We start from the raw sequence: 72,089 nt of genomic DNA, 5'->3' as shown, positions 1-72,089 counted from the left end.
GATTAATCACTTGACAGTACCTTGTCCGTCCCACGACCGCATACCGTTATTTACAACATTGCTTCTCTACTTGAATTTTAAAGTTCTCAAAACTTTGACCTTTCTTATCGGATTTTATACAACCTACATCCAAATGTATTGTCAAGAACAAATAGCCCAAAAAAAAATTACAGAAATTAAATGGTAGTTAAGACTACATGAAGCTGGCCACAGAAAACCTAACCATTGACTTCTCTTGTAGTTACTACCAAGTTATCAAAAAGAAAAAATAATAATAATCCTCTTAAAATACTATAGCATATACTCCCTCTTTCTAAATTATATATGGAATATTTGTGACACCCGGATAAGACAAAACCCTAGTTAATTATTTCATAATCTAGACAATTATATATTGGATGTGAACATCTAATCTAATTAGATACTGACAGCACCAATAATTAAATTGATAAGACGTGGGGATTAATCTCAAGCGGTGTGGGATCCGTATCCTCCCAGGTACCTGTGTTGGTACCTGACTCAACACAATTGAAAAAGACAGCCTAGATTTAATTTCATTCGGTTCTTGCTCGGGATGCATCCAATTTTATCGTACTCAGTCCTGTAACATGTTACATGAGAGGATGTGAATTCAGCGGTGGGCTGACAAAGCGGACAAAAAAAGAGAGATTGCTTCGCCAATTGAATTGACGGACTGATATCTAGTCTGCTAATTTAATTGGCGATTAGACCAATTTGGTCCATTATATAATTGAATTGGTGGATATGGTAAAATCTGAATTTTTTTTTTTTTTTTAAAATACATAGCTCTAATCATAATAAATAATCACATAAAGTTAAACGAGTAGAAAAAAAATTGCATGTCACTAAAACTAAATATAAACATTATTAGATTTGTAAACAAGACACTAGATCTGTCAGAATTAATTTTTTGACTTGGTGTCTATATTGTTTTATGTTAATAATAAATTTGATTTAAATTAAGTGTAATTAATAACACTTAAATCTGGATGCATTGTTAGCATATATTTAACTTAATAAATTTCACAATTACAAAAAGTAATTTAAAATCCTACAATATGATCTATAGTGGATGCATATTATGCATATGACACATATTATGTAATTAAAAAAATATATAAAATTCAAATTGCATGGCATTTATGAGGGTGATTACATGTTTACAATTTGTTTTATATTTTAAAAGTTATGTAATAAAATGGGAGAGAAAATGTTGCTTTTGTTTTGGAACGTGGCAGCATCCTAGAGTCAGCAAAACTGGTGGAATTCCGTGGTGGGGTCCACATTAAGAAAAAACAGTGTAAATTAAGTTAATTGGCCTCTTTTTACTAAATTATTACCGTAATTATAAGTGGTGAACATTTCAACACAAAAATTATCCGTGCTCTTATTTTTTTATTTTATTTTTATCTCCATATGAGTATGTGTGTGTGTATATATATATATATGAGGAAGATCAAGTTACAACAATTTTTGAGTTACAACAAGTTACAATAACCATTTTCTACATTTTCAAAGTCCAAATCTTCGATCCAAACCGTTAGATGTAATCTCCACAATAAAATGTACTTAGAGACCAAATTTTATATTTTTTGGAATTTTTTTTACTATTTATTAAGATGGATACAAAAACTAGTCAAATTCAGACCATTGAATTTTGTACCCATCTTAATAAATAGTAAAAAAATTCCAAAAAATATAAAATTTGGTCTGGAAGCACATTTTATTGTGGAGATCACATCTAACGGTTTGGATCGACGATTTGGACTTTGAAAATATAGAAAATGATTGTTGTAACTTGTTATAACTCAAAAATTGTTGTAACTTGATCCCTTCTCTATATAACCCTCCTCTATACATATATATATATATATAGGATTTGGCTAATATGCTATGGGTAGCTAAGAGGCCTCCCGTGCTACGGCTCAATATTCGACTTTTTAAAATCCTAACGGTCGATCAGAACCATTCATCTTGTTCTCCATATTAATATGTGCTTGGAGACCAAATTTTACATTTTTTGGAAAATTTTTACTATTTTTTTAGATTTATTGAATATCGCTGTTTTTTATGGTCCAGATTTGTCTGAAAAACAGCGATTTTCAATAAATCTAAAAAAATAGTAAAAAATTTCCAAAAAATGTAAAATTTGGTCTCCAAGCACATATTAATATGGAAAACAAGATGAACAGTTCGGATCGACCGTTAGAATTTTGAAAAGTTGAATATTGAGCCGTAGCACGGGAGACCTCTTAGCTACCCATAGCACCGTAGCCAAGTCCTATATATATATATATATATATAACATTTTGTTTAGGTATATAATATGTAAATTCATGCTGGTGTGCAGGCTATTCCGTAATTAAGTATATATAGGCCATTTTCACATTCATTGTAACTGTTGACTTCTGAAACTTTGGGATCATTGATTAATTTTATCCCAATAACGATTGGATCACTTGTGATTAATAATTAATTAATTAATTTATTGTTGACTTTTGTAAAGATAGTACGAATCCGTACACTAGCTATCGTGTGCCTCTACACGACATGAACTACAAAGAAATGGTTGGTATTTGGATAATGAGGATGGTTCAAATGTCTTCATTTTTTGTGTCTCTATCGATCATGTTTTTATTTTTTAAAATTTAAATAATTCAAAATTTAAAACTTAAACGTCAAAATAAAACCGTTAGATGTGATCAATAAGTTGAAAAATCAACGTCTAGAAATTATCTACATTAGTATACATTTTTACAAGCTCAAGATGACAACCAAAACAAAGTTGAAATGCCATAATTTTTTACACGTGCATAGATAAAATGATATAGTTCATATCCAACGGTTTTATTTTGAATTTTAAGATTTAAATTTTAAGTTATTAAAGTCTTAAAAAAATGGATGCATAATGGAGGCACAAAAAATGGATGCATTTGAACCCTCCTCTTGGATAATATATTAGTTCTTTTTTAGTTATGCATACATATATTTATTTGATCTCAAAGTAATATACTGTAGTATAAACGAACAAGTTTCTTCAATTAATAACAACTTATAAGTTATCCTTAGATTGATGTTTTTCTCTTATTCTTTTTTTTTTTTGATAAAAGGCAATATATATGCCTATTTCATTTGCATTTCAACGGTATCAAGATACTGGACATGTCTTGCACTCTGTGCACCCATCGTCAAATTGTAATCATTTGTTCGAGTTAATTCGAGTTCAGATCCAGTGAAGTAATCTAATTTTTAAGTTTTAAATCGGAACCGTCCGATTTAAATCCGTGATAATCTATCCGAAGTGGAGCGTACACATTCTAATAGATGAATTCGAATTGTGAAACAATCTCGATCGAATGACGGATTCAAATGGGATGGTCTCGATTCAAAACCCGGAGATTAGGTTACTTTAAGAGATCCGGACCCATGTTAATTCTCTAACGTTTTGGTCTATGAATGAACTAATTAATTTGTGTTCAGAAAAAAATTTCTATACTTTTTTTTGGTAGATAAGCAAGTTAATTATACAAGAACATATAGTTTTGCTGGAAACTAATAATCAGAAATAATTATTATTGTGTAACCTCAAGGAAGAAAAAGATGTAATGCCGAAATTTTTATTTTTAAAGAGGGAGTATATATATGCCATAGTCAATGGTTATATTTTCTGTGGCCAGCTTCATGTAGTCTTAACAACTTTTAGTTTCTTCTAATTTCTTTTGGGCCATCTGTTCCATAGTGACAAATCAAAAGTTCGGGTTCGGTTCGGCGAGTTCAAAAATTCGTGATTCGGGTATAATTCGGGTATAATTCGGGAATGATTCGGTACACTACGGAAGCAAAAAAAAAAAAAATTTCAACAGAAAACACAAAAAAATTCCAAAAAAAAAAAAAAAAAATTCCAAAAAAAAAAAATTTTCCGTTTTTTTCGCGTTTTTATCGCGAATAAAACGTGATTCGCGTTTTATTCGCGAATAAAACGTATTATACGTTTTTCCCCGTTTTGAACGGAGTTCGGTTCGGGAACATCAAAAAAACGTTTTATACGCGAATTATACGCGAATTATTCGCGTATCATGTCACTATGATCTGTTCTTGAATCTTGACAACACATTTGTATTTAGGTTGTATAAAATCCGACAAGAAATGTCAAAGTTTTTAGAATTTTAAAATTCGAGTACAGACAAGTACAATATGTAAATTTATGCTGGTGTGAAGGCTATCCCGTAATTATATAATAGGCCAATTAATGTCACATTCAATGTATAACTGTTGACTTCTGAAACTTTGGGATCATTAATTAATTAATTTTATCCCAATAACGATTGGATCACTAGCTAGTGATTAATAATTAACTTATTGTTGACTTTCGTAAAGATAGTACAAATGGTTGGTATCTATTTTATTGATGTGCAAGTCGTATATTTGGATAATTAATTAGTTCTTTATTTATGCATACATATATTTATTTGATCTCAAAGTTATATATATACTGTAGTACAAGCCAACAAGTTTCTTCAATTAATAATAAGTTTTAAGTTATCGTTAGGTTGATGTTTTTCTCTTACTCTATCTTCACGTTTCCTTGAGGTATTAGAGGGGTGCGTGTCCCCTCATGTATCGGAGGGGTGTAATAAATAGACGGGTGGGATTAATTTCAATCTGACGTCTATAAAAATTATAATAAAATATATGTTTTGAGATACGTGTCTGGTTAAAGAAACGGTCCGAATTTATTTATTGCACTGGATGTGAATTCCCTTGACAGTGAGAGCTAATAATTTGTACGGCCGTCTGACAGCTGCAATAGAAATCTAGAAATATATAATGGGTTTGGTTTTTCAATTCAAATCCTTACATTAATGTCTGGCTGATTTTTTTAATACCATCAATTAAATAAAAAAAATAGAAAAATGTTCTCAATTTTTTTTTCTTTTTTTAAAAGGGTAATTATAATTTCCCCCGCGTTTCAATCCCCCGAATATCCCCCGTTTTATCCAGTTACTCAAAATTTCCAAATCCAGTTACTAACAACTTTTGACTACTGTTGACCTGTTGTTACCAATTGAACTTTTATTATTATTTAAAATCAAATTTCTTCTTCTTCTCCAAAAACACATCACCCTTAACTCCGTCGTTTCTACTCCACCGTCAGTATCGCTGAATAGATCGTCCTAAATGGCAGATGATATCCTTGCGCTTTCCCCGCCCGAGCTCCTCCGCCTCCTCCGCTCCTCTCACCTTGGCCTCTGGCTCGGGCACCGACAGGTCAATCTGCCTCTTGAACCACTATCTCCAGTCGGATGTCCTCTCTCGCAACTCTCACCTCCTCTTCTCTCCCATCTCTTTGTCAAGCCTCCACCTCTCTCTCCCCCCCTTCGTCCAGAAAACTCCAAAAAACTCTCACCTCTTCACTCTAGAAAACTCGCGAGGACCTTGCCATGCCCAGATCCGTGCTCAAAATCCACACGATCCAGCTTAAGAACCTTAATACAACAGATGATTTGTTTACACCATTCTAAGAAGCTGTTGAAGTTCGCTACTAAGGTGAGAGATAAGAGACTAGATCATACGATAAAGGTTGGGTTGTACAGAGAGGCGAGGGTTTTTATCGCCAGCATTGTCATTCCCTTTTATCCAGTAGATCTATTGCTTTACGTTGATTTATTTGGATTTTATCATTTTTGCTTCAATTGCTTCACGTATACCAAGTGTTTGTTAAAATGCCTCAATGAGTTATCAAGTATGCAGTGGTCCGTATTTCTCTCAACAATTCCTCTTTTCATAGAAATATGTACAGATTGACAATACAATTCACAATTCTTTTCTCAAACTCAAGTAGATACATTCAGTGGTGAGGTTTTGAAGGGAAACCGTGTATGTTGGAAGAGAATGTTGAGGTGGACAAAAAATGGATGCTATCCGAGTTCGACACTCTTGTCACTGCCTTCCTTTTGCGACATGTTTTCAATTCACATGATGCGAAAAAGTAATGATGATGATGCTCCTCGGTTTCGTATATGGTGGTTTACCGCAACTGTTGAGGCGTATCATATATGTCAGTAAAATATTATGCAAATTCATAAAGTCCCATTAGTGCTTCTATATTCAAATAGCAAGCACTCATATGCATAAGGTTTCTTTATTTTTAAATTATACAATTTATTTTTAAGTACTAGAAGAAGAAGAATTACTGAAAACAATTGGTCACCGCCAGATAATTTATTACTTACCATGAATTAAGGATGTATGATTTTGAATGTACATGTACAGTAAAAACTCGTGGTTTTCTCTTTTATCCATTGTTTTCTTTTATTATAAACACAAATATAGAAGAGGTGTTGATGCATTTAACTTGGAGCTTAATCAATTGGAGAATTGAATGAAGTCAGAGGTGCTGATGCATTTAACTTGGTGAGTGGATCTCTCTCAATATATGAAATTTTGCATGAGAATTTAAATTGTATTTCTGTTCTAGCTAGCTTTATTTTTCTATTAAAAAAATTAATAGAATTTGTTAAATACAAACACTTGATGCATGAACTGTTTACATTTGTTTAATGAGGTATGAATACTTGCAATACTTGAAATTAATATTATCAAACATCATCCAGTGCCATATGGAAAAAAAATTAATATAATTTGTTAGATACAAACACTTGATGCATGGAGTATTCATCTTTTGTGTCTATATTCCTCTTGCTCATGCAGTAGCGAGTTATATGAAAAAAAAACAAATATTCATTAATGGTGAATTAGATCAATGCGTAGTAAGTACTAAGAAATGACAGAAAAACAAATTTTGAAAAAATAGATGTGTATGAGTCAATACTTGATGTCTTAGGTATGAATACTTCAACGTATATGAATGAATATTTGATATCTTAAGTTTGAATATTTCAACGTATATGTATGAATACTTGATATCTTATGTGTGAATACTTCAATATATATGGATGAATACTTCAATGAAGTATGTTTTGTTTCTTTTAAATATTGATTTTGTTTGTAACATTTCAATTACATAATCTGTAAAATTTGATATATTATTTTTGTTTCGACAGTGAAACATATGACAACTATTTTTTATTTCCAAAAAATAAAATTGAACCAGAAAGCAATAAAACAATGTTCAATACTATTTGGCTGCTCTTGTAAAATTAATCAAGGTATGCACATATGCTTGTAATACACGTAATACATGAACTATTTACACTTGCAAGACGGGGATGAATACTTTCTCGATGAGGTATGAATACTTGAGTGATGAGAAATGAATACTTTTGCAACAGACAACTTGAAAGTATGTCATCATAGATCTCATTGGAAAGATAAAATTGTGTAGAAGACGTTCGTGGTTTTAGATTTTCAAAATTTCTCACAAATCGTCAGAAATATTGGTTAGATTGAACGGAGAAAAAAAACTCACTTCTAAAAACGTGTAAAAAATGGATGAGTGATGTGTCCAGCTTTTATATTTACACTTGCACGGTGAGGATGAATACATTCTCGATGAGTGATGAATACTTGTGCCACGGACAACTCGAAAGTATGTCATCATAGATTTCATTTGAAAGATAAAATTGTGTAGAAAACGCTCGTGATTTTAGATTTGCAAAATTTCTCACAGATCGTCAGAAATATTGGTTAGATTGAACGGACAAAAAATCCACCTCTAAAAACGTGTAAAATATGGATGAGTGATGTGTCTAGTTTTTATATTTGTACTTGCACGACGAGGATGAATACATTCTCGATAAGGGATGAATACTTGTGCAACGGACAACTCGAAAGTATGTTATTATGGATCTCATTTGAAAGATAAGATTATGTAGAAAACATTCGTGGTTTTAGATTTGCAAAATTTCTCACCAATCGTCAGAAATATTGATTAGATTGAACAAAGAAAAAAATCCACCTCTAAAAACGTGTAAAAGATGGATGAGTGATGTGTCCAGTTTTTATATTTGCACGACGAGAATGAATACTTTCTCGATAAGGATGAATACTTATGCAACGAACAACTCGAAAGTATGTCATCATGGATCTCATTTGAAAGATAAAATTATGTAGAAAACATTCGTGGTTTTAGATTTACAAAATTCCTCACCGATCGTCAGAAATATTAATTAGATTGAACGAGGAAAAAAAACTACCTCTAAAAACGTGTCCAGTTTTTTTTTAAATACTTGATATATTAGTTATGAATACTTGATGTGCTATATGTGAATACTTGATACATTATACATGAATACTTGCTCGCGCCAGTTTTAAAATCTTTCAAATATTAGATGGTCCCCAAATAGTAAGTGGTCTCCTAGGTAGTTATTAGTTATCCAGGTAGTTAATGACTGGGGGATAAATGGGGGATTGTTACGGGGGATAGTTAGGTTCTCCCTTTTTAAAAACTGATCCAACTGCAAAACAGTACACGGTTCTCTTTTGACCGAGTTTTTTTAAAAATATCCAAATTTATAAATATTTTATTATAAATAACCACAGTTTTGTCAAAATTTTATTTTTGCCCATACAGTTTGAAATTTTGTTTTTATTTAAAAATTCGGACCGTATATATTCCTTACGGTTTGGAAATTTTTTTTTTTTTGAGCCCAACTTTGCACCTCTGGTTAACATATCAAAACACCGTCAAAAATTATGAAAATTTACCGACATGCATTCTTGACTTCATAGAAGAATACTGTGAAGTTTCATACAAAATCTCAAAACAGATCGTGAGATATCAGCTCTCAAATATTGCCCAAATTGCTGAAGGAGTGCTTCTGAGCCCAAATTTGCACCTCTGATTAACATATCAAAACACCTTTAAAAATCATGAAAATTTACCGACATGCATTTTTGACTTCATAGAACAAGACTGTAAATTTTAATACAAAATCTCAAAACAGATCGTGAGATATCAGCTCTCAAAAATTGCCCGAACAACTAGTGTATGAGTGCTTTTGAGCCCAAATTTGCATCTCTGATTAACATATCAAAACACCTTCAAAAATCATGAAAATTTACCGACATGCAAAGTTGGGCTAAAAAAAAAAAAAATTCAAAACGTAAGGAATATATACGGTCCGAATTTTTAAATCAAAAAAAAAATTCAAACCGTAAGGAATATTTACGGTTTGGGCAAAAATAAAATTTTGATAAAACTGTGGTTATTTATAATAAAATATTTATAAATTTGGGTATTTTTAAAAAACTCGGCTCTTTTGAAGTGGACCGCCACAATGTGCGGTAGTTCTCTCTCTTTCTTAAAAAAAAAAAGAAGTTTCAAAATGAAAACACTAAACTAATTTTTTTATAAAGTACTAAACTAAATCTCATAGATTGTCTTTCTTTTTAATAACATATCTTAGATCTGAATACCAAAAACACTAAATAAGATTTTAAATAATTAAATTTATATGAATATATTTGAACTAAAAAAAATGAAAATATAACAAAAAAAACTTTAGATTTGACAATGTATACACTTAAATGAACAATCTAAAAAAAATCACATTTTATATCAAATATTAGTTACATGAATAACATTCTAACTAACAAAATATATACAATAAAAAACTCTAGATTTGATACTTTATACACTTAAATGATCAATGCATAAGAAAAAGTATGGTAAAGAACAAAAAAATTGAAAATTTGACCAAAAAACTTAATTGGAAAACTTCAACTCAAGTTTGAGGTTTTCCTTTTTTTTTTTTTTTTTTTTGCAATTCTAAATTTCAAAAAACTTCATGGATGTCAGAATCAATATCTTCTACTGGCAAGTTTTCTGAAAAATGGTCATATGTTGAAATCGGACACTCGAGCTTCAAGATACACCTGTTTAAAGTTTTTCATCATTTTTCGTCTTCAAGATACGCCTGTTTATAAGAGATGTCTCAGATAAATACATGTACAACCTATAAGTGCTTTAGAAATGAGAGAAATTAATGACTTACAAAAATTAGATAAAGACACATTATAATAGAAATACATGGATCGATGACGTGAAAAATTTTGTATTTCTTTTATCACACACGAATCCTACAATAAAACCGTGTACATTTGTTGTAGCACTCATAAACATCCGTCTGAAAGAATGATTATGTCATTTAGTCAGGTTTTAGATAATATTTTTGTTTTCTTATGTCATTTAATCAGAGTTTTATCATTAGAAAACTAATGATATTAATCATTAAAAAATAATTGATGAACAATTTCATTACTCAATTATTTCTCAATTTTCAAAAATTCACTATACTGTGTAGCGGTTGGGTCAGTTTTCAAAATAAAAATTTCTGATGGCATTTTTGTAATTTTTTTATTTAATTGAGGGTATTAAATATATTATAAATTCACGCAAGGCCTTGAGAAAAATAATTTCGAACTTGATTGACAAAAATGGGCAGGTTGAATTTTTTAATTTTTTTAGATCAATGAGATGAGAGGGCTCAAATGGGGATCAAAATCTGCTGTTATTTTTGTGCATGAATAGTGTTCCTGCTATTCCTACTTTTCAAATCTAATCAGTAAATTTATTTCGATATGCATGCATATAAAAGTTTTGAAAAAAGGCTTTGAGATTCGTTCTAAAAAAAAATTGAACGGTTTAATTCAAAAAAATAGAGATAGCAGGATTACTGTTTACATGAAAAAAATAGCAGTGAATTTCATCAAATGGAGGGTATAACAAGAAACGTGAGTGGTCCCGCGTCCATTCCGTAGCAGTGAATTTCATCAAATGGAGGGTATAACAAGAAACGTGAGTGGTCCCGCGTCCATTCCGTACTCGTGAGTCGTGCCCGTACGAAATTGAGTATTCAACGGTCCATTTTTTTGAGATACTGCGACACTGGAGATGTCATGCGCATTCTGAGTATTCTACTGGAGGTTTTTTAAAGGTTAGTGAGCATTATCTCACCAACAATTTGTATTTATTAATGAAAAAATATTTACCAAGTCACACAATAGCTAGGTTAAAGGCTTAAAGCCTAGTCCACACTCAACACTACATCACCAAAGTTTATTTATAAAATTTAGTTAGTGTCATAAAAATAATTATTCTACATCGTATGGAATTTACACATAAGACCTCAAGCTTTTAAATATTTTAAAAGAATCAGTTATGTGAAGAATAAAAATTTGTGTATATTTATTTCTTATCAAAATAACAATTGTTACTGTTTTACTGTTTAATCTACTTTTGGTTATTTTTATATTTATTAAAGCACTCTATCTTTTCGACGTTAGTTTTGAAATATATCTATAAGGTCTTACATTATATTATTTTAGAGGAGGATTCAAATGCCCAAATTTTTTAGATATATCATAATTCCGAAAAAGATAAACCAAACCATCATGTTTTCTGAAAATTTTGAATTTTGACATGGTCGCATTCCCAAAATGTGGCCAATTTCGAATTTAGATATATATATTTATATCTAAATAAACTCACAATTAAACCTGTTGACTCACTGATCCAACCTGTAAACTATTGAATTGAAGTTTTACCGGATTGATATCCGGTCTATGGTAACATTGGTTTTGTGGTATTATTGTGCAGGTATGAGATCACATATTTTCGGTTCTCTTTCATTTTTGTTAATTGATGAGTGTGCTGTGGTTTTTTGCGGTTGCCTTGTAAATAAATACAGAAATGGGGTTTCGTTGTTTTATGTTGGATGCAACCGAGATGAAGATGCATGTCAAGTTTATTGATTTCCAAGATCTCTCTAGCATTGCATGTCAAGTTTATTGATTTTTGCAAGATCTCTCTGGAAGCTATGTAGCAATGACACGCGCGTTCCAAATTTGGCGTACCTGTATTTTGACACGGACACCTGTACAGTACACGAAGATACATTACCGACACAGACAATAACACCAGGGTACACAATCTAAGACACGCAATAGACACGGCACTTCACAGATATATAATATTGTTTTGTATTATATACCTTTCAAATATAAATATTATTTTGCACATGCTTTATTTTGTTTAAAGTCCATAGTTACATATGAAGGACGACAAAAGTAAAATAGAAGAAAGACTAATTATTATTTGGGCCCATAGCCCATTTATGTTTAGATCAGGGCCCATTTCCTTCGTCCTTTAGTTCAGTGTAGTTCAGAGCCGACGAATGGGGAGCTCTCAGTCTCATTGCTCTAAACTCTAAACCCTTTCCCTTTCGCTTACTAAGCTGTGAGTCTGTGACCAATGAGTACAACGATTCTCTTTCTGAGGAAGCTCCCTCGCATCCGTCCATCTCTTCCCCTTACTAATCTCACCTCCTCCTTTTATCGCCTTCTCTCCACCGCTGTTACTACTCGATCGCCACCTCCAAATCCACACTTCGTTGCAGTAGACTACCTCATCCAATCGTACGGGCTTCCTTCTGATGGAGCTCTGCGGGCATCGAAGGTAATCCAACACCTCAAATCGCCTCATAAGCCCGATGCGGTGCTCTGCTTCCTGAGACAGACCGGTATAAGCGAATCGGACATAAGGACCGCCGTGTCCAGAGAGCCTCGCCTCCTCGTCTCCGATGTGGAGAAGAACTTGAGACCTAATGTGGTCAAGCTACAAGAAATCGGCTTATCCATTGAAGACATCTCTGGTATCATTTCCCACAGCCCTGAACTGTTTCTTTTCAATATTGTGGAAAAAATTGATTTCTGGATGCGGGCTCTTGGCTCATTCAAGAATATGTCTGTGCTCCTCAAAAAGGGGTCGGTCATCCTTCTTTATAACTTGGAAAAAGTTATTGTGCCGAACCTATCGGTCCTTCAAAACCAATGTGGTTTATCTGTTTGTCAAATTGTTCAGTTGATTAAGTCAGGTTCTAGATTGATTGGATTAAGGCCTGAAGCTATGAAGGTAATGGTTAAGAGAGCTGAGGAATTGGGGTTCAGCTGTTCATCACAAATGTTTGTGTATGCATTAATTACTGTTGCCTCTGTGAATAAAAACATTCTAAATTCAAGGGTACATTACTTCAAAAGTCTGGGGCTTTCACAGGAGGAGGTAGCCATTGTGATTAGTAAAGCTCCTTTGTTGTTGAAGATGACGGAGGAGTCATTGGGTCGCAAAATGGAGTTCCTGATGGAGGAAGCAGGTTGTGGTAAAATTGATGTGGTCCACAATCCAACTCTGCTTCTATACAGCATGGAGAAGCGCCTTTTTCCAAGGAGCATAGTTCGAAAGATGTTGATGTTGAAAGGACTTCCAGTGGCAAATAAAGCTTTTGTTTCTTTTTTTCAGCCAAGTGAGAAGGATTTTTTGGAGAAGTTTGTTATACCATATGAGAGTGATATTCCCGGGCTTGGCCAAGCATATGCAGATGCTTATTCTGGGAATACTGGGGCTAATAAGTAGTTCTAGAGTATATCAAATTGACTCTTTGTAGGTTTATGTACTGCATTTTAGATACTATAATGTTAGGTTTTTATATTTTTGTTTTTGTTTTTTGTTTTTTGTTTTTTGTCAGCTCTGTGTTATAATGATATGTGAAATTGTGGAGCTCTAATTCTTGTTTTCTCGATATACATTGCCTTCATTAGGCACAAATCCTCTTTCAATTGCAATTGTGAATGAGTGAGTCTATGGTACTATGCATATCACGGGTTGGTTGGTAATACGGATCAATATTATTATTTTCAAAATTCTAACGGTCGATCCGAACCGTTCAACATATTCCCCATATGAATATGTACTTGAAGACCAAATTTTATATTTTTGAGAATTTTTTTACTATTTTTTAAGATAGTTAGAAAATCACTTGATCTGAAAATTCTGGACCATCCAAAAACAGTGATTTTCTATGTATCTTAAAAAGTATTAAAAAAATTTCAAAAAATATAAAATTTGGTCTGCAAGTACATATTCATATGGGAAATATGTTGAACGGTTCGGATTGACCGTTACGATTTTGAAAATAAAATTATTGATCTGTATTACGAACCAAATCGTAATATGCATAGTACCATAGACTCACTCATTGTGAATTGTCTTCATGGTTTCTTAATCATGTTGTGGGATTAGGATCTTATAACTATTTGGTATTATTCATGGAAGATAACATACATCAAGTAATTAGATATGAAATGTCTTTGCTCTAATGAATTGATATGGGTTCCTACTTCTTAGGGGTTAGGTACCATCTTGTCAGAATTCTGATCCACTAAATCAACTGAAATCTCGAGTTTGGATCCGGACAGTCTGATTTGTTTTGACACGAATATTAAAGGGTCTCGTACATTCCACCTCGGGCTGAATTGGCTCGGATTCTGAGCCGATGGTCTGTATCCAAACTCAAAACTTTGTGTTACTTTAGAGGATTCAGATCCATCTTGCCAAGGGTTATTCACTAATGCATAGGTAGGGTCGTGTCAGAGTTAGCCATTGAAGTTTGGTAAGTCCTTACCCGTCTGGTAAAATAGTTGGCAAACTATTTGACAAAAGAATTCCATAAACCTACAGTCTACTGATCCCACAAAAATTTGACTAAGGATCAGATACAAAGGATTTTCTGATAGGATCAGCAATTCTTGACACAAACATGGGTCTTCAAATCATTTATTTTCTGTGTGAGATCGCAACAGATGGATCGGGTTCTGCTTAGAAATGACTAAACAATTTGCAGCTTCCTCTTCCCCCATTTCCTTCTCCTTGCCACTGTCACTCAGCACTCAGCAGCTACTGTGATGCTCCTATATCAGAAGAACCTAATTCTCTGTCTTCCTCCTTTGGGCATCTTCTTGACCTTCTCCATCTATCATTGAGTCCGTATCCTCTGAGATATCTCAATTTTTCAGTTTATCGAAAGCCGGTCAAATTTTTTCCGGTTCCTATTCGGAATGCATGGGGGCCACTATTATTGTGCTTTGAGATTCATGCATAAAAAGTTTTAAATTGTCGTATTTTTCACATATCAACTTAAACTTTTAGATATCTCAGGGGATGCGAATTCAGACCTCCTCTCACCGGGAAAAACTACAATATATAGTTTAAAATTTTGGTCACTTTGTAGTTTAGTTGTATTGGATCTTCAATTGCACCAGCTATGATTTCATTTTGTTAATTTTTTTGTTTAGGTTTTTCTTTTATGCCTTTCTTTTTCTTTTTTCTCAAAAGATGCTCCTTTATGTAGTAACTAGTAAAATACTCAGCGTCATGCATGGGCCTCTTTAATTTGTAAATATTAAAATTATAGTTAGTCTTGTGAAGCTTATAATTCAACTTCATAAATTCAATCCACAATGTTTGTAAACAGAAAAGTTTGCAATCTAAAAGTACATAGTTCACACACTAAGATAAGAACAACAAAATCTACTTAATTTATTATAAAATTTACAACTCCACATAATCAACCTATATAGGCATTCAACAACCCATTAATTTTGTGCATAAAATAGTGGGTTTCCGGGTCGATAGTTTCTCTAAAACGGATTATATATTTTAATTTTTTTTTAATAAAAATGTAAATAATGAGGCTATGGTAATATGCATATTATGGATCCATATTTTTATTTTTCAAGGTCAAACAGTCGATTGGAACTATTAAACATAATTTTCATATCAAAATATACTTGTAGACCAAATTTTATATTTTTGTTTTACTAAAACAAGGTAAAAAGTAGTTGTTTTTGGATGGTTCAAAATTGTCAAATTAAGTGATTTTCAACCTATCTAAAAAAATAGTATATTTTTTAAAATATAATAATTGGTCTGCTAGTATATTTTCATATAAAAGATCATGTTAAGCTCTTCAGATCTATTTTTTAAACTTAAAAATAAAGATATGAGTGCATAACGTGGACCGTTGTGTAATATGTGCAACCATAGCCTCACTCAAAGGTAAAATATGTATTATATAAATTTAAAAAAATATTAATTGAAAAGTCAATAAATTGAATAAATTTGTGAGTTTTTATAAAATTTTAAAAATTAAATATAATATTATAAAATTTTTAAGACGAGATGCGCAATTTTGAGTTTTTGGAAAAGTATACGTAAAATTCCCTCAATAATGATAATAAGCTGCAAAATCCGACGGAAGAAACTCAGATGCGGATCGCATGATCAAGAGTTTAAGACAGAATTTGCATCCACTGAGATATCTCAAACTTTGAGTGATTTTTTGAAAAATTTTAATCGTTCAAATACGCTATGCACGAATCTCAAAGAACCAAAATACTGCTCCTGCGCTGTACCAGAATAGGCACCGTACACGTCGGTCACGCAAAAGTTGAAATATCTCTGAGGATCCCCAATCCTTCCCCCCCTCACAAATGAATGAAACAAGTCAAACAACGTGTATTTTTACATCGGAGAATTCAGCCTAAACAGGCCTTTAGGGCCCAAACCCATTTATCTATATGCTTAGGTCAAGCCCATTTATCTAATAGCTCCGTTGAACAAAACGAAAACACTTTCAGTCTTTGCTCACAAACCACTGAGACTGTGAGCCTGTGAGGCTGTGACTATGAGTACAGCGGCGATATTATATCTGAGGAGACTCCCTCGCCTCCGTTCATCTCTTCCCCTTACTAATTTCACCTCCTCCTTTTATCGCCTTCTCTCCACCGCTGCTACTACTCGATCGCCACCTCCAAATCCCCACTTCGCAGCAGTAGACTACCTCATCCAATCGTACGGGCTTCCTTACGATGAAGCTCTGCGGGCATCGAAGCGGATCCAGCACCTCAAATCCCCTGATAAGCCTGATGCAGTGCTCTGCTTCCTGAGACAGACCGGTATAAGTGAATCGGACATAAGAACCGCCGTGTCCCGAGATCCCCGTATCCTTGTCTCCCATGTGGAGAAGAACTGGAGACCTAATGTGGTCAAGCTACAAGAAATCGGCTTATCCATTGAAGATATCTCTGGTATCATTTCCCGCAATCCTGGACTGTTTCAATACAATATTTTGCCAAAGATTGATTTCTGGATGCGGGCTCTTGGCTCATTAGAAAATATGTCTGTGCTTCTCAAAAGGGGGCCGACACTGATTAATTGTAGCTTGGAAAAAGTTCTTGTGCCCAACCTATCTTTCCTGCAAAAACAATGTGGTTTATCTGTTCGTCAAATTGTTCGGTTGATTAAGTCAGCTTCTCAATTGATCTCATTAAAGCCTGAAGCTATAAAGATAAAAGCAAAGAGAGCTGAGGAATTGTTAGGGATCAGCTGTTCGTCACAAATGTTTGTGCATGCATTAAGTACTGTTGCCATTGTGAATGAAAGCACTATAATTTCAAGGGTAGATTACTTGAAGAGTCTGGGGCTTTCACAGGAGGAGGTTGCCATTGTGATATGTAAAGTTCCTATGTTGTTGCAGAGAATGGAGGAGTCGTTGGGTCGCAAAATGGAGTTCCTGATGAAGGAAGCGGGTTGTGGTAAGATTGATGTGGTTCACAATCCAGTTTTGCTCTGTCTAAGCTTGGAGAAGCGGCTCATCCCCAGGAACCTTGTCCGGAAACTCCTCAAGTCGAAAGAATTTCCAGTGGCAAATAAAGCTTTTGCTTCGTTTATGCAGCCTAGTGAGAAGGATTTTCTGGAGAAGTTTGTTATACCATATGAGCATGATATTCCCGGGCTTGGCCAAGCATATGCAGATGCTTATTCTGGGAATACTGGTTCTAATAAGTAGTTCTAGAGTATTTCAAGTTGACTCTTTTGTAGGTTTGTATACTGCATTTTAGATTCTATAATGTTAGGTTTTTATATTTTTGTTTTTGTTTTTAGTTTTTTGTCAGCTCCATGTTATAATGATATGTGAAATTGTGCTTGATTGTGCAGCTCTACTTCTTGTTTTCTTGATATACATTGTCTTCATTAGGCACAAATACTCTTTCAACAGTAATTGTGAATTGTCTTCATGGTTTCTTAATCATGTTGTGGGATTAGGATCTTATAACTATTTGGTATTATTCATGGAAGATTACATCTGAAATGTCTTTGCTCTACCTGCTTTAATGAATTGATATGGGTTCACAAAAGTAACTCAAATCTCGAGTTTGGATCCAGACAATCTGAATTGTTTTGGCACGAATATTAAAGGATCCCATACTTTCCACCTCGGACCGAATTAGCTCGGATTCTGAGCCAATGGTCTAGATCCAAACTCAAAGTTTGTGTTACTTTAGAGGATCCGGACCCATCTTGCCAAGGGTTATTCACTAATGCCTAGGTTGGGTCATGTCAGAGTTAGACAGTCATCGAAGTTTGGTAAGTCGTTACCCGTCTGGTAAAATAGTTGGCAAACTATTTGACAAAAGAATTCCATAAACCTAGAGTCTACTGATCCCACAAAAATTTGACTAAGGATCAGATACAAACGATTTTTTGAGGATCAGCAATTCTTGACACAAACATGGGTAAACAATTTATTTTTGTGCAAGACTGCACCAGAAGGATTGGGCTCCGCTTAGAGACGACTAAACAATTCGCAGCTTCCTCTTCCCCCATTTCCTTCTCACCTTGCCACTGTCACTCAGCACTCAGCACTCAGCAGCTAATGTGATGCTCCTATATTGGAAGAACCTAACTCTCCAACTTCTTCGCCTTCTCGATCCATCTATCATCGAGTCCGTATCCTCTGAGATATCTCAATTTTTCAGTTTATCTAAAGCCAGTCAATTTTTTTTCAGTTCCTATTCGGAAAGCATGCGAGCCACTATTATTGTGCTTTGAGATTCGTGCATAAAGGTTTTGAATGGTCCGTATTTCTCACATATCAACTTAAAACTTTGAGATATCTCAGGGGATGCGAATTCAGACCTCTCCCCGGGAAACACTACAATAGTTTAAAATTTAGGTCACTTGGTAGTTTAGTTTAAAACTTTGAGATATCTTTAATTGCACCAGCTATGATTTCATTTTGTTAATTTTTTTGTTTTGGTTTTTCTTTTTTGCCTTTTTTTTTCTCAGTGCTCCTTTATGTAGTGACTAGTAAAATACTCAGCGTCATGTATGGGCCTCTTTAATTTGTAAATACTAAAATTATAGTTACTCTTATGGAGCTTATAATTCAACTTCATAAATTCAATCAACAATATTTGTAAACAGAAAAGTTTACAATCTATCACTGTGATCGGAAACAAAATAAGTAAGAATTCAATTGAATAGAAAAGAAAAGAATATAATATACACATTGCAAATCCTAATACTAATTCATGAATAATCCATACAAAAGGTTCCAGTATGAGCTATTTTAGAATTGACAATTTTTGTTACTGATCACAAAGGACAGGAGGACGTGAATATTTATGATGATTAGAGAATCATTTCGATCAAGTAACTAACTAAGAGAATTAAAGCATATAAAGTAAGTGGGTCGCTGTTTTTTCTTTGAATCAAGCGTGAAGGTCCACCAGTGTAAACTTTTATTGGTACATTGGTACCATACCAGAGTTTCTACTGGCTACAACAAGGAATACTGTTCTGTGAAACTGAAACTGAATTCTGGCTATGCATGCCTCAATTTTACTCCAAGTTGGTTGCAGTTCTCTCCAGTGGTGATTTATCCACCTTGTTTTATGGTACATGGTGTCAAATTGTTAAACATATAATTTATTTACTCAGATTCCAATTCCTAACAGTTAATTTAAATAACTTGTCTGCCTTAATCCCATGTGCTTATCTGTGATGACATAATTTGCAGTCTATATTATTGAACCATTTTTCTTTGCAGTCTTTATATTTTATTATTCACTGTTTAGCCTAACTCTTCTGGATTGGAGTATGCAAAAGTAAAATACACTTCATGTGATACACTAACATTTCAGCTTGTACGAAGGATAAAGATTACACGGTGCTAACACAGCAATTACTATTTTCATTTTGGCAGTCTTATCCCATTTGACTTAGATGTATTTTGAGTTTGATTATTATATGGTGCAAGTTTCTCTTGTTTATTTTTTGTCAGAACTGAGTTGTTTCTTAAACAACCAATTAATAGTTCACAGGGACTTTTACTGCATACTCCAATCACTTCCTCTTTTTATCAGCTTCTCTCCACCGCTACTATTCAAGCAGTACCACCAAATTCGAGCATCCGATTGTGCGAGCTTCTCTCCTTGTAGAGTACCTCATCCGATCGTGCGAGCTTCCTTATCAAGATGCAATTCGAGCATCCAAGCGGATTCAGCACCTCAAAACCCCTGAGAAACTTGATGCAGTGATCTGATTCCTGAGACAGATCGGTATGAGAAAATCGGACATAAGGTATCATTTCCCGCAGCCCTCTTCTGTTTCGGTTCTATATTGTGCCAAAGATTGACTTTTTGATGCGGGCTCTTGGCTTATTAGAAAATATGTCTGTGGTTTTTAAAAGGGGGACGACACTGCTTAATTATAGCTTGGAAAAGGTTATTGCGCCCCGCAGTAATAATTGACATAATTCATCAGTATTTTTTCAATTAGATTTTGAATTTAAAGGGACTGTTAATAATATAATGACGAATATTATATAATTAAAAGAAGCATCAGCATACAATTAAACAATATAGTGATATTTTCTTCAAGTTCTTTATTAAATTTTCAGCCAATATATACCAAGCTTTTCTATTTCTCTTTTTTCTTTAAAATTTCAAGGAATTCTTAAAATTATTGATTCTTATTTTTATGTATTTGCATCACTTTTGTTTGACATTATTTTTACCCTATTTCTCATTTATGTTTCCGTAAATTAGATTCTCTATCAAAGTTTGACCGACCTGGGCAAATTTAAAAAAATTCAACCAAACTGGTCAGATCTGTTAATTTATATTTAATGTTGGATATTTAAAAAAAATCGGCATCATGCACTGATATCTATCTGTCATGTGTTAGTAGGAGTATCAATTTGGGGATAATTTGGAGATTTTTAGTAAATTGTGATTGTCATTTTTTTTTAAACATATGCTCTTAAGCTTTCATTACTAGAACCAGAAATGTGTACAATATTGTTACATGTCACAGTGAGGATTAAAACCTTGAATACACAGCAGAAGAAACACAGTAAGGATAGTAAAACCAATATAGTCTAAAATAATGATTCTAGCCAAGTTTGCAAGAAAGTGGGCCACGCCAGAGAAATCTGATTTGGGGGGGAGTTACAAGTTTGCAAGAAAGGGTCTATATAAATGCCGATTAATAAAGAGTTCTTTCTGAATCATATTTTCAGTTTAGCGAATAGATTACTCTCTCATCCATATTTTAATTTCATATATACTGCGCACAAATACTCATAATTAAAAAGGAGCTAAAATAACATAAAAAATTGCATCGACAAGTCAGGTACATATAGTGAAATATATGATTTTACTTGTGTGAAGTCAAATTAAAGCAGCACATAACACAAAAAAGAATACAAACTGAAATTGAATAGTATCATAAGCAAGCCAACTAATATGAATAAATTAATGAACAGGAATCATTGAATTACCTTTGAAACAGTCTCTTCCATATTACAAAGTGAATATGCTTTATTTTCCATTGTTCTTCTCCTTGCAGCCTGTTCTTGACCACTTCCGAACAACACTTATTAGTGAACTTGTTAAGGTTGACCAAATATTGAAAGTCAGGAACTATTTTCAGGCTACCACTGTACAGGAAGAGTTGGTTGAGCATGGGCATAGCACCCTCCTCTATTTTCCATTCCTCCAAATTATACATCCAAAATACCAATTGTTGCAAGCGGCCAAAACCTCCTCTGGAGCAGATAATTTTATTTCCATCAGCTGCTTCATCCAACCCACTATTACCTAGTTCGAGTACCCTGAGGCTTGACAACTTCTCTAGTTGTGGCATCGGGTCTTCGTCAAAGTGAATACCCTTAAGTGTTAGCTTAACGAGATGGGGTAGGAAGAGAGTAAAGTCACCAGTTTCTTTTCTAGGCCATATGCCATACAACAGTTTGAATGAGTGCAAACGGTTGTGGTTTTTGAAGGCTGAGATGCCATCTAGAATGTTCATTTGCTTGTTAATACATTCTAAATGTAGAGAACCCAGATGATTTAGGTTGCTTAACAAATTGATCAATGGTTCCCCTGCAACATCTTCAGGTATAACAATGCTCAACTTACGAATATTGGGGAAATTAGGCAGTTCTGCAACCCAGTCTTGCCTAGCTCTCACATTTTTTAAGGTCAGTAAACTCTGCAAGTGTGTTGCTGATGGTGGTCCCTCTGGAATTTCTCGACATCCCCGACAGTGGTGGAAGTTGATATGTCTCAACTGTTTGTTACCCCAAAAAGACGGGGTAATGTTACCCTGACGTTTGCAAAACCATGTAAACACCGTTTGAAGATTCTTCATATTATTTAAAAGGTATCTCTTAGAATATGTAACCTTGGTAAAGGTGCAATCTATATCATTTTCAACCCTGAAGTACTTCAAGGCTGTAAGGGCGTTCAAGGCTGTAAGGGCGTTCAAGCCCTTCAAACTGTTTGTCGAATAGTTGCCCTTCAAACCCATGTGTAAAACTCGTAGTGTTCCAAACCTATTTAAATTTGGTACATCTACGAAATTTAACAAAGAACGATATTTTTTTTGGCAAGTATGTTCTATCATCTTATCGTCATAACCGTGAAAAGCAACTCGACGTGCACAAGTGCTATGACTCAACTCCGTTTCATTCTTACAGATCGTCAGAAAATTATCTTCCTTGGCCTTTTGAATTGCTAGGTCACGTAGCAGATCATGTAAATGACAGTACTTGATTTTACCTATGCAAGATCTGCTTGAGACTTGCACCATGCACCTGTTCGTTACCACAAAAGTTCAATATTAGTCATTAATATATTCAATATTGTGGAACTAAAGTATATATATGAACAAATGAATCATGAGAATAAAAGTACATAATACTGTAATTATAATATACTTGGGATTTGTTTTAGAGACTGTTGAAATTGCCATTGATTTTCACGAGTTGGTGAAACAAGAAATTTGAGAAGCCAAAGTTTTTGACAGGTTTAACAACGGCTGCCAAAGTTTTTGAAAAATATATAGGCGTACATGACTGTAAAATAACCATCCTCCAACCAGACCACTTTAATTTTCAATACTTATCATATTGTTTTTGGATTTGCATTGCAGTAGCATATATATGAAGAGAGTACAAGACTGGAGTACAAGGCTTTGCTGTATTTATTTCTTTCTCAACACCCATACAAGAGCTCTATGTACTATTTATACTAGTGTTTGTCAGGTGATTGAATTTTCTAGATAATACATGTTACTTTTCATATAATATATGTTTCTAGTGAATTCCTTGTTACCGACTTTGCTGATGTCGGTTGACTTTTTTTCTTTAAGCAACTGGAGAGGAATCGAACTCCCATCAGAACATTTAAACATGTAATCAATAAATGTGGTTGCAAAATTTATAATTTATCAAAAAATAATTACAAATATTGACATAAGAATTGTTTGGTATAATTGCATTTCCAGTATCATATTGTGAATTTGATATATATAATAAAAAAACCAACCAAGTTTATTGATAGGAAACTTGGAAAAACTATATGTATAATTGCAGTTGATAATATAATTTAATGATAGTAAATATAAATACCTTTGCACAAGTTCCTCCAAATAGTTTTCAGCGATGTCCTCTAGTACTTATGTATCATCTTGTCGTATGAATCCTTCTGCAATCCATAACTGAATTAGAGTTGTTGCTTTGATTTGGTAGTCTTCAGGAAATACACCAAAATACATGAAGCATGGCTTTAGAAAAGTTGGCAAATCTTCATAACTAGTGGATACAACATCTGATACCATGTTTTGCCAATTCTTTTTGCGCATCACCTCATCCCATGTATGGTAATTGGCATTTTTTTCTTGGTAAGATTCCACCAAGCACCACCAATGGTAGAGGCCATCCTCCACAAATTTTCGTAAATTGAGTTGCTAGGGGAAGTACTTCACTGGGGCATTCATTTGCAAATTGATTAGGAAAAATCTTTCCCAACAATAGTTGTTTGCTATCTTCTTCATTTAAAGGTTGTATCTCATGTGGCTTAGATATATTATCAGCCATTTCGGGAATTTCAATGAACCTGAAATAATCACACGCAAAACATCATAATCATATACATCAAATCTTATCGTATTTCATTAATTTCATTTTATGTGGGTAATATATATTGTCTTTTTGATGTTGGATTTTAAATTTTATAATGTTTATATAAACAATTGCCAGTCATTCTCTCATTAATTAAAGTAACACTATTTTACGATAAAAGAAATACATGCAAACCTGGTAGTAATTAACACTCGACTTCCATTATGAGCATTAGGAAAAGCAAACTCAAGTTGAGTCCAGACATCACTTGACCAAACATCATCCAAAACAACTAGATATCTTTTCTTTTTCATGCATTTGTTTAGCTCGGTAATGAAATATTCTTCTCCCTTTTCCTGCTCCTCCTTGTGAACTTCTTGAATCTGTTCTAGCATCTTAATCAATATATCTTTCAGGTTGTATTCTTGCGAAATGGTTAGCCACATGGAGATGCCGAAGTGACGTTTAACTTCAGCACTAAGAAATGCATCAAATAAATAAATTAGATAATAGGTATACATGTAGGAAACATGCATGTTGAAAGTAAACAAATATTAAAATGTAACAATTATTATTCAATAACATTTTTAATTTGAGAGGAAAGTTAAAAATGAAAAACTAAACAATTCATATTGTTTAGTACGTCTTATTTTTTATGTATTAGTATAATATACATTTTCTAAACAATGAACTTGCTATGCTGTTTAGTAGTTACCATTTGTAGACGTCTTTCGCAAGTGTAGTTTTTCCTGAACCACCGGCCCCAACTATTGAGATCACAGATCGCCTCGTAATATTTGTATCAAAAAGCTTGTCGACAATTATTTTCTTGTCAACTTCGAAGCCGACAACCTCCATGTCATCTATGTCGGGATTAAGGAACAGCCTTATAGGCAACTTGACAGAGGCCCCACTACTAGATTCTTTTAGGCCTTCTATTTTGTACATTGTGGTGTTTTCTTTGATTTCACGGAGCCTCTCTCGTATCTGATCTATCTCGTTACCTACTTTGTGTTTGGAAATCAGTTTCATGGGCATCTTGCCTATCTTTTTCAGTATGCTGGGAAGGCCTTCCGATCTACCTCCACCAACCTCTGTCAAAAACTTCTCTAATACGTCTTCTATCAAATACCCGACTTCTTGAACCTCATTCACCCATTGCTTTACCCTCTCATCTTTGTGGCGTTTTGTTTCTGCATCTTTCAAGAAAGATTGGATCCATTTGAGGTCACGTTGAACCCGCTGAACCTTGTCTCGAACCCTGCTAAGAAAGAGTGCTTCTTGAACAACAGCCTCAGACAGCTTGACAAGAACAAGGTTCACGATAGTCTCAGCCATCTCTTTAATTTGTATAAAAAGAGTACTGAGAAATTAACAATGGATAGTTGGTTTGTCTCAGTGTATTAGGAGTTTTTGTGTGGCCTATTAAGAATGTCAATGGAATATATATATAGGTATGAGAACACAAGCATGCCTTGTTCACAAAAGAGTTCATTCATTGCCAAGAAGAGTAGTTGAATTCGCCATCAATACAAGATCCAAACTATAGCCATTACTTTAATCGTGACATTTTGATATTCAAGTTAATAACATCTTCTTCTTTTTCAATAGCAAAACTTAGCTAGATCCAGAATTTTATATTCTGTAATATGCGTGCTGCCTTGTACTTCGGGAATTTATAACTTCTTCAGATTTGACTGCTTCCAAAAACTTGTAATAAGATTTGAGGAAAGTGGGTGACACGAAATATATTATTGGCAAACAGGTATACGACCAAATTGTTTTTTTCTTATCTATAGTTATACAAACTGGAGACCTATATTTAAAAAGGATCAGAATTTCCTTACAAATGCCACAACCACTACTACAAAAATGGTCATTGTACACTACATATTGTACACGGATTTGATAATTTTACCTAAAAACCGTAGAGAAATTGTAATTTTTTGGAAGCCCGAAATATCCATGAGATCTCTACACGGATGTTTATTAAAGAATCAGTATAGAAAGCCTTGAGAGAGCTACACAGACGTTTATTAGGAAATGTACACGGATTATTATTTAAATAACAGTGTAGAAAGCCTTAAGAGAGCTACACGGATATTTATTAAAGAACCGTGTAGAAAGGTAAGAATTGTATACGGATGTTTGTTTAAATAGCAGTGCAGAAAGCTTGAGAGAGCAACACGGATTTTTAAGTAAAAAGAAATGTTATTCTAGGGTTTTGGTTATATAAAAGACCTTCTCCTTCCAGCAGCGCCGTTTTGATCAATTAATACTCTCTCTCTCTCTCTCTCCTTCTAGCAGTGTCATTCTGATTTATGTGCACAAGGAGCTAGGATTTGAGATCTTTGAAGTTAATTTGTATTTCTCCTCTCTATGTTGCTAAGCTTAGTCATGTATATATATATACCGTTCAAAGTTAATTTGAAGTTAATTTGTATTTCTCATCTCTATCTTGCTAGGATCTGGACCATTTTTTGAAAGTGAGAAGTAAAGAAAATGCCTAAGGTCTCCATCATCAGATCTGAGGAAAACCATTGAAGATCAATACTAACGCTTCCGCCTAAAGATGTCTGCACTTCAGAACTGTAAGATTTAAATTACTTTGCTATTTTATTTTGAATTTACGGATTCTGGATTGCTTGTGTTTTTTTAATTGCAAAACACACCATGAATTATTAAGACTATCATTTGGTATCAGAGCTATCGTAAATTCATATAAGATGCAATAATTTTTTTATACGAAATTGATTTTCAATGGTTCATATAAAAGCTCGACAGATTCAACTAATTTTATATATAAATATTTTCTTATAATTATGGATGAAAATTTTAAAGGAGAATTTGTATTCCCTATTATGTATGCACATATATGTTGATAAATGCATTCTTATTGGAGATGCAATATGTTGGAGACCTTTAACCAAGAGGCATCATGTCATGAATCACATGAGAGCTCCTTTTTTGATATGTTTGATCTAATACGCCTTAGTTTGTATGAAATTTCGGTCCAAACTAGATCATAACTAAGAGTTTTGGCAATTTTCACAATAACTTACCGAATTTTGGGCCAAAGCTTGATCATTTGGTTACTAAGTGGTAAGGATATAACTTTTATACAAACATTGTATTGGATCCTGAGGAGTATATGTTATGTTTTATCACATGAGATTGCATGTACAAAAGGCTTTGTATATATATATGTTGCATGAATTGTAATCTTCTACCTTTTCTTGTTACTAACTAATACCAAATTATAATTGTAGTATGGACCAAAGCAAAAGAGTTACACCAAGGAGCAAATCGACAATGTCAGATGTATGTGGACAAGGCGATTTCAATTTAAATTTTGTAATGCTCAACATGGATTTGTATAATTTTGTATAATTTAGTGTACATAAATTATTTATATTGTTGTATAGTTTTGGAATTATGAGTTTAAAAGACCTCTGTTTAATGTTTCTCTGTTTTGGAATTCTAATTTTAAATGGCTAACAAAATTAGAAGCTAGCCACCAAAAACAAAATGGAAAAAAATGACAATTCTACACGGACATTTAACTAAAGTCCGTGTAGAAAGATATTTAAACATTAAAAAAAAATTGAAAAAAAAAAAAAATTCTACACGAACATTTAACTAAAGTCCGTGTAGAAAGGTATTTAAACATTAAAAAAAAATAAGAGAGCTACACGGACATTTAGCTAAATATCCGTGTAGAAAGAGTAATCGTACACGGACATTTAGCTAAATGTCCGTGTAGAAAGAGTAATCATACACGGCTGTTTATGTAATAATCAGTGTAGCTCGATTATTTTGAGAGCGACGCTGGCAAGCGTTTGTACACAGTTGTTTATGTAATAATCCGTGTAGCTCTCGATAATCGCACACGGGTAAATATATGTGTGTAAATATTCAGGGATTTCTACATCCTCACATTCCACACGGCAGGAAATTCGTGTAGCTCTCATGTTTATGTCCGTGTACAATCACTTATTCTGTAGTAGTGAACGTTTTTACATTTGTATTTCAAAATTTAAGATTCAAACAACATTTATATATTTTTAGCTTTATTTTGAATAAGACCAAGAGCCCATGAAATGAATGAATCTAACAGCTATGATGGCATAATGTTAATTAGTGTATTCCTTTTTTAACTTGTTTTTTATCCGGTTTTAATTTTTTTTATTGTAAAAAATTTAGCAGGGTATATATGTATAATTATTTCAGAACTGTTCACAAGCTATTCTAAACTCATGTGTTCGGACTGCTAAAAGATGATGAATTTTTTTTTTTTTTTTTCTAAATACCCATGTAAAAAATCTTAATGTAGGATACTTGAATACATGAGTTCAGATTAACTTTTCAACACATGCGATTTAGACAATATATAGAGTGTTAATTGTTCACTTTTTCAAAATAAAGTATTTTATTGTTAAAAAACTTAAAATAAAATCATAGGCAAAGAAAATGCCCCAAGACTGATTTCTTTAAATTGTTCGGTCCAGATTTGACCAAAATCAAAATTGAAGTTAGTTTTACTACATTACTATCTTTAATTTTAGAATTAGGCTCCTCTCCAGTTGTACGAAATTATTGATGCACTACAACAAAGTAGACACTTTTTGCAAGAAAAAAAACGCTTTTATGACGGTCGTCCGTCGCAAAAAGAAAAAGCTGAACAATGAAAGTAGTCCCTCGCAAAAAATCATTTTTTTATCCTCGTGAAAAGTGTCTCATTTTTGTTGTGATGAGAAATTTTGCGGCCATTTTTATTAATATCCTTAAAAAAACTTAATTTTAAAAATAACCCTATATTGAATTTTTTTTTTATTAAAAATGCTCCAACCGCTAGGCCCACGAGCGGCCCAAAACACAAGCGGACCGCCCGTGGCTGGGGCGCCCCACGGTCTTTTTTTTTTTTTAGAGATCTTAGTATTTTGATTTAAATAATTTTGTGAAAAAAAAGTTTTTTTTATTTAGAGTGTATGCCAAAAAATAAAATATTTGATATATTTATGAAGTGATGTCATAAATTTTTATAACTTTGATTTTTTTTTTTTTGGTGAACTTTGATTTTATTTGTCAGTTAGATATCACAAGTCTAAATATAATACTAATTAAGGACTTGACCTTTATTATGGTTTTTATAATATATATGTATAATATATACATATACATATATACATACACATATACACATCCACATACACACATACACATACACATACACATACACATATACACATATACATATACATATACAAAGCTACATATATACACATACTATTTTAGTAGTTCTAAACTACTATTTTGAATAAAGGTCAAGTCCTTAATTAGTGTTATATTTAGACTTGTGATATCCAACTAACAAATAATATTAGTATACATATACACATATACATATACACATACACTTTTGCTTTGATCCATACTACAATTATAATTTGATATTAGTTAGTAACAAAAAAAGGTAAAATATTACAATTCATACAACATATATATATACAAAGCCTTTTGTACATGCAATCTCATGTAATAAAACATAACATATACTCCTCATGATCCAATACGATGTTTGTATAAAAGTTATATCATTATCACTTAGTAACCACATAATCAAGTTTTGGCTCAAAATTCGGTAAGTTATTGTGAAAATTGTCAAAACTCTTGGTTATGATATAGTTTGGACCAAAATTTCATACAAACTAAGGCATATTAGATCCAACATATCAAAAAAGGAGCTCCCATGTGATCCATGACATGATGCCTCTTGATTAAAGGTCTCCAACATATTGCATCTCCAATAAGAATCTATTGATCAACATATATGTGCATACATAATAGGGAATACAAATTCTCCTTTAAAATTTTCATCCAAAATTATAAGAAAATATTTATACATAAAATTAATTGAATCTGTATAACTTTTATACGAACCACTGAAAATCAATTTCGTAAAAAAAAAATTATTGCATATTATATGAATTTATGACATCACTTCATAAATATATCTAAATGTTTTATTTTTTGGCATACACTCTAAACAAGAAAAAAATTTCTTCACAAAATTATTTAAATCAAAATACTAGTATATGTATATGTAGAGGAGGGTTCAAATGCCTCCATATTTTTGTGCCTCCATCTCTCTCCATCATTTTCAAAGTTCAAACAGTCGATCCGAACCGCTCAACCTAACCTCCATACTAAAATATGTTTGAAGACCAAATTTTATATTTTTAGGAATTTTTTTACTATTTTTTTAGATAGGTACAAAATCAGTAAATCTGAACCATCTAAAAACAGTATTTTTGTACGCTCAGAAATTGAGTGACCGATCCGCACTGAAATTGAGTGCGTCCGCATTACGCTCAGACATTTTCCTTTGTTCAGTGCTGTTTTTGTGAAAATTTGACTAAGTATGGAGTGCGTCCGCACTGATGGTGAGTGCGGGTGGAGGACCCGCACCGACACTTGTTCTTTTCCTCTGGAAGGCGCTGGAAAGCTCAGCCGAGTGCTGAGTGCGTCCGCACTCAGATCCAGTGCGGATGGGCGACCCGCACTGGATGATCTGAGGGCTTATTTGCATAATTCCGTTGCTCTCTCTCTCCCTCACTTCATTTCATCCAAACTTTTGAGTGAAATTCTGCCAAGAGAGAAGAAAAACAGCGAGAGAGTTTCCTGTTCCTCTCAAACCCCCGATTATTGCGAGAAATTAAAGTTGGAACTGAGTAAGCGGCCGTGGATCTCTCCTAGCTCTCCTATTCGGTATTCTTTTCTTTTCCCGTTTCTCTCTAAAATCTCAGATTTCTCAATTGCTCGGGTTTCCATTTTAAACCCGAGATTTGTGTTCGAATTGCTTGTAAACTAGCTCCTTGAGCTTCTTTGACCATTTGTTTGCCGATTCTTTCCCGATTTCCTTCCGATTTGTGGATTTTGATTTCTAGGGTTTCGTGCCAAAACTGAAATTGGGCATAATCGTGAATTGATTTGTTTAACCCAACCAATTAGACTTGTAATCGGTAGGGTTGCCTCTTGATCTTGAATTGCTAGAACATTTAACGGTTAATTTGAGGTTTTGACCAAATTAGGGTTTAACCAATCGGTAAATCGAATCGTCCCGAGAACCAAAGTAGTGAAACAGTGAATGAATTGTTACTTAATTGGAATTGTGTAGGGTTTAAAGGACCCCGAAGTAAAGTGTGTGAATTTTAAAGGTTTTAAGTAAGAAGTAAGGAATAGAGGAATTGGTTGAGGAATATATGAGCCCTAATACAACTCGAGTGAATACCTCGATCATGAACCACGGTTAAACCTAGTATACGTGTAATATAGGTGTAGGCTCGGTCGAGCAAGACGTTGTGAGGCAATTCGAGACGTCTGATCCTTAATTAAGCGGTACGCTCGTCGTAATCAGGTGCGGGATTCTTGGACTTGTTTGATACTTTATTTTCAGGAATTAAACTGTGTATTCGTTTGTCATGTTGAATATCATTGATTGCATCATTGAATTGTGTAAAGCATTTGCATAGCCCAATCAAATTAAACTCGAATTTATGTGACTTGAGTGATTTGCATGCTGGTATGGTTGTAGGTTGTGTCGATCTATTATGATCTGATTTGATTGAAAGTCACCACGATTTGATATATATGTGAATGGATTTACGAAGTTAAGTACTTGAATCCAATGAATTTGCAAAGTCGGGCTGTATGTTGACTTTGATTCCCAGGATCCTAATGGCCTTAGGTGAACGGCCCTCGATGTTTCCCAGTACCGGTTGGGACGAGGGAGGGTGATTATGTATGATGTGTGGATTGGAATCGTGGGTGACTAGTGTGTAACGTCTGTGGCTCGGTGGCATTCTCCTACGTGTTAATGCATCTGGACGGTCAATTGAATATTACGAATATTGGAAACGATTCGAAAGAGAAATTTCTTTATGTGACTTGAACCAGACCTTAATAACTGTTAAGCCAAGCGATTGCAGATGGGTGTCAGATAAAGGGTCCAGCTCGGTGGAGCGTCTGTAGGTGTTAATAACCCCTACAGACGAGGGTTTGATAAATGGTCCAGCTCGAAAGAACATCTGTAGTTGCTACAAGCCCTAATGAGTCGAGTTAAGCCAAATTATGTGTTGTGTTTGAAATTCATCTTGGAAATTCCGTTAACTGTGATTCATCTGATTAATTGTTGTCGAGCATTGGCATTCTGTTAATTATGAATATACATCTGTTTGAATTGTTTTGTTTTGGGTTTCATTTTTGAATATGGAGTTTGATTGCAAGTCCAATAGTCTAAACTGTGGCAAATTTGCACTGAGAATTTATTCTCACCCCCACCCTTCGGGCTATTTTACAGGTACTGGTGCGACTGATTCCGGAGAGGCACGCGAGTAGTAGGCCTTAGTAGTTTACCATCTTATGACCCTAGATATATTTTGTTGTATAGTTTTAGGGTAGGCCTTATGGTTGGTATCCGGATGAGATACTTTTGTTGTATTATATTCTGACCAGACTGTGTACTCTGATCATATATTAGAAACTTGCTTTATATTACTTGTTGTTTTGTTTGAATTGTTAATTGTCTTGTAAGCATACACGGCGTTGTATGCTTACGGCGGGGGATCAGCGATTTTCAAAATGGCTTAATAAATAGTAAAAAAATCCAAAAAATGTAAAATTTGGTCTCCTAGCACATTTTAATATGGAGATCACATCTAACGGTTTGGATCGATCATTTAGACTTTAAAAATCGGAAAACAACTTGGTTGCACGGGAGGCTAGGAACAATCGATTGTATATTAGCCTACTCTCTCTCTCTCTCTCTCTATATATATATATATATAGTAAGAGGAGGGATCAAGTTACAACAAGTTACAACTACCATTTTCTACATTTTCAAAGTCCAAATTGTCGATCCAAACCGTTAGATGTGATCTCTACAATAAAATGTGCTTGGAGACCAAATTTTACATTTTTTGGAATTTTTTTACTATTTATTAAGATGGGTACAAAAACTAGTCAAATTCAGACCATTGAATTTTGTACCCATCTTAATAAATAGTAAAAAAAATTCAAAAAATATAAGATTTGGTCTCAAAGCACATTTTATTGTGGAGATCATGTTGAACAGTTTAGATCGACGATTTGGACTTTAAAAATGTAAAAAATAATTGTTATAACTTGTTGTAACTTGATCCCTACTCATATAGTAATTACAAATTACTTGGACCTGTTTTAGTTTCTGCAGGCTCACTTTCACCGTTGTGGAAATTAATTTAAGGATATAGCCTATATTCATTTTTTTAAGTCTGAACTGTTAACTGCAACGCGTCAATGAGTCATCCCATTTTTTGGAATAGGCTCCTCTCCAATCGTAAGAAATTATTTGGTAGATAAGGAAAATGCTAATATACTACGCGTAGCATAGAGGGCCTCTATGCAACGGCTCAATATTTGAGTTTTTAAAATTTTAACGGCCGATTCGAACCATTCAACATGATCTCCATATGAATATGTATTTGCAAACCAAATTTTACATTTTTTAGAATTTTTTTACTATGTTTTTAGATAGGTAGAAAATCACTTGATCTGAAAATTCTGTACCATTCATATATCAAGTGATTTTCTACCCATCTAAAAAAATAGTAGAAAAATTCTAAAAACTGTAAAATTTGGTTTGCAAGTACATATTCATATGAAGATCATGTTGAACGGTTCGAATCAATCATTAGAATTTTAAAAACTCAAATATTGAACCGTTGCACAGAGGTCCTCTATGTTACGCGTAGCACCGTAGCCAACTCTAATATGGAAAATGTATAGTTTGTGCAATTAAGCCATATGTTTTGACCGCTCCTTTGTTTGGTTTTTGGGCTATGGTTTCTTCTAGGGGCGGAACCAAGATTTGAGCATAGGGGTGCTAAACAATATCTTTAAAAAAAATACATTGGAAAATCACGGTGGAGAATGAAGGGACCTCGGATTTGTATGGAGGTCAGATCGCAAGTGCCGGGTTGATCTATTTTTGTTTTTTTAGGAAAAGTCCGTAGACATGTATTAATCATAATAAAGTGTTCCACATTACATGAGTTCTATCTAAGTTAAATAAAAAGCGATGAAAAATAGCTAGTACTAGTAAACAGTGATAAAAATAAAAATAAAAGCTACGCTGAATAAAATAAAACTACACTAATCTACTCTATTTGAAGTTCTCTGGGATTTGCGCTTGTTTCCTTTTTGCAGTTAGCTGAGCCTACATTTATCAGTCTTTACGTTGTTCTGGTAAATGAAAAAATGCCCTATTAATTATTATTTTATTCTTTTTGCAATTAGCTTTTTCGTTTTTATTGGATGGGACACTATTTTATTCTTTCTTAGTATGATCTTTCCAATCTAGAAAGGTTTCATTTTCCTTTTCATCGTGAAGTGTGAACACACGGATATCAAAGCTCCAAATAGACATGAAAGCCTAATCCGTGATTTTGAGTTTTAAAGTTTATGTTCAAGTTCCTTGAAATTTATTAAATTATAATGGGGGTGCTAATACACATAAACCCTAAACCCTGAAGAAAAAAAAAAAAAAAAAAGGTGGCCGCATTTAGGGGATGCAGCCCGAAAAAAGGTGGCCGCACCTAAGGGATGCGGCCATGCGATTTTTCAAAATTTCACAGCATCGTGGTCTTTTGGTTTATCATTTTTGAGAAAATGGTATTTTTAAAAATTTTGGCACATAAAACAAAGAATTCACTAAGACTTTCTATATATATACTTGATAATAAATTTTGAAAATCTTGAGGTGGCTTAGCAACCCCCAGCTTCAACTATGATCCGCCCCTGGTTTCTTCTCTGTTCACAAAAGAGTTGATTCGTTGCCAAAAAAGTAAATAAGAAATTGAATTCGCCATAATGCTAGATTTTTATATGATCAACCAAAGTTACACCTACCCCGCCAGAATTATTCTACCTAGATTTGTCCAGAGTTCTATACTACTTGCTGATTAACTGGGGATAATTGATAAATTCACATCCTCTCCAATACCTGATAAGGGAATCTTTTACAATTACTAGATCTGAACCGTTCTTTTTAACTTGGCACGAATCTCAAAGACCAAAAATACAGCCCCCTATTGTGATCCGAATCCCAAACCGGTTGAGATTTAATCTTAAACCGTAAAGTGAGAATGATCCTCTGCAATACCTGAGAGGATACGGATTCATAATTGATAGGGACGGATCCAGAGTAGACAAGGGGCAACTACTTTTCTCTGGATTTCAAGTTTTAGTGGTGATCTATTGGTACCGATCAACTTTGTCTTTTTTTGAAAAAAAATTTGTCCCTTTCTGAATGTTTGATTTGTAATTCTAGTTAAATTTAGTGTTAAAATCAAAATATTTTTTTTCAATTATGATTGATAATTAGAATTATAAGTTAAAGCATCAGAAATTATAAGCCAGAGTATTGGAAAATACAAGTCAAATCATTGTTTTTTTTTATCGAGTACCCAATTAGTTAATATTAATGGATTTAAATCTGATAAATTATTTAAACCCGATTCGATAGTTTTTTGCTCCCTTGACAAAAAATTCTAAATCCGGCCCTGATAATTGATGTTTCTTTTAATGTGGTAGATCAGGCTGGGAAGAATGCAAGATTATACTGAGGAAAATGCAACGTGTCATCTCATTTTTAGGAATAGGCTCCTCTCCAATAATAAGAAATTATTTGGTAGATTTTTTAGGAATAGGCTCATCTCATTTTTTTTACAGCTTCTTTGTTTGCTCTATGGGCTATGGCATTCTTCTATATGTTCATAAAATAACTGATTAGTTGCCAAAAATAAATAAAAAAATTTGAATTCGCCATCAATACTAGATCCAAACTATTATAGCAAACACTTTAATTGTAATAATTCGATAATCCAGTCAACGACATTTTTTTTTTGTTATTGGTTTTTTTTTTTCATAAATATCCAAAGTCCCAAATGTGTTTTCCAAAGTTTACATGAATAGTATTAAAATTTAGTAGTGCATTATCCAAATATTAATATTATTATGTATATATGTATTGTTTGGTAAAAAAAAAAGGAGAAAATATATGCCTTCTTTCTCCGAAATTCATCAATTAAAACCCAAATCATCCAATAATAATTTGTCGAATTAATTAATAACGATAATACATATGCGTGGATAAATTGTGTTTCATTGGAGATGTAAATTCTACCACGAAACAGAGACAGGTAACCTAATCTAAAATATAGTAGGGTAGATCCGAGGTGCACAAATCATCCAATAACCTGATTGATTGTTTTAAAATTCATGGTGCACAAATATTCAAATATCCCTTTTAGAAATCCACCCATTTGTATGCTATACTGCAAGCAACGTGGCAGATCCAAGATGGATCAGGTGTAGACATCTCTCTCTGAATTCAAAACTTTTATTTAGATCTAGTGGTATTTATTTTATGAGGAGGGTTCAAATGCCTCCATTTTTTGTGCCTCTATCATGCCTTCATTTTTAAAAACTTTAATAACTCAAAATTTAAATCTTAAAATTCAAAATAAAACCATTGGATATGAACTATATCATTTTATCTATGCACATGTAAAAAATTATAGTATTTCAACTTTGTTTTGATTGTCATCTTGAGCTTGTAAAAATGTATACAAATGTAGATAATTTCTAGACGTTGATTTTTCAACTTATTGATTCATATAAAAGCAAAATCAAAATGTGATAATTTTTTATGGGCACATAGAGAAAATAATATAGATTACATCTAACGGTTTTATTTTGATGTTTAAGTTTTAAACTTTGAGTTATTTAATTTTTTAAAAATGGAGGCATGATGGAGGCGCAAAAAATGGAGGCATTTGAACCCTCCTCTTATTTTATACCTATATCTACCTCTGGACATGGATATAATATGCCTGCTATACTCTTGTATTTAATTCACGGCCTACTAGAAAAAAAAATGTGCTGAAAAGAACCTAAACCCATACTGATTTGCGTAAAAGAAAGAAAGAAAAAAACACACAATCCGATTCGCTACTCTACTAAGAAGAATCATGATTTGTTTGGAGAAAAAAAGATCCGCTATCAAGGATATAAATATGTACTGTGCCATGATAAGCCACGCCGTAACTCGGATCACGTGCCTGTCGTGCTATGACCTAATTTGGAAGGATGGTCATGGCACGTAAATGGTCACAACACGTTAATCACGCCATAACCACAATGATCTGTCCAAACGTGACCGGTCATGTTTGTCACGTTGGTCACGTCATTTAACTATTTTTCTCGTAATTTAGGTTAGTTTATTCGAGATTCACCATTCGGTCAAGATTTAATAGTCCTAATTACACGTCTATGTATTGTGTCATGATGAAATCTTTTGCGTAACATGCCTTGTCGTGCCAAATTTTTGAAAGATGATCAAGTCACATGGATAGTTACGATACATAACTAGTACACGTGTAATGATAGAATTGTGTCGTGCCCTGACTTTTTTATATTCCTATCCACTATCACGCTCCGATTCGTCAGGAAAAAAATTATACTCTTCTCAATATGTTGTGCCTTCTCTGATCAAAATTCTGAATTCGCCCCTAACTGCACGTGTACTGCATGACAAAAGATCTGAGGTGCAAGAAACCAATCATGCACATGGAGGGTAGATTTGAGCTGTCCATTTTATTTTGTTTACTTAATTGAGCTGATCACTTGATATTTTCTTTATAGTGCACTGCGAACTGCTCATTTGTATGTATGCGTTAGTTATACTCAAAGGCAGCTCTGGTGGTCTAAATTCATTTTTTTTAATCACTAGTACAAAAAACCTCTTCACTGACTGTTAAAATACCCCTACACCGACTGTTATAGCGGCGTCAGTAAAACCAGCGCCAGTAAAGAATACCTTTTACTGACTCTCTAAAAACAGTCAGTGTTGGGTTCAACACTGACTGTTTTAAAGCGTCAGTGTTGAGCACCAACACCGACTGTTTTTAAAACAGTCAGTGTTGAGCACCAACACTGACTCTTTTGAAAAACAGTCAGTGTTGACACCAACACCGACTCTTTTGAAAAACAGTCAGTGTTGAGCACCAACACCGACTCTTTTCAAAAAGAGTTAGTGATAAGCACCAACACCGACTCTTTTCAAAACAGTCAGTGTTGTGCATCAACACCGACTGTTTTTCTGTGTTGGCATGATTCTGTTTTGCTAGCCATATATTACCATTCAACATTTATTGACATTAAAAAATTAATATGCCACAATCACAAACAAAAGACAACAAAAAAGTTAATTGCCATTAAAAATTATCAAATTACATGTTATCCAAATTACATGCCATATATCCACAAAACACACAAAAGACACCAAATTATCCAAGTTAATTTCCATCAAAAATCTATTTACTTGACTTAAATAAAAAATGTTTCTCTTTCTTGCAACCCATAACTAATACAAAGGATAGTACCACCCGAGAAGAGATGACATTCAATTGACGAGGCCTATTCAACGTAATCAACCTCCCATTACCACTTCACCTAGTACAACCTACGGATAGCAATTAGTGAAAATTAGAATTTGTGCCTTTAAATTTAATATCACAATGATAAAGTGTATGACAATATACCGTAGAAGTGTATTCACTCCATGCAAACTCACTCTGCAAATTATTCTCAAATTAATGCAAGCTCACCCATTAAGCAAAATTAAGAACATAAGCAATGTTGTTTTAGCAATTGAAAAGAAACAGATTTAAAGTAGGAAGAGAAGATCGAGATAGATCAATGGAAAGAAAACCAACCCAGATCTGAGTTTAGCTGCTGTCAGCCAATCTTTAAAAATTCATTCTGGACAATCTACAAAGTCAAATTTTTTGTTCTTTTTATAGAAATGTAAAGGAAATTCTAAACTACATGCTTGCCAAGTTTCAGGATTTTAGTAATTTTCTAACTATTTTTGCAGGCGCAGATTGGTAAAAGATGCAGAGAACAGCATTTTTTTGGAGATTCAGAAAGCAAACTTTAAAAATAGCTAGTAAATCATAGAAAAATGCTATGAATGCAAAATTTGGGTCTAAAGTGTGTGTTTTTGAGTCCTCTATCTGACTGTTCATGTGGATTTTTGGTTTGGACTCCTGTTCAGCCTGCACTGGCTGATCTGTCACAGAAGGTCATTTGGGGTTTTTGAGGTACCAGTAGAATTTCAAGGGTCAAACTTTAAAGCATTTAGTGAACAAAAATAATGAACTTACCATCTCGTAGAGACATATTCAGTATAAGGAGGCTCCGAGTAAAGTTCCCTTGCTAGCCCCAAAAATTTTAGTTTAGGAAAGCTAAAAGTACCAAAAATTTGGTCTGATTTAGTGGTGCCATAATATTGATGCTGGTTACCAGGAGGTACCAAATAGATAGAAACATCCTTTTTGTGTGTGTTTGGTGTCCGATAAGCACTGGTAATAATAGAAGAAAAAACAAAGCAATAAGTATACCATAATGAAACCTTGTCTTATAGAACAGTTCAGTAAGGATGGATGAAGATCACAAAAACGTAAGATTAGTTCAAATTTTCAAAAAGAAATCCCCAAAGGGTCTTCTATGGATGAACTTTACAACTGTGTTACATGCTCACCTCATGTCCTGCTTGTTTTTGTTTGGTAATAAGTTGTTTAGAAGAGTATCTCTTACCAGGGGGAACACTTTCGTTGTTTAGAAGAGTATCTAAGTGACCATCCGGTGAGAATGAAGCATGCCATCTTCTCGCACTTAGTGTTTTCCCAGGCTTCAACATTAAAAAAAAAAATTGTAACATTGATTAAGCAGTGCACAATAATTGGTCTAAATCCAATCACACTAATATAATCCAGAAATTTTGGAACTAAGATTAATTCATAATGAACTGTTTCTTGTTATGATAGTAGATAAATTAGTTTGCCTATTTGAACTAGTGCACATTCCTTGTATATATTTAGGTCAGCGTTAGTACTGATATATACATAAACTCAAAAGTTGAGACCTTTCAACTGAAACAAAGAAGAAGAAAAAAAACCCGTAAGAAATAAATATAAATTAGGAAAGAGACCATGGGCTTGAATCGGGTGGGTGGACCACGAGCTCCATCTTTGATTGGTCAAATCAACTCAACAAACCAAATTCAATCAACGACGAGCACGAGCTCCATCTCCTTCTCCCAAACGAAATTGATGAATAACTAAAGCTTTGGAGTTGTTTTTGCAAGACCTGTGTGACAGAACTTACGAAATAACTCTTCAAAGGGGCGCTGAGGCGGGGTAGAGAGCAAGGGTTTGTGCAAGGCGGAGGCGGAGAGAGCAAGGCGGAGGCGGAGAGCAAGGGAGACAGCAAGGCGGCGGCGGAGAGAGCAAGGCGGAGGCGGAGAGAGCAAGGCGGAGGCGGAGAGCAAGGCGGAGGAGGACAGCAAAAGAGAGGCGGAGGCGGGATAGAGACAGCACAATTAGAAGAGGAAATTTAGAAGGTATGCTTCGTGGTTCTCAGAACTTCGCAGTTTTTTAGAAGAGGAAATGTTCGCGGCTGATCGAAATTTTGAGTTACAAACCCGGGAAATCAAACTCAGAGCAGCGAAAATCACCGACGGCTACTGTTTTTTTTTAAAACAGTCAGTATTTGAGTGCAACACTGACGGTTTTTGCCAAAACAGTCAGTGTTAGCAGCAACACTGACGGTTTTTGCCAAAAAAAGTCAGTGTTGGCAGCTAATACTGACTGTTTTTACAAAAACAGTCAGTATATTTTTTTTTTTTGTAAAAACAATAAGTATTTTTTTTTCAACTAAAATGAGATAAAAAATATTAAACATAACCAAAATAAATTTTTCGAAGTTCGATCATGTCTAAGCTTCAATCCAACTAGAAGTGTTTATAGTGCTTCGATGTTTCAATATTTCATCCTCTTGATTGATAGGTAAATGAAAATAAAATTTCATTTCATTGCACATCAACCGTTGATTGATTACGTAAAAATGAACGATATGAAATTATTGGCTCAATTTCAAGAGACAAATAACGATAAAATTATATAAAATTGACATTTATAAGCATTATTTGACATATAAGATGTAAAAAAAGTATAAAATATTTATTTTTAATTCTTTTCATACTATTTTCTGTACAATTATTACCTAAATTTAGATTTGTAAATTTATATCCGTTTGATAGGAGATGAATGGTCTTGATTTCAAAGGAGGTGACCATTTTTGAGATTGTGGGTGGGAGTCCATATCCTCTCAAGTAACTTAATGTATTACATGTGTTCAATGAAATGTTCAAGCCAAAATAGTATATTTTTAATTATTATATTTGAAAAAAAAATAATTAAGGAAAAAATATAAATTAGAATGGAAAATGAAACAAACAAAAATATGAAAAATATACATAATTGTTAAATATCTTCCAAATTTAGACAGATTTATAAATACAAATTTATTATGTAAAATAAAAACCATATTGTATACGATAAAAAGCTTAATAATTAAAGTCAAAATTTCATGTTAATATAATTCTTTTAGTATGTTATACGAAAGATCATACTACTTAATCAATTTAAACAATTTAAACAATTAAATAATTAAACAATTGTACTAGTAATTTAAACGGTTCCAATCGACCCACGGACGACATTTGGGGTGAATCCAATTTGAATGGTAATTCTTTTAGCATGCTCTCTGTTTTGCTTTTGTTTGACATAATTTCAACTGTTGGCTTCCCTTTGAGGTGAATCCAATTTTTTCTGCAATAAATATATACACAACATTAGAATAATTTTATGCAAAATTTGAAGTTAGAATTAAATTGAATTTATAACAACCCACCTTAATTTATGCAAAATTCATATATGCAACATGCATGTAATGCTATCTAATTTGATGTTCATTTACACATCCATCCAAGCGACAGAATATAACGAGATCGTAAGGCTATAAACATTACACATTGGATCGAAGCTTACAATTGTTGGAACTCCAATTATTTTTTTTGTTTTTAAGGTTCCTGGTACTAACATGATCATTTTAAAATAAATTAGGAATTATTTGATTGCAGATCACCCGTTGATTATTCATAAGAAAATGAACGGTCCACAGTTATTAGCTCAATTTGTTTGAACAAATATTGATGAAATTATATGAAATTGATAATTACAAATATTATTTGGTCACAAGTTATGTATAAAAGTAGGAAATATTTTTTTTGGAATTTATTCATATTATTTGCTGTACAAAAATCATAAATTTCATCATCTGCTGATATTGTTACCCAACACTGACGCTTTACAAAGAGTCAGTGTTGAGTACCAACACTGACTGTTTTTCAAAAGAGTCAGTGTTGGTACTCAACACTGACTGTTTTTCAAAAGAGTCAGTGTTGAGTACCAACACTGACTGTTTTTAAAGAGTCAGTGTTGCTACTCAACATTGACGCTTTACAAAGAGTCAGTGTTGAGTACAAACACTGACTCTTTTGAAAAAGAGTCAGTGTTGGTGCTCAACACTGACTCTTTTGAAAAACAGTCAGTGTTGAGTACCAATACTGACTGTTTTTAGAGCGTCAGAGTTGGTAATCAACACTGACGCTTGAAAAACAGTCAGTGTTGGTGTTCAACACTGACTCTTTTTTGAAAAACAGTCAGTGTTGATAACCAACACTGACTGTTTATAAAGTGTCAGTGTTGAATAACAACGCTGACTGTTATTTAATAAAAGGGTCAGTATAGTGTGAGCAACACTGATGCTTTGCTTAAAAGAGTCGGTGATTAAGGGTTGGTGAAGGGGTTTTTTGTACTAGTGAATTCTGTACGTATCCAGCCACCCATATGTACTAAACAAAAATATAATAGGAAATGTTTAACTGATGGAATTAGTTGGATGGTGAAATATAATCTTCTCCTTCTTATAATATACAGGTAGTTCTTTACTTTCCTTAATCTGTCCTTCCAATGTCAAAGTAAGAACCATCAACTTTGTTACATTTAGGTTCAAATTTCAAATGTAAAATTGGTAACGTCTTTTCATCATTAATTAATCCTCTAATAAATTCAGATATATGATGGAAAAATAGTCTCTAATTGTATATTTTGCTGTTTTTCAAGATGATAAAAATGGATAATATTCTTGACTAGTCAAGGCCATCACAAGAAGGAAGCAACGCATGTTTAATTTCTAGTAGTCATGACTTGATTAATTGAATTTGAATTGCACACTAGAGTTTTTAAGAAATATCACTTGTAACAAATTTTGCTGAAATGTTTTAGCTTAAAATAAGTTGAAGAAAATAATGACGATTCTTCCTCAAGTGCAGCCAACATATAAAGTGAAAAGAAAAAAAAAAACAAAGCAGGATGTAAAGAGATCTAGAAAAGAAAAAACCTGATGTAGAATTTAAACAGACCATTAATTATAAGACCCGTGGAGCCTCCAATTGGTTGTATTTAAGAATACCAAAGTATTGAACTAGTACGAGCATCAATTAATTTGCTACGTGCTAACAATGTTGACAAATTTAATACTTCCCTCGGCCTATTGTTAAGGTCAGCCCATTATCTCGTTTGTCCTTTACGTCTTGACAAAGGCCCAATGGGCCCAATGCGACTCTCTACTCTCTCTCACACTTTGACTTCTATTGCTCAGCAGCTCCAGCCGAGGAGCCAAACCCTCACCAAAACCCTAAACCCTAGCTCCAGCCAAGGGGGATGCAATGCTCCTGTTTCGAGAAACCCTTACTCCCCGCCTTTCTCCCTGGGCCACCCCCTTCACCTCCTCCATCTATCGCTTCCTCTCCGCTCCGACACTCCACGAAACCCCATCTCCCACTTCTCAATTTGCGGTCCAATACCTCATCGAATCTTGCGGCCTTCCCTCCGACAAAGCAATCCGAGCTTCCAGGTATATATCTCACATTAAATTCCCAGATAAACCAGATGCCATGCTCCGATTTCTGAGGCAGGCCGGAATCACCGAGCCCCACATCAGAGCCGCTGCGTGCCGGCAGCCGCAGTTCCTTTGCCTACATGTGGAGAAGTGCAAACCCAGGATTTCTGAGCTGAAGGAGATTGGTTTCTCACCATCTGAAATCTCCCTTCTCTTCTCAATTTGTCCAAGAGTGTTCAGCTACACCAAATTGAAGCAAAAGGTTCAGTTCTGGATGAGGATTTTTGGCTCTGTTGAGAAACTATTGTGTGCCTTGAAAGCCGGTTACCTTCTTGGAGTAAACCTTGATAATGCTGTCATACCCAACATAACATTCCTTCAAGAACAATGTGGTTTATCCGCTTGTCAAATTTCCCAACTAATTAAATCATCTCCTAGACGGATCGCATCTAAGCCCGAAGTTTTTAAGATGTATGTGAAACGGGCCAAGGAGTTAGGGATTTCACCCCCATCGAATACATTTGTGTATGCGTTGATTGTCGTAGGCGGCCTGAACCAAAGCACTGTCGATGCAAGGCTCTGCCACTTAAAAAGTCTTGGGCTTTCACATGAGGAGGTGACCCTTCTCATCACTAAATGCCCAAATGTGTTGGAAAAAACAGAGAAGAACATAGGCCAAAAGATGGAGTTCCTGTTGAAACAAGCGGGTTGCGGTAAGATTGATGTTATCAAAAATCCATCTCTGCTCACATTCAGCTTGGAGAAGCGGCTCATCCCCCGGAGCCTTGTGCGGAAACTTCTCAAGTCCAGAGGAATTCCAGCAGCTAATAATGCTTTCTCTTCTTTTATGATACTAAATGAGAAGCGGTTTTTGGAGAAGTATGTTCTACCTTATGAAGAAACCGTTCTTGGGCTCCACCAAGTCTACATTGATGCTTGTGCTGGGAAAACTGCAGCTACATAATAGTTTAATTACTCGGTAGATTAGGTACTGCATTTTTTAGTCTAAATAGTTCAAGTTTCTTTTTCATTTTCATTTCCATTTCCTTTTCCATTCTTTTAAGGATATGTAAAATTGGATCTTATTGTTTTGAATATCCAACTGATATTGAGTTCCAATGTTTTTGTGTTAACTTCAGCCTGACCAATATTTTCTTGTAACTCAAATGATTGTCCAACTCAACCAATTTCAACCCTGCTAATAATAATATAATCAATACGGAATTGTTTTTGTGTTGACCGTCTTATAATTGTCGCTCAAGAATTAACAATAAAATAATCAATACGGGATTGTTAAATGTCTGATGCCAGCTCCATAAAGATTTGTGTAATGGGGCTACTTCCAAGGGCAAGTTGGGAATATATGGTGCTGATTTGTGCTGTTTACTAGTGAATTGGGGATAACAAAGGCTAGCATTCCACCAGTGCATGGCTGTTGCAATTTTATCTTGTTTTTTGTATTGGATCGGTGAAACCTTGAGTATGCCTCATATTGATGAGCAGTTCTAGAGGGCATTATTCATCTCCAAAATCGTGATGAGAATATTTTGTGATTTATGATAATGAATATAAAAATGTAATTTTGGAACATTGGCAAATAGCTGAATCTAGTGACTTTTAATTTCCAGAGCACGTTGTCCTTAACAAACATGTTTTATTCAGAACTTCGAAGAATAAGAAACTTCAAAAATTAAAAAGACAGCACTCCTGGCTGTCAAATATAATTATACCCCATGCAAATATAATTAAAAAGACAGCTAATCTAATGTATAGCCCCAAAGAGACTGTACAAAAGAACAAAGATTCAATTTTAAAAGACATTGATCCTAACATCAAAAATTCAAACCCAATAATTGCTACATTGGCTAGAGTATTTTTTTTTTTTTTTTTATATATATATAAAGAAGCTAGGGAATCATTTACCAGACAACTCACCTGGTCATGTATCCTTCCATGAAAGGAGTTCATTACCACCTACATGATACTATCCCTCACAAAAAGGGATACGAGTTATATCAGTTTCGGTTTGAACATTTTTGTGGTCCTCTATGAGCTTGAGGTTAAGAAAAAAGGTTCAGGTCAAAAAGCATATTCAAAGAGTACCATTCTAGTCAGTAGAGTGCAAGTCCAATCTGAGAACTGGCTTTTCTGGTAATTTTAATATCAACACACCAGTAACAGGTTATTGTACTAGCTACACTTAATCCTAGTTGATAGTCCTTAGTCCTTACTAGATTCATACAAACACATTCTGCATCACTTATTTTTTTTATCAGTGTTAGGAAATGCAATGTTTATTAATTACTGATTAGCAATTTATTATAAGTGCTTCTAACTAAATAGACGGGAAATTTACATTTTTATTTTAAAAAACTAAACTAGATTCAAGCATAAAAAGGTCTGGGCCATTTTTACCAGTAGTGGGTCTGACCCAATCGACCAGCATTTAAGAAATCATAACAATGTTGTGACCCATACATGTTGCCGTGCATCTATAGTAAGCTGGTTCAGATTGCAAACAATAATTAGTGCATTTATGAAAGCTCCTGATGAACGAGCAATGCCTAACTTCTCGGCACACTCAACTTTCATTTTGAAAATTTCAGGTTTAGATGTGATCAATCTCGGAGCCCTCTGCATTATCCGGAGAATTTGTCGAGCAGATAAGCTGCATTCATGTAGAAGAAAAGATATATTGGGCACAGCAGAATTTGCAGGGTTAATTGAAAGAAGGGCAAGATTACCTTTTACTGCAAGCAATAAATCCTCAACAGAACCAAGAATCTGAATCCAAAACTGGATCTTACTTTGCATTTGGTGTGCGAGAAAACCATTGGGAACATAGAAAGGAGAATGGAGATGAGAGATGGAGAGAAACCCATCTCCAGTAGCTCAGCCATCCTAGGTTTCATGCAATTCTCCACGTTGAACCGAAGGAAAGCCGGGTCATGTAATAGATCGGGACGATCTGATTGACTTTGTCCCTTCTGAATTTTTTTTTTTTGGCCTCTTTTTGAGATGTTTGATTTGTAATTCGGGTAGAATTTTTGTTGCAAATTATATCACAAGTTTGACCAGGTAATGACAACATGCGACCTGCGCTACCCAATTTGCCCTTCTGCCAGTATTACATATTGGGAGACTACCAGTGGACAATACTCAATTCTAACAGTAAGGAAATCAGATCATTGCAAATGACTCTATGCTTTGTGCTGTGGAGAGAGATGCAGAAGAATCTTCAGAGAGGAAGAAAGAGATATAGTGCAAATCGTGAGAGAGGTCAGAATGGAGTTCAAGGACTGGTTTCAGCACATCTGATATAAATATTACATTGTTCTGTAATTTTATTACTATTTTACTGTTTACTATAATTTTTACCTAAGACAATTGCCAAGACTCTATCAAAATAACACTCCTGATTAATGAAACTTGAAGGCTGGAACTTCACTGTTCACTCAAAAAAAAAATAATCACAAGTTTGACATTTTTTTTATTTAATAAATTAAATATTTCATATATTAATAAAATCGCACAAGCAGAAAATAAAATTAAACCTCGTCCTGGAGAAGTAAACTAGCTATTTTTTACATTTAAATCATTCTTGTTATGTATCAATGTGTGGAAGATAATATTGACTCGATGGGACCCACTGTCATACTAACGTTAGTCTACTCTTCAGAGTTCAGATTTGAGTGCGACTCTTTCATCTCTCTCTCACTTTCAATTCAATTTCTCAGCAGCGTCCAGCCAAGAAGCCAAACCCTCACCAAAACCCTAAACCCTAGGGGAATGCGATGCTCCTGTTTCGCAAAACCCTAACTCCCCGCCTTTCTTTTTGGGCCACCGCCTTCACCTCCCCCGTCTATCGCTTCCTCTCTGCTCCAACGCTCCACGAAACCCCACCTCCCGCTTCTCAATTTGCGGTCCAATACCTCATCGAATCTTGCGGCCTTCCCTCCGACAAAGCAATCCGAGCTTCCAGGTATATATCTCACATCAAATTCCCAGAGAAACCAGATGCCGTGCTCCAATTTATGAAGCAGGCCGGAATCACCGAGCCCCACATCAGAGCCGCTGCGTGCCAGGACCCACGGTTCCTTAACTATCATGTGGAGAAGTGCTTGAAACCCAGGATTTCCGAGCTGAAGGAGATTGGTTTCTCACCTTCTGAAATCTCCCTTCTCATCTCAATTTGTCCAAACGCGTTCTGTTACACCAAATTGAAGCAAAAGGTTAAGTTCTGGATGGGGACTTTTGGCTCTGTCGAGAAACTATTGTGTGCCTTCAAACGGGGTAATTACCTTCTAGGAGTAAACCTTGATAATGTTGTCATACCCAACATAACATTCCTTCAAGAACAATGTGGTTTATCCACTTGTCAAATTTCCCAACTAATTAAATCGTCTCCTAGACTGATTGCATCTAAGCCGGAAGCTTTAAAGATGTATGTGGGAAGGACCAAGGAGTTGGGGATTTCACACCCATCAAATACATTTGTGTATGCATTGACTGTCATAGGCGGCCTGAACCAAAGCATTGTCCATGCAAGGCTCTGCCACTTGAAAAGTCTTGGGCTTTCACATGAGGAGGTGAGCCTTCTCATCACCAAATGCCCAAAAGTATTGCAATTAACGGAGAAGATTATAAGCCAAAAGATGGAGTTCCTGTTGAAGCAAGCAGGTTGCGGTAATATTGATGTTATCCGAAATCCATTTATGCTCACATCCAGCTTGGAGAAGCGGCTCATCCCCAGGAGCCTTGTGCGGAAACTTCTCAAGTCCAGAGGAAATCCAGCAGCTAATAATGCTTTTGCTTCTTTTATGGTACTAAATGAGAAGCGTTTTTTGAAGAAGTATGTTCTACCTTATGAAGGAACCCTTCCTGGACTCCAACAAGCCTACATTGATGCTTGTGCTGGGAAAACTGCGGCTACGGAATAGTTTAATTACTTGGCAGATTAGGCACTGCATCGTTTAATCTAACTTGTTCAAGTTTATTTTTTATTTTCATCTCCATTTCCTTTATCATTCTTCTAAGTGATATGTAAAATTGGATCTTATTGTTTCAAATATCCAACTGATATTGAGTTCCAACGCTTTCGTGTTAACTTCAGCCTGACCAAATATTTTCTTTTAACTCAAACGATTATCCAACTCAACCAATTTCAACCCTACTAACAATAAAACAATTAATACGGAATTTTTTTTGTGTCGGTCTTATAATTGTCACTCAAGAATTAATAATAAAATAATTGTCTTATAATTTGTGTAATGGGGATACTTCGAAGGGCAAGTCGGGAATATAGTGTGCTGATTTGTGCTGTTTGCTAGTGCATTGGGGATAGGAAACAAAAATTACCTTGTGTTGATAACAAACGCTTGCATTCCACCAGTGCATGGCTGTTGCAATTTTACTTTGTTTTCTTATGGACAGGTGAAAAATTGAGTATGGAGCCTGTTGATGTAAAGTTTTAGAGGGCATTATTCATCTCCAAAATCATGACGAGAATATTTTATGATTTATGATAATGAATATAAAAATATAATTTTGAAACTTTGGCAAATTGCTAAGTCTAGTGACTTTTAATTTCCAGAATATGTTGTATACCCCCATGCAAATATTCTTGTTGAGACTAACTTGAGCTAATCTAGTGTATAGCCCCAAAGAGACTTTCCAAAAGAACAAAGGTTCAATTTTAAAAGACATTGATCCTAACATCAAAAATTCAAATCCAATAATTGCGACATTGGCTAGAGTATCTTCTTTTTTATATAGAAGCTAGAGTACCATTTACCAGAATCCTTCCATGAAAGGAGCTCATTACCACGTACATAATACACCTCACTAAGTGGGATATCAGCTATATCAGTTTCGTTTTTTACATTTTTGTGGTCCTCTATAAGCTTGAGGTTGAGAAAAAAGGTTCATATCAAAAACCATATTCAAAGTGTACCATTCTAGTCAGTTGAGTGCTAGTCCAATCTGAAAACTGGCTTTTCTGGTAATTATAATATCAGCACACCAGTAATATATTATTGCAGCAGGTATACTTAATACTAGTTGATAGTCCTCACTAGAATCATACAAACAGATTCTGCATCACTTATTTTATTTATCAATGTTAGGAAATGCAATGTTTATTAATTACTCGTTAGCAATTTATTATAAGTGCTTGTAACTATATAGATGGGAAATTACATTTTTATTTAAAAATAAATAAACTAGATTTAAGCATAAAAAGGTCTGGTCCATTTTTACCAGTGGTGGGTCTGACCCAACCGATCAGCAGTGAAGAAATCATAACAATGCTGTGACCCATACATGTTGATATAAATACCTAATTAAATAGGTTGAGTCAATATTTGCCATCCAAAATACTTGATTAATTTAGAATTTCATGAATAATACCTATTAATTTTTCAATCATCATAGCACAAACAGGACTTGAGAATGACAGCAAACCTCCAATTAGAACAAGGATCCATAAACTATCCAAGACGAGGACCAAAATGTCGACACCAAAGATCAACAAAATTATCGTAATTATTTTGATTTTGTGTACCATGAATATCACAGCCAATTCAAAAAAAAAAAAAAAAGGAGGAAAAAGAAATTGAAAAATCTAACCCCCGTACCCGACCTTGAAGAACTTCAATTTGTGAAACTCTTAAACCATTCAAGACCCACAATTTTTCCAGCACGAGCATCAGTATATGCTTGGTGAAGGCCAGGAATATCATTTTCATATGGCAGAACAAACAATGCCTCAGCAGGATTCACTAAAGAAGCAAAAGCGTTATATTCCGATGCAAGTCCTTTTGATTTCAGAAGTTTCCAGACATAGTTCCGGTGAATCGGCCGCTTCTCCAAGCTCAGAGTGAACAGAAAAACCCACCTCTTTTATCAGAAATTACAGGCCATCATCTCCTCTGGCATTCTCAATACAAAAGGCTGTCTACTAACAAGACTGGCTACCTCCTCTGAAATCCTGAGAATTTTCAAGTTATTTAGCCGTGCATCTACAGTAAGCTGGTTCAGATTGCAAACAATAATTAGTGCATACATGAAAGCTCCTGATGAACGAGCAACGCCTAACTTCTCAGCGCACTCAACTTTCATTTGTAAAATTTCAGGTTTAGATGTGATCAATCTCGGAGTCCTCTGCATTATCCGGAGAATTTGTCGAGCAGATAAGCTGCATTCATGTAGAAGGAAAGATAGATTGGGCACAGCAGAATTTTCAGTGTTAATTGAAAGAAGGGCAAGATTTCCTTTTACTGCAAGCAATAAATCCTCAACAGAACCAAGAATCACCGAGCCCCACATCAGAGTAGCTGCGTGCCGGGACCCGCGGTTCCTTTGCCATCATGTGGAGAAGTGCTTGAAACCCAGGATTTCCGAGCTGAAGGAGATTGGTTTCTCACCATCTGAAATCTCCCTTCTCTTTTCAATTTGTCCAAGTGCGTTCAGTTACACCAAATTGAAGCAAAAGGTTCAGTTCTGGATGGGGATTTTCGGCTCTGTGGAGAAACTATTGTGTGCCTTCAAAGTGGGTAATTACCTTCTAGGAGCAAACCTTGATAATGCTGTCATACCCAACATAACATTCCTTCAAGAACAATGTGGTTTATCCGCTTGTCAAATTTCCCAACTAATTAAATCATCTCCTAGACGGATCACATCTAAGCCCGAATTTTTCAAGATGTATGTGAAAAGGGCCAAGGAGTTGGGGATTTCACCCCCATCAAATACATTGGTGTATGCGTTGATTGTCGTAGGCGGCCTGAAGCAAAGCACTGTCTATGCAAGGCTGTGCCACTTAAAAAGTCTTGGGCTTTCACATGAGGAGGTGACCCTTCTGATAACTAAATGCCCAAGTGTGTTGGAAAAAACAGAGAAGAATTTAGGCCAAAAGATGGAGTTCCTGTTGAAACAAGCGGGTTGCGGTAAGATTGATGTTATCCAAAATCCATCTCTGCTCACATGCAGCTTGGAGAAGCGGCTCATCCCCCGGGGTCTTGTGCGGAAACTTCTCAAGTCCAGAGGAATTCCAGTAGCTAATAACGTTTTCGCTTCTTTTATGGTACTAAATGAGAAGCGTTTTTTGGAGAAGTATGTTCTACCTTATGAAGGAACCATTCCTGGGCTCCACCAAGCCTACATTGATGCTTGTGCTGGGAAAACTGCAGCTACATAATATTTTAATTACTCGGTAGATTAGGTACTGCATTTTTTAGTCTAACTAGTTCAAGTTTCTTTTTTAGTTTCATTTCCATTTCCTTTTCCATTCTTTTAAGGATATGTAAAATTGGATCTTATTGTTTTTGAATATCCAACTGATATTGAGTTCCAATGTTTTCGTGTTAACTTCAGCCTGACCAATATTTTCTTTTAACTCAAATGATTGTCCAACTCAACCAATTTCAACCCTGCTAATAATAATATAATCAATACGGAATTGTTTTTGTGTTGACCGTCTTATAATTGTCACTCAAGAATTAATAATAAAATAATCAATACGGGATTGTTAAATGTCTAATGCCAGCTCCATAAAGATTTGTGTAATGGGGCTACTTCCAAGGGCAAGTTGGGAATATAGGGTGCTGATTTGTGCTGTTTGCTAGTGCATTGGGGATAGGAAACAAAAATTACCTGGTGTTGATAACAAAGGCTTGCATTCCACCAGTGCATGGCTGTTGCAATTTTACTTTGTTTTCTTATGGTGAAACCTTAAGTATGGAGCCTGTTGATGTACAGTTTTAGAGGGCATTAGTCATCTCTAAATTTGTGACGAGAATATTTCATGATTTATGATAATGAATATAAAAATATAATTTTGGAACTTTGGCAAATTGCTGAATCTAGTGACTTTAAATTTCCAGAACATGTTGTATACCCCATTCAAATATTCTTGTTGAGACTAACTTGAGCTAATCTAGTGTATAGCCCCAAAAAGACTTTCCAAAAGAACAAAGGTTCAATTTTAAAAGACATTGATCCTAACATCAAAAATTCAAATCCAATAATTGCGACATTGGCTAGAGTATCTTTCTTTTTTCTTTTTTTAATAGAACCTAGAGTGTCATTTACCAGACAATCTGAACGATTGTCACCTGATCAAGTATCCTTCTATGAAAGGAGCTCATTACCACCTACATAATAACCCTCACAAAAAGGGATATCAGCTATACCAGTATCGTTTTTTACATTTTTGCGGTCCTTTATAAGCTTGAGGTTGAGAAAAAAGGTTCATATCAAAAACCATATTCAAAGTGTACCATTCTAGTCAGTTGAGTACAAGTCCAATCTGAAAACTGGCTTTTCTGGTAATTATAATATCAGCACACCAGTAATAGATTTCTTAACTGGTTGGTTGGGTCAGACACACTAACTGATAAAAATGGACCAGACCTCTTTATGCTTAAATCTAGTTTCTTTTTCGAAATAAAAATGCAAATTTTATATCAGAATGTGTTCTTTCATTTTTTCTCTCTTCAGAATGTGCTCTTTCCTTTTCTCTTTCTCTTTGTCAAATACATAAATTATGATCGCCAACATATAACTAGACTTTTCAGAAAGTCTAACCTTAGTACCCGACCTTGAAGAGCTTCAATTTGTGAAACTCTTAAAACCATTCAAGACCCCCAATTTTCCCAGCACGAGGCCAGGAATATCATTTTCATATGGCAGAACAAACAATGCCTCAGCAGGATTCACTAAAGATGCAAAAGCGTTATATTCCGATGCAAGTCCTTTTGATTTCAGAAGTTTCCAGACATAGTTCCGGTGAATCGGCCGCTTCTCCAAGCTCAGAGTGAACAGAAAAACCCACCTCTTTTATCAGAAATTACAGGCCATCATCTCCTCTGGCATTCTCAACACAAAAGGCTGTCTACTAACAAGACTGGCTACCTCCTCTGAAAGCCTGAGACTTTTCAAGTTATTTAGCCGTGCATCTATAGTAAGCTGGTTCAGATTGCAAACAATAATTAGTGCATACATGAAAGCTCCTGATGTACGAGCAACGCCTAACTTCTCAGTGAACTCAACTTTCATTTGTAAAATTTCAGGTTTAGATGTGATCAATCTCGGAGCCCTCTGCATTATCCGGAGAATTTGTCGAGCAGATAAGCTGCATTCATGTAGAAGGAAAGATAGATTGGGCACAGCAGAATTTTCAGTGTTAACTGAAAGAAGGGCAAGATTTCCTTTTACTGCAAGCAATAAATCCTCAACAGAACCAAGAATCTGAATCCAAAACTGGATCTTACATTGCAATTTGGTGTGCGAGAAAACCATTGGGCACATAGAAAGGAGAATGGAGATGTGAGATTGAGAGAAACCCATCTCCAGTAGCTCAGCCATACTAGGTTTCAAGCAATTCTCCATGTTGAACCAAAGGAAAGCCGGGTCTCGTAATATATCGAGATGTTTTAATTTGTAACTCGGGTTAAATTTAAGAATTTAAGATTAAAAATAAAATAAAAAATCTTGAATTACGATTGGTATTTAGAATTATAGATTAGAGAATCAGAAATTATAAGTCAGCGTATTGAAAAGTATAAGTTAAATCATTGTTTTTTATCGAGTACTAAATTAGTTAATGAATTTAAATCTAATTAGATATTTAAAACTGATTCGATAATTTTTTAACTCTTGACGAAAATTCAGAGTCCGCTCCTAATCCTACTCACAGGTACAATTTCTGTTGCAAATTAAATCACAAGTTTGACATTTTTTTTATTTAACAGATTAAATATTTCATATATTAATAAAATCAGACAAGCAGAAAATAAAATTTACGTCTAGCAATTTTCAACATTTAAATCATTCTTGTTATGTATGCAAGAAAAATATTGACTAAATGGGACCCACTGTCATACTCTACTATTCAGAGTTCAGACTTGAGCGACTCTTTCATCTGTCTTTTTTTTGAGGAAAAAAACAGTGGTCTCTTTCATCTCTCTGTCACTTCCAATTCTATTGCTCAGCAACTCCAGCGTCCAGCCAAGAAGCAAAACCCTCACCAAAACCCTAAACCCTAGGGAAATGCGATGCTCCTGTTTCGAAAAACCCTAACTCCACGCCTTTCTCCCTGGGCCACCGCCTTCACCTCCTCCATCTATCGCTTCCTCTCCGCTCCGACGCTCCGCGAAACCCCATCTCCCACTTCTCAATTTGCAGTCCAATACCTGATCGAATCTTGCGGCCTTCCCTCCGACAAAGCAAGCCGAGCTTCCAGATATATATCTCACATCAAATTCCCAGATAAACCAGATGTCGTGCTCCGATTTCTGAAGCAGGCTGGAATCACCGAGCCCCACATCAGAGCCGCTGCATGCCGGGACCCGCAGTTCCTTTGCCTTCATGTGGAGAAGTGCTTGAAACCCAGGATTTCCGAGCTGGAGGAGATTGGTTTCTCACCATCTGAAATCTCCCTTCTCTTCTCAATTTGTCCATTCGCGTTCAAATACACCAAATTGAAGCAAAAGGTTCAGTTTTGGATGGGGATTTTTGGCTCTTTCGAGAAACTTTTGAGTGCCTTCAAAGCGGGTAATTACCTCCTTGGAGTAAACCTTGATAATGCTGTCATACCCAACATAGCATTCCTTAAAGAACAATGCGGTTTATCCGCTCGTCAAATCTCCCAACTAATTAAATCGTCTCCTAGACGGATCACATCTAAGCCCGAAGTTTTTAAGATGTATGTGAAAAGGGCCAAGGAGTTGGGGATTTCACCCCCATCAAATACATTTGTGTATGCGTTGATAGTCGTAGGCGGCGTGAACCAAAGCTCTGTTGATGCAAGGCTCTGCCACTTAAAAAGTCTTGGGCTTTCACATGAGGAGGTGACCCTTCTCATCACTAAATGGCCACAAGTATTGGAAATAACAGAGAAGAATATAGGCCAAAAGATGGAGTTCCTGTTGAAACAAGCGGGTTGCGGTAAGACTGATGTTATCCAAAATCCAAATCTGCTCACATATAGCTTGGAGAAGCGGCTCATCCCCCGGGGCCTTGTGCGGAAACTTCTCAAGTCCAGAGGAATTCCAGCAGCTAATAATGTTTTCGCCTCTTTTATGAGGGTAAATGAAAAGCGGTTTTTGGAAAAGTATGTTCTACCTTATGAAGGAACCGTTCCTGGGCTCAACCAAGCCTACATTGATGCTTGTGCTGGGAAAAATGCGGCTACATAATAGTTTAATTACTTGGTAGATTAGGTACTGCATTTTTTAGTCTAACTAGTTCAAGTTTCTTTGTTATTTCCATTTCGTATTTCCTTCTTTTAAGTGATATGTAAAATTGTATCTTATTGTTTCAAAATATACCACTGATCTTGAGTTCCAATGCTTTCATGTTAACTTTAATATGTTGGCCTGACCAATATTTTCTTTTAACTAAAAAGATTATCCAACTCGACCAATTTCAAATTTTCAACCCTGCTAACAATTAAATAACCAATACGGCATTGTTTTTATGTCAACCATCTTAGAATGTGTCCGTATCCTCTGAGGTAACATAATATTTCTGTTTGGATCAAAGCCGTCTAATTGGAATCCGGGCCAATTCGGCCTGAGGTGGAATGAATGGTGCCGCTTTAATAGTTGTGCGGATTCTGATTGGACGGTCCAGATCCAAACAGAAATATTCTGTTACCTTAGGTGATATGAATTTCTCTTAGAATTGTCATTGATGAATGAATAACTATACTCTATAGAGTGCCGTCTGAGGTAACATAATATTTCTGTTTGGATCACGGCCGACTTATTGGAATCTGGGCCAATTAGGTCCGGGTGGAATGTACAGTGCCACTTTAATAGTGTTACATTCAGAAATTTTAAAACTTGATTAAATTGATAAATCGATCAATTTGCTTAAATAAAAAGTTTAATTAACTTAACGATCGTTCAGAAATTGTCTGACCGACTAAAATGAAACTAAAATTTCGTAATATAAAGAGTGTATGAAATTAAGTATAATAAAATTTAGAGGGTTAAAACATAAAATAAATAGTTGTATTGAGTTCTAATTAGGAGAATAAATATACAAAATTATTGTACCAATAAGATTAATATAAAACTTATGAATTTCATTCAATTATGAATTTTAGATATTTGATTTGATATATATATATATATATATTGTTTGATAATGCATTATTTAGATTTTAAATTGACAAATAAAGGTCCGAAATATACATACGAATTTAATTGTAAAATTTTACGAAAATTCGATTTGAATTTATGAAAGAAACGGAATTAAAACCAATTAAAAGAAACCATAATGAAATGCTGAATTATTGGGACCATCCGATTAAATCTAACACGGATCTTAAAGATTGTAATTTAAAATTTGAAATTTATATCAACCCTTGGATTCCACACAGCACGAATCTCAAAGCAACCCCACTTAATAGCCCCTCTCCCTTCTCTCTTTCTCTCCTCTCCCTCCCTCTACGTGACCAAACAGAACCCCCCCTCTCCATCCGACCCCATCCCTCTGTCTACGCCAAAACCCAAGGGGGGGCTCCGCCCCCCTCCGCCCTCCCCTCTCCCGTCGCCGGCGAAACCACCAAACCCGCCCCCTTGCTCTCCTCTCTTCCTCTCTGCCGTGACAGCCCCAAACCCGCCCCCTCTCCTTCCTTTTTTCCGCCAAAAACAGGGCCCCGCCCCTCCCCTTCCGCTGCTGCCACGGCCAGCAGCCGCTGCCCCCACTCTCTCCTCTCTGTCCTTCTCGGTCTGACCCGCCAGACCCACCAGAGCCCGCCCCTCTCACTCTTTCCCGCTTCTCCTTCTCTCCCATGAAACCCTAGCTTTTAGGGTTGCGGTGTGAGTCGTCTCGGTTTGATTGGTGCTGTCTCGGTGCTTGATTGGTGCTATTATGATGCTTGATAGTGCTCGAGTGAGGTGGCCGCAAGGCGAGACGAAACCCTCGGACCCGATCAATTTCTTCCGACATTTTTCTCCTTCGGTTAATTTCTAAAATTCGTAAATTGTGTATTGATGAATTGATTAATGTCGTAGGATGTGAATTGGTTAGTTTCGAGTACGGGTTGTTGATTTTCCCGACTCGAACGAATTGTTCGAATAAATTAAGTATAAGGGGTTATATTGTAAAATGATTTTATTAATGGTCGGAGTTGTAAAATGTATAGCCATTGTGATTTGTATGAATTAAAGGGGCTAAAATATTGAAATGAATATGACATGAGGTGTATGTGTAAATAGAATTGGGTTTCGGCTTTGAGAATTAAAATAATGGAATTGGAGTAAATTGTGAATTGTTAATTAGAGGCTTAAACCTTTGCTAAAATTTGGTCCTTTAATTAAAGTAAGTAGATGTGATGATTTTAAAAAACTACTAGGATCGAATTGCAAATGTTTAAAGTAAAGCGGTATAATTGCAAAGTAGACACCAATGTGTGAAATTATATTAATTGAGGACCAATATGAAAAAGATGTGAATTTATATGAATGATAGCCGTGACTTTGCGGTTGGGATATACTTGAATCGAATTGAAAGGATTGATTGTTTTGGGCCTTAGTAAATTGGACTTGAATTGAAATAATTATAAATGAGCTGAAAGGTATAAAAGAATTGACGAATTAAATGACGGCTTTTGAAATTACTTTTAATGATGTAACCGAATTAAACCAAGTAATCGTATAATATAGGTGTAGGCTCAGTCGAGTCAGATTTCGCGAGGCAATTCGAGACGCCTGATCTTTAAATTAAGCGGTACGCTCGTCATAATAAGGTGCGGGATTCTTGGACTTGTTTGATACTTTATTTTCAGGAATTAAACTGTTTATTCGTTTGTCATGTTGAATATCATTGATTGCATCATTGAATTGTGTAGAGCATTTGCATAGCCCAATCAAATTAAACTCGAATTGATCTGAATTGAATGATTTGCATGCTGGTATGGTTATAGGTTATGTTGATCTATTGTGATCTGATCTTGATTGAAAGTCACCACGAACTAAATGATTTGATATGTATGTGAATGGATTTACGAAGTTAAGCACTTGGATCCAATGAATTTGCCAAGTCGGGCTGTATGCTGACTTGGATTCCCAGGATCCTAAATGGCCTTAGGTGAACGGCCCTCGATATTCCCAGTACCGGTTGGGACGAGGGAGGGTGATTATGTTATGAGATGTGATTGGAAATCGTGGGTGACATGTGTAACGTCTATGGCTCGGTGGCATTCTCCTACGTGTTAATGCATTTGAAATGTCAATTGAATATGACGAATATTGGAAACGATTCTAAAAAGGATTTTCTTTATATGATTCAAACCAGACCTTAATAAACTGTTAAGCCAAGCGATTGCAGATGGGTGTCAGATAAAGGGTCCAGCGGTTGGCCATCTGTAGGTGTCAGTAACCCTACAGATGTGGGTTTGATAAAGGTTCAGCTCGAAAGAACATCTGTAATTGCTACAAGCCCTAATGAACTGAGTTATGAATCGAGTTAAGCCGAAATATATGTTGTGTTTGAAATTCATCTTGGAAATTCCGTAAACTGTGTTGCAGGTTGATTAAATTGTTGTCGTGCATTGGCATTCTGTTATTTATGATTATATGTATCTGTTTGCATTGTTTATTGTTTGGGTTTCATTTTTGAATATAGAGTCTGATTGCAAGTCCAATAATCTAAACTGTGGCAAATTCGCACTGAGAATTTATTCTCACCCCCACCCTCCCGATTATTTTCAGGTTCATTACACGGACGCAGCGAGTGAGGATATTGGTAATGCATATAAAAGATCCACTGCCTTGCGTGTATATGTGACGATTGATTTATACACGCGGCAGGCTGTCAGACCCCCGGTGGATTTGGGGTGTGACAAATAGTCTTGCGGATTCTGATTGGACGGTCCAGATCCAAACATAAATATGCTGTTACCTTGGGTGATACGAATTCTCTTAGAATTGTCATTGAAGAATGAATAACTATACTAAACAATGTTTTGATGCCAGATCCATAAAGTATTTGTGTAATGGGAGGATATTTCCATTTTGCAAGGGCAAGTTGGTTATAAACAGGGTGCTGATTTGTGCTGATTTACCTTGGTCTGATAATAAAGGCGAGCATTCCACCAGTGCATGATTATTTCAATTTTATCTTATTGTTTGTATGAGATAGGTGAAATCTTGAGTATGGCACCGGTTGATGCATGATTGACTCGCAGCGATACTGCTCTAACATGTCAGACCGAGCATACACCAGTGAGGTAGTGATCACAAATAGGGCTGCTCATGAGACGAGTTGAATCCGAGTTGCTAATCCAGTTCTGAGTTAAAAACTCCAATTTGGAATCAACTCGCTAGCAACTTATAATGTAATACATAGTGAGACAATCTAATTTAATTCTAACAAAAAGAATATTTCATAGTTTATCAAAATAATATATAATTAAAGACAATACATAATGAGACAATAGCTAATACATAATTAAAAATTACGAAAATACCAAAATAGTACATAATTAAAAATTATCAGACAAATAAGGTTTAGTCGTTTGAGAAGCGGCGATTTTTATTTTAGTTTCAAACAGCAATACAGTAGATTGTGCAAAACATGTATAAGATTTGGGGGCTCAAAAATTAGGAATATATGGATTATAGTTTGATATGAGTCCAACTGAGTTGGGAGTAACTTAGATTCAACTCATAAATCAACCGAATTAGTAAACTCAAGTTATTAGCGAGTTGAATCCGAATTGAGTTTTGAGTAGGCAAGATATTTCTCCCAATGGCAGTAATCGAACTTGGGTTCTGTGCAACAAGTAGCAAGCACCCTTACCACTACACTACAATTGTTGTTAGAAGCTAATAGCATTTATTTTTAATATATACTTGGACTATTTAGTCTTACCATATCCGGAATTTTTTATGTTTAATCTATATAATAAAAATGTTGAATTAATATTATAAATAAATAGAATATATAAAATAGACGTATTGTATTCTTTATTTTTGAAAATTGTCATATCACCGTATCCATAGGCTTATCTAGTACGATATCCATACATGTATCCATGCAACATAAGTCTTGCTATTTTTGTCTATTTTTTTGTTGTTATTTTGTTGTAAAAACTTTGTTCAGGATCCTTGCTCCTGTGTATACTTTTGGCCGCAGTATGTTTCTCTTTAGGTGTTTGGTGTCGGTCTTGAGTTTGACATTGGCTTAATATTTTGTGTAGGGATTTGTACACTTTCATGGTTTGGGGACAAAATCAGAATTTTGTTAACAGTAAAAGCTGAATTTGGTAGAAAAAATAAATTTATAATATTCAATAAGTTGTATATGGAATCCGACATTTGTTGTTTTAATTAATTTAAATGTTTTATTAATAGATCGTAAACCGTAGGATTTTATAAAAATTATCAGATATTACAATTTTGTTGTCAATAATCTATAATATACCCCATACAAACAAAAATTGATTGCTATTAATTTTAACATTCATAACAATACGTAGAATATCGTTGTTGTTTTTTTCTCTGAAGTTTATAATTGAATATATTTTGTCATCCAAAATTTGATCGGACCAACCTTGTATTTGAATATTAGGTTTGTTCAACTAAAAAATATATATTAGATTTGTTGTGGTGAATATTTTGTGGTCCATAGTAATCAATAGAAAAATATAATTTGACAAACTTGTGACTTTAATTTGCAGAACACTTCGGTAACAAACATGTTTTTTTCAGAACTCAGGATACTGATAATCATGACTTAAAAAATAAAAAATAAAAAATACAGCACTCACGGGGCTTAAGGCTGTCAAATGTAATTATTCCCCATGCAAGTATTTTTGTTGAAATTAACTTGAGTTAATCTAATGTATTATGTATCATTCCATGAATTAAAGGAATTTATTGTCCGTCAGAATGAATTCGGACCGTCCGATTCATATTAGACGAATATTAAAGAGACCCATGCATTACAGCATAGGTCGGATTGATCCGAATTTTGATAAGAAGATTAAGATTCTAAATCAAAATCTGAATTAATGCAGTGGGTACCACTTATGAAAAGGGATATCAGCCAATACCAATTTAAGTTTTACATTTTTGTGTGATCCTCTATAAACTAAGGTTTAAGAAAAATGGTTCGGAGCAACAACCATTCCAGTCAGTTGAGTGCAAGTAGCAACCTGGTCCTGGAACTTGAGTAGCAAACTGGTATATTTTAACATTCAAATCATTCAAATCATTCAAATATTGACTCGATGGGACCCACTGTCATACTAACGTTAGTCTTCTCTTCAGACACCGAGACTACCGAGTGCGTGCGACTCTTTCTTATCTCTCTCACACTCAGTACTATTGCTCAGCAGCTCCAGCCAAGGGGAATGCCATGCTCCTCTTTCGCAAAACCCTTACTCCCCGCCTTTCTCCCTGGGCCACCGCCTTCACCTCCTCCGTCTATCGCTTCCTCTCTGCTCCGACGCTCCACGAAACCCCATCTCCCACTTCTCAATTTGCGGTTGAATACCTCATCGGATCTTGCGGCCTTCCCTCCGACAAAGCAATCCGAGCCTCCAGGTATATATCTCACATCAAATGCCCAGATAAACCCGATTCCGTGCTCAGCTATATGAGGCAGGCTGGAATCGCCGAGCCCCACATCGGAGCCGCTGCGTGCCAGGACCCGCGGTTCCTTTGCCTTCACGTCGAGAAGTGCTTGAAACCCAGGATTTCCGAGCTGGAGGAGATTGGTTTCTCACCTTCTGAAATCTCCCTTCTCTTCTCACTTTGTCCAAACATGTTCCTTTACACCAAATTGAAGCAAAAGGTTCAGTTCTGGATAGGGATTTTCGGCTCTGTCGAGAAACTGTTGAGTGCCTTCAAAGTGGGTAATTACCTTCTAGGAGTAAACCTTGATAATGCTGTCATACCCAACATGACATTCCTTCAAGAACAATGTGGTTTATCCGCTTGTCAAATTTCCCAACTAATTAAATCGTCTCCTAGACTGATCTCATCTAAGCCCGAAGTTTTTAAGATGTATGTGAAAAGGGCCAAGGAGTTAGGGATTTCACCCCCATCGAATACATTTGTGTATGCGTTCATTGTCGTAGGCGGCCTGAACCAAAGCACTATCGATGCAAGGCTCTGCCACTTAAAAAGTCTTGGGCTTTCACATGAGGAGGTGACCCTTCTCATCACTAAATGCCCAAATGTATTGCAAATAACAGAGAAGATTATGAGCCAAAAGATGGAGTTCCTCTTGAAACAAACGGGTTGCGGTAAGATTGATGTTATCGTAAATCCTTCTCTTCTCACATGCAGCTTGGAGAAGCGGCTCATCCCCCGGAGCCATGTGCGGAAACTTCTCAAGTCCAGAGGAATTCCAGCAGCTAATAATGTTTTTGCTTCTTTTATAAAACTAACTGAGAAGCGGTTTTTGGAGAAGTATGTTCTACCTTATGAAGAAACCGTTCCTGGGCTCCACCAAACCTATATTGATGCTTGTGCTGGGAAAACTGCGGCTGCAGAATAGTTTAATTACTCGGTAGATTTGGTATTACATTTTTCAGTCTAACTAGTTCATTTCTTTTTCTTTTTTGTATTTTCATTTCCATTTCCTTTTTCATTCTTTTAAGTGACATCTAAAATTGGATCTTATTGTTTCAAAATATATAACTGATATTGAGTTCCATTACTTTCGAGTTAACTTTAGCATGTTGGTCTGACCAATATTTTCTATTAACCAAAAAGATTATCCAACTCAACCAATCCAATTTTCAACTCTGCTAACAATTACATAATCAATACGGAATTGTTTTTATGTCGACCATCTTAGAAATGTTACCGAAGAATTAATGAATAACTATACTAAACAATGTCTGAAACTTATAGTGATGGTTATACATTTGATGCCAGCTTCATAAAGAATTTGTGTAATGGGGCTATTTCCAATGGCAAATTGGGAATATGTCTGGCTTGAGTATGGCACCTGATAATACAAGAAGGTTACATCATACAAAGATTCATACAAACACATACTGCATCGCTTATTTTTTTAGGGGGAATTTCATGTATCCTCTCAAAAGTTTCAATGTTACATATTCCGCCCTTCAAAATCAGTAATTACATATTTGTCCTTTAAGATTGTGAAAACTCACGTTTGTGCAATCCATCATATTTAACTTTAACTTTATTTAAATTCCCAATTTACCCTTCTTCTTTTTTTTCCTTCTCTAATGGAGCACTTCCATTAATTTTATCGTCAGTAGTGAAATATGCCGGTCTCCTTGCTTTCTTTGCTTCTCTTGCTCGGATTGCAAAGCAACAACGGGCAGTGCCTTTTTGGGGTCGAATGGAAAGATACATGTCATCAAGCAATTCATCTCCTCTGTCTGAGATGTAACAGCTGGATTTCACCGAGGCACCTTGGGATGAGAACGAGGACGAGAACTTTCATCTGCGCAAGTATCCGTCTTATGAGATTGATTGGGATTCAATATTTATAAAAGCAGTCACTAAGTCTTGATAGTCATTTTTTACCAGTACATTATTTTGATTATTAGACATAAGCATGACACTAAGTCTTGATTTAATTAACTGCTTCTTTTATTCTACTTCTCATTATATAATTTTGAAAAAGATATTTATCAAAAGATTAAATTTGATTTAGTCATAGTTGCATTATAAAAGCAGTCATGTTTTTGTCTGATGTTAAAGTGAGATAAGCTTCATGGTCTCCTTTAGAAGGGTCCTTTGGTGTTTAATTATTCTGCTAATATCCGCTGTTTCTGTTTTGTGGCGAAAGTCAGCTTGATTCTAATGGTAGTGTCATGCTATTCAAGTGCATTGTTACAATTTGTTCTGTCTCTGAAAATTTTAGCAGTGGACCCTTCTGAGCATTGATCGTGGACTTTCTGAAAAGTCTAGTTATATGTTGGTGATCATAACTTAACCTATATATTTGACGAAGAGAGAGACAAAAGGAAAGAGCACATTCTGAAGAGAGAAAGAAAGGAGAGAGCACATTCTGATGGAAAAATTGCATTTTTATTTCAAAAAAATAAACTAGATTTAAGCATAAAAGGTCTGGTCCATTTTTATCAATTAGTGTGTCTGACCCAACCAACCAATTAAGAAATCAATTACTGGTGTAGTGGTGTGCTGAAATTATAATTACCAGAAAAGCCAGTTTTCAGATTGGACTTGCACTCAACTGACTAGAATGGTACACTTTGAATATGGTTTTTGATATGAACCTTTTTTCTCAACCTCAAGCTTATAAAGGACCACAAAAATGTAAAAGACGATACTGGTATAGCTGATATCCCTTTTTGTGAGGGGTATTATGTAGGTGTTAATGAGCTCCTTTCATAGAAGGATACTTGATCAGGTGACAATCGTTCAGATTGTCTGGTAAATGATACTCTAGGTTCTATTAAAAAAAAGAAAAAAAGATACTCTAGCCAATGTCGCAATTATTGGATTTGAATTTTTGATGTTAGGATCAATGTCTTTTAAAATTGAACCTTTGTTCTTTTGGAAAGTCTCTTTGAGGCTATACACTAGATTAGCTCAAGTTAGTCTCAACAAGAATAATTGCATGGGGTATACAACATGTTCTGGAAATTAAAAGTCACTAGATTCAGTAATTTACCAATGTTCCAAAATTATATTTTTATATTCCTTGTCATGAATCATGAAATATTCTCGTCACGATTTTGGAGATGACTAATGCCCTCTAAAACTGTACATCAACAGGCTCCATACTCGAGGTTTCACCTGTCCATAAGAAAACAAAGTAAAATTGCAACAGCCATGCACTGGTGGAATGCAAGCTTTTGTTATGAACACAAGGTAATTTTTGTTTCCTATCCCCAATGCACTAGCAAACAGCACAAATCAGCACCCTATATTCCCAACTTGCCCTTGGAAGTAGCCCCATTACACAAATCTTTATGGAGCTGGCATTAGACATTTAACAATCCCGTATTGATTATTTTATTATTAATTCTTGAGTGACAATTATAAGACGGTCGACACAAAAACAATTCTGTATTGATTATTTTATTGTTAGCATGGTTGAAATTGGTTGAGTTGGACAATCGTTTGAGTTAAAAGAAAATATTTGGTCAGGCTGAAGTTGGTCGAGTTGGTCGACATAAAAACAATGCCGTATTGGTTATTTAATTGTTAGCAGGGTTGAAAATTTCAAATTGGTCGAGTTGGATAATCTTTTTAGTTACAAGAAAATATTGGTCAGGCCAACATATTAAAGTTAACATGAAAGCATTGGAACTCAAGATCAGTGGTATATTTTGAAACAATAAGATATAATTTTACATATCACTTAAAAGAATGAAATACCAAATGGAAATAACAAAGAAACTTGAACTAGTTAGACTAAAAAATGCAGTACCTAATCTACCAAGTAATTAAACTATTATGTAGCCGCATTTTTTCCAGCACAAGCATCAATGTAGGCTTGTTGCAGCCCAGGAACGGTTTCTTCATAAGGTAGAACATACTTCTCCAAAAACACGCTTCTCATTTAGTATCATAAAAGAAGCAAAAGCATTATTAGCTGCGGCAATTCCTCTGGACTTGAGAAGTTTCCGCACAAGGCCCCGGGGGATGAACCGCTTCTCCAAGCTGTACGTGAGCAGAGATGGATTTACAATAACATCAATCTTACCGCAACCCGTTTGTTTCAAGAGGAACTTCATCTTTTGGCTTATAATCTTCTCTGTTATTTGCAATACTTTTGGGCATTTAGTGATGAGAAGGGTCACCTCCTCATGTGAAAGCCCAAGACATTTTAAGTGGCAGAGCCTTGCATCGACAGCGCTTTGGCTCAGGCCGCCTACAACTATCAACGCATGCACAAATGTATTTGATGGGGGTGAAATCCCTAACTCCTTGACCCGTTTCACATACATCTTAAAAACTTCGGGCTTAGATGTGATTCGTCTAGGAGATGTTTTAATTAGTTGGGAAATTTGACAACCGGATAAACTGCATTGTTCTTGAAGGAATGCTATGTTGGGTATGACAGCACTATCAAGGTTTACTCCAAGAAGGTAACCGGCTACACAATAGTTTCTCTACAGAGCCGAAAATCTGCAACCAGAACTGAACCTTTAGCTTCAATTTCATGTAATTGAACACGGTTGGACAAACTGAGAAGAGAAGGGAGATTTCAGAAGGTGAGAAACCAATCTCCTCCAGCTCGGAAATCCTGGGTTTCAAGCACTTCTCGACGTGAAGGCCAAGGAACCGCGGGTCCCGGCACGCAGCAGCTCCGATGTGGGGCTCGATTATTCCAGCCTGCCTCATATATCGGAGCACGGCATCGGATTTTTCTGGGAATTTGATGTGAGATATATACCTGGAGGCTCGGATTGCTTTGTCGGAGGGAAGGCCGCAAGATCTGATGAGGTATTGAACCGCTAATTGAGAAGTGGGAGATGTGGTTTCGTGGAGCGTCGGAGCGGAGAGGAGGTGAAGGCGGTGGCCCAGGGAGAAAGGCGGGGAGTAAGGGTTTTGCGAAACAGGAGCATGGCATTCTCCTTGGCTGGAGCTAGAGTTTTGGTGAGGGTTTGGCTCCTTGGCTGGAGCTGCTGAGCAACAGAAGTCAAGTGAGAGAGAAGAAATAGACGAACTTAGTCTCAGTCTGAAGAGAATACCAACGTTAGTATGACAGTGGGTCCCATCGAGTCAATATTTTTTTTTTCATACATAAGAATAAAGAGTAAGGCTAGTTGACTTGCTATCAACTATGGTCTTCAAAATTTATTGTATACACTTTAAAACTTATAGAAAATTAAATTTTTTTAATTTTTTTATTATTTTTTATAATTTATAAAAGATGGTAAAATAAGATCTAAAATATTAGTTATTTTTAAGTTATTTTTTATCATCTTTCATAAATTATAAAAAATTCAAAAATAATAACAAAGTATGCTACGAGTTCATTATATAATAATTTATTGAACTACTTAGATTTAAGTTTAAAGTTTATATTATAGATTTTTAAAGCCGTAACATGAAAGATCTTATGTTATATATAGCACCTAAGTGTTACTCTTTTAAATATATTAAATATTTAATCTATTAAATAAGAAATGTCAAACTTATGATTTAATTTGTAACAAAAACTAGAGACCTACAAGTCTACAACCACGTTAGAAATTATCCACATTCAATTTTTGAAGCCACAAAGTAAAAACTAAAAAATAATAAGAGTGAGGCTATTGTAATATGCATAATATGAATATTATCAACTCGTGCAATAGATTTATAATTATTCCTAAGTTACGGTAATTTAATATGTTTTTCCTAACTAACTTTATTTCTAACGACCTAAATTAATTTGAGTTAATTTAATTAATATACAACTTAATATAATCGTTCAGATTCGGTTTCGAAATATAAATTTCTAATTCTAACTTTACGATAAATTATGATAATTTCGTAATTATTAAATTAAATCGTATTTATTATGTACCTAATTAAATACGGTTGTGTTTGTTATTTACTTTATTAGTTTGATTATAAAATTTAGAAACGTAACTTTTAAACTAAGTTTACCTGTTGTATCTATTCCTATTCAAGTTACGAAATTTGTTATTTAATTATTAATCTATTTATATCGCTAATCCGTCGTTTTGTAAATAAGTATAGAATAAATATTTACATTACTAGTTAATTATCTTTATTAATTAACAATATAAATAGTTTATGTTTTAATTTTAAAACTTATATAGAAACTTTTTATTAGATTTGTTTCGGGATCATATATTGTCTAATCGGATTATTTCGTATCTGCTCAAATTATGTTATGAGCTAATCATGAAGGCATCATATCCTGGACTTTTCTAATCATCTTCTGAGCTGTTTAACGTAAGCATTCGATTAAAAATCGATTCCTTATTTTTAAATCCTAAATTGTGCAAAAGCCCACATCTTTATTCCTTTTCTTATTTTCTATCACATTTCGGCCCAAGGCCATTAAATCACAATTTCAGCCGAACCAATAAGAAAAAAGGCCCAATTCCCTTTATAAATAGAGCAAAACTAGGGTGTGATATGCTCACCAAAAGAGGTTGATGAGCACATCTTCAAAAGACTATCGGATTGATTTCAAACAACGAATCCCAATCGTTGAAATCCAAGTACTTCGTGAGTGATGCCTGTGCATGCAAAATATTTAAAGTTTCAAATTCATTTAATACTTGGTCTAGCGATCAAAAAAATAATACATAAAACAATTAAAAACAATAACTTATAAAATAGGAAGCTGATAATTGTACCCCAAACAAAGTACCCGCCCGCGTTCCCCAACTTTCTAGAATGTCGGCAACAAAAAAATCAAGTTTTACTTCATACAGCGCAATAACAATACCAATCTTTTTTTATTATATAGAATTTTGCTGCATGAAGAGAAAAACGCTCTGTTAAAAAAAATTAACAAAAGCACAGCCAAATGCAGCGAAACAATCATATAATTTAAACATATAAAGGAAAGCATTTAATCAACTGCATTCAAGTGTTTAACTTTCATTGTAAATGAGTTAAATTTTTATTTTTTTAAAACAAAAATTAATTGTTGAATTCGTCCCCGAGCAAAAATTTACAGCTCTAAATTTGAACCAATCCCCAAGCACATCCTTGAGCACGAAATTTACCTCTAAATTTGTATTAATCCCCGAGAGCGTCCCCCAGCACATTTTTTTTCATTTGTGCAGAATGTGCCAGGAACAGTACCAATGAACAAGTAAAGCATAAACAAAACATTGAAAATTCTCTGATTAATATCAATACCTGTGAATTGTTTCAGGTTCTAAGACATGCGTAACACCAAGACCAATACTTGTGAACAAGTATCAATGAGAAGTCTGCAATTTTGTACAGAAGTTTGCATCAAGAAGAATGTTATCAAGTTTTGACAATTCCATCTCCTATATATATATATATATATTTCTAGAAATATGAACAAAAAAGAAAGAAAATTGGAATATAAAGGAAAAAGAAAATAATGTACCTCCAAATAATGGATTAAATATAAGAAATGTCGAAGGCACGAAGATGATGGAGTCAGTTTTGTAAGCCAAAAAGAAATGCAGACTTGTATACAAATGTATCAGGAACAGTACATGTAAACAAGTAAAGTATATAAATCAATATGTACTGGCAAGCAAACAACATAAACAAAGCATTTAAAATTTGTGCATATAAACATGTGTTTACAAACACATTTCAAAGCATATAAACCTGTGTTTACAAACACATTTTAAAGTACATAAAAATGTGTTTACAAACATTGAAAAATCTGTGTTTACAAAAATATTTTAAAGCTTATTCATCAAACACTTTTTAAAGCATATAAACTTGTGTTTACAAACATTGAAAAATCTTCATTTAATAGATTAATTGTTTAAAATGAAGACTATTTTTTTAGTTATTAAATATCAAAAGTTTTTAATTTTCAAGCTAATTCGGTTTAAACTGTACTTTAAAGTACCTGAAAGTACGTTCAAGTACTTATAACTAGTTTAACTAGTTAAAGTACTTAAGTAGTTAATTAATTATTAGAGGACCGTTAAAAATCAGGGGGACTAATTCGGGGATAACAAACTGTCAACGAAATTAAAACACAGTACAAAAGCATGCAAAGCTAACGTTTAAAACAATCAAATTAAAACTGCAATGCGTTAAAACAACAATTCGTTAATTAATGACAAATTAATAAATTATCATTATTAGCAGACAGTTAAACTCAGTTAAACCAGTTCGGGAACGGGCTCGAATTTGGTGGCTCGGGGTACATAAACATTTCTCTATAAAATATTCATTGTTTTGACCTTTCTCTGTCTTTATAACTAGATCACAAATTGTAACAATACACTTGAATAACATTGCGTTATCATTAGAATCAAGCTGACTTTTGCCGCGAACAGAAACAGCGGATATTAGCAGAATAATTAAACACCAGAGGACCCTTCTTCTAAAGGAAACCATGATGCTCATCTCACCTTAACATCAGACAGAAACATGACTGCTTTTATAATGCAACTATGATTAAATCAAATGTAATCTTTAGATAAATATCTTTTTCAAAATTATATAATGAGAAGTAGAATAAAAGAAGCAGTTAATTAAATCAAGACATAGTGTCATGCTTATGTCTAATAATCAGATAACTGAGAAAAGGTCAACCAGCAAGTTTAGTTATTTCTGGTGTGGTATGCAACATCTTCTCTGGTAACAACAGTCGTCTCGTTTTAGAATGATGCAAACTTGCATATATTTACCCAAATAATGTACTGGTAACAAATGACTATTAAGATAATATTGCATCTCAATCAATCTCATAACACAGATACTTGCGCAGATGAAAGTTCTCGTTCTCGTTCTCGTCCCAAGGCGCCTCGGTGAAATCCAGCAGTTGCATCTCAGACAGAGGAGATGAATTGCTAGATGACATGTTTCTTTCCATTCGACCACAAAAATGGCACTGCCAGTTGTTTGCTTTGCAATCCAAGCAAGAGAAGCGATGCAAGCGAGGAGACCGGCTTATTTCACTACTGACGATAAAATTAATGGAATTGCTCCATTAGAGAAGGAAAAAAAGAATAAGGGTAAATTGGGAAATTAAATAAAGTTAAAGTTAAATATGATGGATTGCACAAACATGTGAATTTTTACAATCTTAAAGATCAAATATGTAAATACTGATTTGAAGAGGGGAATGTGTAACATTAAAACTTGTGAGAGGTTACATGAAATTCCCCCTAAAGAAAATAAGCGATGCAGAATGTGTTTGTATGAATCTTTGTATGATGTAACTTTCCTGTATTATCAGCTGCCATACTCAAGGCGCCAAATTCCCAACTTGACCTTGGAAATAGCCACATTACACAAATTCTTTATGGAGCTGGCATCAAACGTATAACCATCACTATAAGTTTCAGACATTGTTTAGTAATTCTTCAGTAACATTTCTAAGATGGTGGACATAAAAACAATTCCGTATTGATTATGTAATTGTTAGCAGGGTTGAAAATTTGATTGTTCGAGTTGGATAATATTTTTGGTTAATAGAAAATATTTGTCAGGCCAACATGCTAAA

General features: G+C 34.8%; 6 protein-coding genes, 1 long non-coding RNA gene and 1 pseudogene across 9 annotated transcripts; 6 read left to right on the top strand and 2 right to left on the bottom strand.

The window, feature by feature from the left end:
- The first annotated feature begins 12,209 nt into the window (after positions 1–12,209).
- LOC144545770 (transcription termination factor MTEF18, mitochondrial-like) lies at positions 12,210–14,009 on the top strand. Its single transcript, XM_078294329.1, has one exon. It carries the CDS (start codon positions 12,236–12,238, stop codon positions 13,391–13,393), a length of 1,158 nt encoding a protein of 385 aa, XP_078150455.1. The 5' UTR covers positions 12,210–12,235; the 3' UTR covers positions 13,394–14,009.
- A 2,475-nt stretch (positions 14,010–16,484) lies between these two features.
- Positions 16,485–17,940, top strand: LOC144545769 (transcription termination factor MTERF15, mitochondrial-like). Its single transcript, XM_078294328.1, has one exon. It carries the CDS (start codon positions 16,503–16,505, stop codon positions 17,664–17,666), a length of 1,164 nt encoding a protein of 387 aa, XP_078150454.1. The 5' UTR covers positions 16,485–16,502; the 3' UTR covers positions 17,667–17,940.
- A 3,499-nt stretch (positions 17,941–21,439) lies between these two features.
- LOC144545683 (putative disease resistance protein RF45) lies at positions 21,440–23,809 on the bottom strand (annotated as a pseudogene).
- On the bottom strand, positions 23,655–25,479 carry LOC144545766 (putative disease resistance RPP13-like protein 3). Its single transcript, XM_078294324.1, has 3 exons — positions 24,784–25,479; positions 24,264–24,545; positions 23,655–24,063 (listed from the first exon to the last, which is right to left on the bottom strand). Exons 1-3 carry the CDS (start codon positions 25,404–25,406, stop codon positions 23,814–23,816), a joined length of 1,155 nt encoding a protein of 384 aa, XP_078150450.1. The 5' UTR covers positions 25,407–25,479; the 3' UTR covers positions 23,655–23,813.
- An 18,301-nt stretch (positions 25,480–43,780) lies between these two features.
- On the top strand, positions 43,781–64,284 carry LOC144546007 (transcription termination factor MTERF15, mitochondrial-like). 3 transcript variants are annotated; one of them, XM_078294560.1, is made up of 2 exons: positions 43,781–44,964; positions 60,125–60,210. In XM_078294560.1, exon 1 carries the CDS (start codon positions 43,804–43,806, stop codon positions 44,938–44,940), a length of 1,137 nt encoding a protein of 378 aa, XP_078150686.1. In that variant the 5' UTR covers positions 43,781–43,803; the 3' UTR covers positions 44,941–44,964; positions 60,125–60,210. The 3 variants fall into 3 exon arrangements, with proteins under 3 accessions (XP_078150686.1, XP_078150685.1, XP_078150684.1); XM_078294559.1 differs by lacking the exons at positions 43,781–44,964; positions 60,125–60,210 and adding exons at positions 54,996–56,197; positions 64,228–64,284; XM_078294558.1 differs by lacking the exon at positions 43,781–44,964 and adding an exon at positions 54,996–56,197.
- Positions 47,718–49,136, top strand: LOC144546006 (transcription termination factor MTERF8, chloroplastic-like). Its single transcript, XM_078294557.1, has one exon. It carries the CDS (start codon positions 47,771–47,773, stop codon positions 48,914–48,916), a length of 1,146 nt encoding a protein of 381 aa, XP_078150683.1. The 5' UTR covers positions 47,718–47,770; the 3' UTR covers positions 48,917–49,136.
- Positions 51,291–52,329, top strand: LOC144546008 (uncharacterized). Its single transcript, XR_013508661.1, has 2 exons — positions 51,291–51,529; positions 51,966–52,329. It is a non-coding gene; the product is annotated as an uncharacterized LOC144546008 (long non-coding RNA).
- On the top strand, positions 62,314–63,635 carry LOC144545925 (transcription termination factor MTERF15, mitochondrial-like). Its single transcript, XM_078294481.1, has one exon. It carries the CDS (start codon positions 62,349–62,351, stop codon positions 63,492–63,494), a length of 1,146 nt encoding a protein of 381 aa, XP_078150607.1. The 5' UTR covers positions 62,314–62,348; the 3' UTR covers positions 63,495–63,635.
- Positions 64,285–72,089: the final 7,805 nt, after the last annotated feature.

This window comes from Carex rostrata, chromosome 28 (assembly GCF_964058835.1).
Source record: "Carex rostrata chromosome 28, lpCarRost1.2, whole genome shotgun sequence".
NCBI lineage: Eukaryota > Viridiplantae > Streptophyta > Magnoliopsida > Poales > Cyperaceae > Carex > Carex rostrata.
This window is presented reverse-complemented; position numbering and strand designations above follow the sequence as displayed.

Coding starts and splice junctions, on each gene's coding strand:
- LOC144546006 (XM_078294557.1), top strand. CDS start 47,771: ATGCTCCTGTTTCGCAAAACCCTAACTCCCCGCCTTTCTTTTTGGGCC.
- LOC144546007 (XM_078294559.1), top strand. CDS start 55,031: ATGCTCCTGTTTCGAAAAACCCTAACTCCACGCCTTTCTCCCTGGGCC.
- LOC144545770 (XM_078294329.1), top strand. CDS start 12,236: ATGAGTACAACGATTCTCTTTCTGAGGAAGCTCCCTCGCATCCGTCCA.
- LOC144545769 (XM_078294328.1), top strand. CDS start 16,503: ATGAGTACAGCGGCGATATTATATCTGAGGAGACTCCCTCGCCTCCGT.
- LOC144545925 (XM_078294481.1), top strand. CDS start 62,349: ATGCTCCTCTTTCGCAAAACCCTTACTCCCCGCCTTTCTCCCTGGGCC.
- LOC144545766 (XM_078294324.1), bottom strand. CDS start 25,406: ATGGCTGAGACTATCGTGAACCTTGTTCTTGTCAAGCTGTCTGAGGCT. Junction 24,546..24,783: donor GCGAAAGACGTCTACAAATG/GTAACTACTAAA, acceptor TGCATTTCTTAG/TGCTGAAGTTAAACGTCACT. Junction 24,064..24,263: donor CGAGTGTTAATTACTACCAG/GTTTGCATGTAT, acceptor TGATTATTTCAG/GTTCATTGAAATTCCCGAAA.